General features: G+C 42.8%; 1 protein-coding gene across 1 annotated transcript; it reads right to left on the reverse strand.

Annotated features, from left to right (window-relative positions):
• Positions 1 to 13,972: 13,972 nt before the first annotated feature.
• Positions 13,973 to 48,516, reverse strand: POU2AF2 (POU class 2 homeobox associating factor 2). The gene is made up of 5 exons (XM_066609360.1): positions 48,453 to 48,516; positions 44,964 to 45,073; positions 22,866 to 22,908; positions 20,726 to 21,024; positions 13,973 to 14,371 (listed from the first exon to the last, which is right to left on the reverse strand). The coding sequence occupies exons 1-5, from the start codon at positions 48,514 to 48,516 to the stop codon at positions 13,973 to 13,975; spliced, it is 915 nt and encodes a 304-aa protein (XP_066465457.1).
• Between the last annotated feature and the right edge of the window lie 23,573 nt (positions 48,517 to 72,089).

The following is a 72,089-nucleotide window of genomic DNA, read 5'->3' on the forward strand; positions in this document are numbered from 1 at the left end:
TTATTTAACACTAATTTCTATTCTAAAATGTACCAATTTTTTGTTGCCACCATGAAAGATTCTCTAAGTTTCCCAGTTTTTAGATCTTTACTCTTCTGTCTCCTATTCTTATCTTATTCTTACATCAGAAAAATGTTGGACTTTTATAGGACATCCAATTTTTCGCAATAACTGTCTTAGCCACCAATGACATTCCTAGAATCGTCATTATTTCCCAGGGCCTCCCACTAAATCTGTTGGGAATTGTATTTACAGGTAAGTGAATTTACATCCAGATTGTAATGCCATATTCTATCTATATGCTGATTACATCCTCCCAGTACCTCCTTACTTTAGGGTATCACCATATATTTTTGCCACACTTTCCATTGTGAAACTAGTGTATCCCTTTACTATGTAGATTTGCCTCAACTCTGTATCATCCATCCATTCCTATTACAGTTTTCTTATAACTTTCAGATCAGACCTTCTCTGGTTTACTAACCATTCAAATGAATTCCATTTACTAACCAACTTAACCTCTTCTTTCCCTGCTTTTAGTGCTTCATAAAGTTGATAATATCCAAATTTGTGATGGTCAGTGCAAAAGTGTTTTTAAAACTTTTAGACTTGCCCTTTTCAAAAACATATCAGCTTTTTATCCCCCCTATTAATAAAAAAATTTTTACCCTGAATTTTCTTTACTTCTGGGAGGGATAAATTGTGCTAAAATGATGCAAATTCAGAAGAATCAAAACATCATGTAATGTAAAGTTGAAGACATATGGAATATGGTAGCGATCTCATGTACTTGAATGGAAGCCCTTTTATAAGTTCATATAAAATAAAGCCATAATAATGGCATGGGGCTTGTTTGTTAGTGACGCTCCATTCTGGCTCATAAAAGGGTGTCTCCAGTAACTGTGACATCCATACGCCCTTCGACAAAATACAATTAAGGTCATTCAGTTTCAGGGACATTATGTTGTAAAGTTATATTGAGTTGTATGTTCCATTGCAGGCTGGTGGCTCCTTAATAAGTGTAGGAGAGCTCATATCAAGTAAAAGAGGTGGAATTTAGTACCTGGGGAAAAGTATATAAAAAGAGGGGTGTATGTCATCATGGGGTGCTGAGTACAAGATAGAGTAGAGAGAATGGCTGCCAACTGCAGAACAAGGTAGAGAAGTGCAGTGAGTCCAGCAGACCTGGCTTGTAGTGCGTGTTAGTGAAGAGAATGATGACTGTGACTTGTGTGAGTCAGTTAACTAGCACTTTGTGGCCTCCCTGCGGCGGAACTTGCATTGCCTCCCTGGGTAGTTTAAAGTTACCTGTCTATCAGCCCCATTGAAGTAATTTCTTGCCATAGCAAATAAAGTTGAGTTTCTTGAAGCATCAATATATCCTTTGTGCCATTGGAGTACTTTAACTTCCATATCCACCCCGTCTGCACAATATTGTCAGGCCGCCATTACCTGCCCACCCTTAACTGTACCGAATTTTGTTAAGGACTACAATTCCTCATTATGGGAATTCAATGCACTATCACAACATGCCTTGGCAGGCTGCAATGCACATCACAACCACTGGGTGGCCATGTATAGACACATATAACTTAGATGTCTCCTAACACAGTATCATGAAATCATGTTTTATATTCAAAGATGGTCATCTCCCGCTAAACACCTCCAGATGTGTCAAAGCAAGATGAAAGGTAAAGAAGGACACATCTGTAACAATGCCCTGAGAGATCATAATGCTGCTCCATGTATTTCTGCTGTTATTTCACATCAGATTAAATCCCTGCTTCACCTACATGATCATGAACCGCATTCCTGTATTATCACTCATCCTCTGCACCTAGTGGAGCGTGTGCTGCATTCCTCCAAAACAAAGGGCGTGATATCTAGACGTATTGAATGATATTTTATGCTGCCTGCGTTACATAGTTGCTGTGTTTAATCTTCTGCCTAGGTGAAAGTGACTGAGCCAGGATCTATGGAGTAAATGGGTCTAGGCGGAGATGTTCACGGCTCTATTGATTGCAGTAATGATAACTTATTCTCTTCTTAAGGTGGGCTGAGCGCTCCGAACGGCGGTCCCATGACCTGCGCTGAAGCGCGTTGACTTTAATAGACGAACTGAAAACCTAGGTGAAAAGTTTAGAAGATTTACTGCTCTGACTGCTGTATACAGAAGCTTCAATGTCTACAAGCTGTTAGTAATTCTATTGATCTATAGCTGCGCTCCCCAGCTCTGGCACACTGCTTTATACAGTACAAGCGGCTGCTGGTACAGAAGATGAGGGTTCTGTGTGTGTTAGAAAAGGGGCAAAATGATTTTCATCGGACAATGAAAATGAACGTGAATGGGACAATATGTAATTATGAAGATGAGCTTATACTATATGGGTGTGTTATTACCAAAGATCCCATTTATTTCTATGGGGCTGTGGGAGCCATAGCGATGCTACACTATATATATATATATACATATATATATACATATATATATATATATATATATATATATATATATATATATATATATATATCGAGATATATATATATAGTATATATCATACATATATCTTTGCCATTAAGATATGCATATATATACAGTATATATACACTACCGTTCAAAAGTTTGTGGTCACCCAAACAATTTTGTGTTTTCCATGAAAAGTCACACTTATTCACCACCATGCGTTGTGAAATGAATAGAAAATAGAGTCAAGACATTGACAAGGTTAGAAATAATGATTTGTATTTGAAATAACATTGTTTTTACATCAAACTTTGCTTTCGTCAAAGAATCCTCCTTTTGCAGCAATTACAGCATTGCACACCTTTGACATTCTAGCTGTTAATTTGTTGAGGTAAGCTTGTGAAATTGCACCCCACACTTCTAGAAGCATCTCCCACAAGTTGGATTGGTTGGATGGGCACTTCTGGCGTACCATACGGTCAAGCTGCTCCCACAACAGCTCAATGGGGTTCAGATCTGGTGACTGCGCTGGCCACTCCATTACCGATAGAATACCAGCTGCCTGCTTCTGCTGTAAATAGTTCTTGCACAATTTGGAGGTGTGTTTAGGGTCATTGTCCTGTTGTAGGATGAAATTGGTTCCAATCAAGCGCTGTCCACTGGGTATGGCATGGCGTTGCAAAATGGAGTGATAGCCTTCCTTATTCAGAATCCCTTTTACCCTGTACAAATCTCCCACCTTACCAGCACCAAAGCAACCCCAGACCATCACATTACCTCCACCATGCTTAACAGATGGCGTCAGGCATTCTTCCAGCATCTTTTCATTTGTTCTGCGTCTCACAAACGTTCTTCTTTGTGATCCAAACACCTCAAACTTGGATTCATCCGTCCACAACACTTTTTTCCAGTCTTCCTCTGTCCAATGTCTGTGTTCTTTTGCCCATCTTAATCTTTTTCTTTTATTGGCCAGTCTCAGATATGGCTTTTTCTTTGCCACTCTGCCCTGAAGCCCAAAATCCCGCAGCCGCCTCTTCACTGTAGATGTTGACACTGGTGTTTTGCGGGTACTATTTAATGAAGATGCCAGTTGGGTACCTGTGAGGCGTCTGTTTCTCAAACTAGAGACTCTAATGTGCTTATCTTCTTGCTTAGTTGTGCAACGCGGCCTCCCACTTCTTTTTCTACTCTGGTTAGAGCCTGTTTGTGCTGTCCTCTGAAGGGAGTAGTACACACCGTTGTAGGAAATCTTCAATTTCTTAGCAATTTCTCGCATGGAATAGCCTTCATTTCTAAGAACAAGAATAGACTGTCGAGTTTCAGATGAAAGTTCTCTTTTTCTGGCCATTTTACGCGTTTAATTGACCCCACAAATGTGATGCTCCAGAAACTCAATCTGCTCACAGGAAGGTCAGTTTTGTAGCTTCTGTAACGAGCTAGACTGTTTTCAGATGTGTGAACATGATTGCACAAGGGTTTTCTAATCATCAATTAGCCTTCTGAGCCAATGAGCAAACACATTGTACCATTAGAACACTGGAGTGATAGTTGCTGGAAATGGGCCTCTATTCGCCTTTGTAGATTTTGCACAAAAAACCAGGCATTTGCAGCTAGAATAGTCATTTACCACATTAGCAATGTATAGAGTGCATTTGTTTAAAGTTAGGACTAGTTTAAAGTTATCTTCATTGAAAAGTACAGTGCTTTTCCTTCAAAAATAAGGACATTTCAATGTGACCCCAAGCTTTTGAACGGTAGTGTATATATATATATATATATATATATATATATATATATATATAGATGTATCTATCTATATATAGATATATTTATCAATGGTAGAACCCTGTGAATGGAGCCCCTACAGCAGTGCACAGAGGCTATACGGCTCCTCAGTACAGAGCTGTATGGCCTCCATAGGGTATGGACACATACTGCCAAATAAATTCACACTAAAATCTACCAAAATCCGTGTGTAGATTTAAACCCTTTGCAATCCAATTTTGGATTCAGGGTTTCCTAGGGGGTTTTCTCTTTGTGCCATTATACAATGGCACCATCTGCTGGCTAGAGCCAGTACTGCGGTATTGGACATGCCGGAGAGGCCCCCGACAACAGAATGGCCAGTAATCTACAGTAAAAATACCCTGCCGGACGTCTTCCGACATTGAAGCTGTACAGGCTTCAATCAGAATGTCTTTAGACGTCAGACATTGGATTGGAAAGGGTTAATGCAGATTTTCACAGCAGACTTCACTCACATTGCATTGTACTGTGTGACAGCCGTGTGGACTCCGTCGCTTTTCCACAACAGACAGAGCGTGCTGCGGGTTTGGAAATCTGCATTATATCTATTTTCCACTGCAGATTTTTTCCCTCTGAGTAAGGCCCCCTGCACATGGGGGAAAATTCCGCCTTGGGATTTCCCGCAGAATTTCCGCCCGTGCACGCCTACATAGGATCGCATTACAAAACGCAATCATATGGAGATGGCCACGATGTGTCCGCGTGAAAACAAATTGCGGCATGTTCTATTCCTCTGCAAGACCAGCACAGAAATGTCAGTAGTGACTGGCCGGCTCTGCTCTGCACATGCACCGGCTGTCCGTCAGCCGGCGCATAGCAGGAGATGGAAGATGCCGGGAGCGGGTGAGCCGCAGGTCTCTGCAGCGGCACGGGTCCGCATCCCGCTGACCCGGCCGTCTGCAGGCGGCCTACATGGGGTTTGTTAAAACCCCATTCCGGACTTCTTGACGCTGGCGTATGCTACGGAGCGTATTAGCACATGAACCAGGATTTTTTTTTACTATTTAAAACTCTGCACTAGTGCGCACCAGTTTGAAAAAAAAGCATGAAGATCAGTCCTGCTCTGTCTTTCTTGCATGTAGTATTAACGCGCGAGAATCCTGATAGGGAAAACAAAACCATTGATATCAGTGCTTTTGTTTTGTCCAGTTATGCAGCCATGATGTTTACGGTAGGACTACAACTCTCCCATCTGTTTAAGCCCTCAAACTCTGCGCTATTGCGTAAGAGAAAAGGTCGGGCTCAACCTATCTTCCTGCTTCTATTTGTTTTGCTGTCAAAAGAAAAATGAATTTCGACAGGCTAATGCCCTAATATGCTCCGTAGCGGCGAGCGTATATTGCGCTTGTCCCCGTCTTTTAGAGTTCTTATTTTGTGGCTCGGGTTCTTGTCATTTTCATTTTTTCCTCACACTTTTAAAGAATCCTTTATTTTTCCAGTTACATGAGGGCTTGTTTTTTTTGCGGGACGAGTTGTATTTTTCAATGGTACCATTGGAAAAATTGAAAAGAAATTCTAAGCGCAGCACAATGTAATAAAATGCAATTGCTGTCATTATTCTGTGATTCAGTGCGATTACGGAAATACCAAATTAATATAGTTTTTTGTCTAAGGGGTTGTGTTGGGCTAGTTTTGTGTTGAGTGAGCTATGGTTTTTATTGGATTCCATTTTGGGGTGCATCCAACTTTTTGATTGCTTTTTATTCCATTTTTTCTTAGAGACCAAAAATAGCGCATACATATATAGATTTTTTTCTGGCAGCATTCACCATGCCGGATTATTGAAGTGATATTTTAATTCTTTAGACTTTTTATGGACACAGTAATACCACATTTTTATTTATTTTTTTCTTTTTTTAATATGATGATTGGAAAAAGTTTTTTTTTAACTTTTAATATTATTTATTTGAAATACAAATTAAATAGAAACTTTATTTTACTTATTTTCAACATTTTTTTTTATTCCCCATAGGAGACTTGAACTTGTGATTATTTGATCACTCATACAGTATAATGCAATACTGTAGTATACAGTATACTGCATTCAGACCGGAAATCTATCAAGATATGTCTTATAAGAAATCATTCATGGTAGCACTGGGGTCTTCAGATGGCCCCCGGCTGCCATGACACTCAGACGGCTCCCTGTGATCTCATCATGGGGGAACGGTTCGGGACTCCCAGATGACGACTGAGGCATTTAAATGCCGTTATCATGGACATGGCGATACCAACTATTCTTGCTTTTTATTGTTTAGATATTTTTAGGTAAGTGGGAAACTTTTTCTTCAAGCTTTTAATATGCTTATTTTATATTTTTGAAATGTTCTTTTTCACTTGATGGTGTATACATTGCACCGCAGCTTTAATGTGTAGCGTGGTATTGCGCACAGTGTATTGTTCAGTCTGCGGTATGCTTTCCTAGTAACAGGAAAATACTATGGCAGGCCAGAAGACATTTACAGACCCTTCGTTGCCATGACAGCACCTTGCCACCCTGTGATCGCATTGTGCGTGGGGGTGCGATAGGGTGACGGAGAGAGCCCCCTCTGTCTATTGGCTTAGATGCTGCGATGGGACTGGAATAGGAGTTATCTCGGCTGTTGCAGGCAGGTGTCAGCTGTGCAAGACTCTATTCACATTTCCGTCAAGGAGCTCAATCATAAGTCTCGTAAACAATAGCACAGCGTGATGCGTAATTTTTTCGGGCAAAATGATGGAAACCGGAGGGAATTGATTATTGTTAATCGATTCTTTCAAGCAATGGATATTCCGCCTTTTTTTCATTCTTCTGTTCCATGATGGATAGAGCCCCTGACAGTAATTAGTGTCACATGCAGTGTCCCCAACCATGTACCCTTAGAGCATTGGTACCCCTTAAAATATCCCTACCAGGCAGATAGTAGTCTCATAGTAATAGTGCCACACAGTGCCAACCAAAAATGATTATGCTCACCAAATATTGCCCTCAATCAGTAATTGTGTCCATAAAGTAACTGGACCAATGAGAGTGATTAATGCCTAGGAGCATGTCCTCAACAGTAAGTACCCACATAGTGTCCATCAAAATAGTTTTACCAGCCTGAGATCACCTATAGTGCCAAGCAGAGTGCCCCCAACAGTAATAGTGCCAACAACATCCTTCAAAATAACTGTGCCAAACAGAGGGACTCCCTAATTCCTTCAATCTATTTCCTTCAATTCCTTTCAATCTAGTTTCCACATTTTTGCACCTCTCTACACTGGAGACCTACCCTCTATTAGGTGGCAAGTAGAGATGAGCGAGCATACTCGGCAAGGCGATATACTCGAGAGAGCATCGCCTTTTTCGAGTACCTGCTGGCTCGCCCCTGAAGATTCGGGGAGGGGGGGAGGGATGGGGGGGGGGGGGTGAGTGGGTGAGTGGGGGGTTGCAGAGGGGATTGGGAGGGAGAGAAAGAGGGATCCCCTCCTCGCTGCCCCGCGCCGCCACCGACCCCTGCGCCCCCCCCCCCCCCCCCCGAATCTTCAGGGACGAGCCAGCAGGTGCTCGAAAAAGGCAATGCTCTCTCGAGTATATCGCCTTACCGAGTATGCTCGCTCATCTCTAGTGGCAAGGTGTTCAGTGGGCATGGAGACGATGACTCCCAAGCACCACCAAAGTTTTCAACTTCATCCATATCTTGAGGATGAATATTCTAAAGTTGAAAGTGATGCTTGGCCCACAGCCTCTTGACCTTGGCTTCATACTGTAAACTTTTTGAGGGATCATTCAAAGTGAAGTTCCAACTTAGAAGCCTAAAATTCTAACAGTAATGTTGCAATAGAAATTTTAAGAGCATTTTAATAATATTACTAGATGTGACAATCCCCCTTCCCATTCCATGGATATACTGTAGGTTTGTTTTGACACTAACTTTCAAGGCTGCCAGGAAAGTTTCAGGTTCCTTGCTTTCGTCTTGGTGAAGGAGAACAACATCAGCCCATTTGGACAGCCTGTCCCTGAGTACCAGATATGGACTGTTCTGAAAACTGTGAGTATGGATCCTATAATTTGTCTGGATCGCATTAAACTTTTCATGTTTGTTCATTAGTTTCACATACCCTAAATCATTTGCTACGCGGTCTTCTTACATAATGTGATTTTATTCCATATGTAATGGGATATACAAGTACCATAGAAATGTATGTAGCAGTATTCTATATTAGCTACGGTATTTATTACAAGTGTACAAATGGAGCGGCCGATATGCCGTGGTAGAACACAAACTACAAAAAAAATAAAGTATGCAATATCTATCCCATCAACCAGGAGGATTGTCAGCAGATCTAACCTTAGGTAAGTCCACAAGTTCATTTATTGCAATCATGTCTGCAACTAAAATTCAGCTTCTTTCTGCACCGTGTGCGTGGAATTCGCATGGCTTTAGTCTAATTCTTCAATTCAAGATATGTAGAAGTCTCAGAAAAGGAGTAGCTATTCAGTAAATATATTGTTCTATCTTTCTGCATGCGCTCGCATCGCATATCCCATTGTTTTCAATGCGGCCAGCGACAGCATCGAACTGGGGCACACGATGCGAGGTCTCCCATTGAAAACAATGGGAGAAACTTTGCGATCCTGACATAAAAACGATCCACAGGGAATTCACATGGTGGGGAGCGCGATATTGAGGAGCGATTCATGGCCCCATATCGCGTCTTTCAAACTTCTGTGCTCTGGGGCGGAGATTGAAAAGCTAGCGGAGGGGAAGAAATTCCCCTCGTTCAGGCTCAACTATAGTCTGTGTTGGCAAGCGTAGTTTCGCCAACGCTCGTCTGAATCCCTCAGGTTCTTCATACTTCAGTTTTGACTCAATAGACGTCTGAAAAATGACAGTACCCCTTTGTATTTATGAGAGCTGTCACGGCCAATCAGCCTTTTGTCAGGACTAGTGATGAGCGAGCATACTTGCTAAGGGCAATTGTTCGAGCGAGCATTGCCCTTAGCGAGTACCTGCCCGCTCGAGAGAAAAGGTTCGGGTGCCAGCAGCGGGCAGGGAGCTGCGGGGGAGAGCGGGGAGAAACGGAAGTGAGATCTCTCTCTCCCTTGCTCCCCCTTGCTGACTGCCGCAACTCACCGCTCCTCCGCGCTGGCACCTGAACCTTTTCTCTCGAGCGGGCAGTTACTCACTAAGGGCAATGCTCACTCGAGCAATTGCCCTTAGCGAGTATGCTCGCTCATCTCTAGTCAGGACTTTTCAAATATTGTGAAAAATGTGTGCATAAATTAACCCTTTCCTAATGTCTTAGGTTCTGCTCACACTTTGTTGTTTCTTCATTTTCTTTATCCCCCATGAGAAAAGGAAAACAGAATGCTGAATCCGTCTTACCCTTGACTCTAATAGGGTCCATCTGATTTTCGTCCAGTCCTTTGGTATTTTCTCGGTCATAATAATGTAGCGAGTCATGCTATTTTGTTATCCGTTTTTATGGGATCTGCCACAAAAGCTACCAATGGAGCTTCCAATGCACATGTGAACATTGTCTTAGGCCTTATTCACATGGCATATTTTATGAGCCAAATCCAGAAACAGGTCACAAATACGCAAGACATGCAAATCTTTGCATTACAGTTTCTCTCCACTCCTGGTTTTGGCTGACAAACTACTGATGTAAAATACGCCCATGTTCACACAACGGGGAGTTGCTGTAGGCTAAGGATTTTTAGAAAATCGTCTGCAGAAATCCACAACCAAAAATTGGCTTTCAACCCTGGATTGCAGATTGGCCAGTGGTTGCACAAGTGGATTAGCCCCATTGTAAGGGCTTTTTCAGACAGGCGTGATTTTGTCCCATTTTGTGTCCGTGAAAATCGCAGCCACAAAACGGGACGAAATGAATCCATTGATTTCAATGGTTTTGCTTTCACTATTGGGATTCTCGCACGTTACTAGTACAGGTGAAAAAAGATAGGACATACCCTTGCAAAAGAGTGGAGTTTGAATAGTCCCCCCCAAAAAAACCTTGCTCATACACTAATACGCTCCATAGCGGCGAGTGCATTAGCGCATGTACCCATCTGTTTAAGCCCTCAAACTGATAAATATTAAGATGTGCCAATATAGGCAAAAATGCACCTATGTGAACGACACCTGGAATTATTTACAATTTTTATACATAGTTCAAAAATACTGTCTGGCTGAAACCAATTTATCTGTTCTTCCGGTTGTAAAGCTGATGTGTCAGAATGAAATATTTTATGGCGGGTATGTTTTGATACTTTTGCACCTTTAGATATCACAATCGGTGCAAAAGTACAGAAATGAATGTCTAATGCGACAGATAACATGTGTGTAGAAGTTGTAAAAGCAGATAAAGGGCTGTTTCACATGGGCGTATTTGCACAGAAAATAGATCCCATTGTTTTTAATGTGTTCATTCTCATTCTTACTTTTGCGCATGCAAAACAGGCCACATAATGCTCTATTTTAGTGTGCATTTGTGCATTAAAGGCACCATAGCAGCCTGTGGGGGTGCACAAATGCACACCCAGGCCCATGTAATTGCGCAATACACTGCACAATTTTGAAGGGGAATTAAAACAAACCCGGTGACAAAAAAAAACTAAATAGCCTATTACCTCGGGGTGTCCTGTACCCATGTGAATGATGCCACATGGGTTTTGCACACTCTTGGGAAGCCATCCTGAGCACGGGCTCACACACGCCTCATTTCATTATATATAACGCGTTTTATATATATATATATATATATATATATATATATAAAATTGTGTTTTAAGCATGGTGAATGGAGTGAATGAAAGTACAATGATTTTCATTGATCCATTCACACTTGTGTATATTTATTGTGTATATTATGAGCATAAAAAAGAATGCACCATGCTCTATTTTATGTGTGTTTTACGCACGTACAGCCCTAATGCTTCTTATTTGGAATGCCGTGAATATGCAATTACATTGTGTATATGTTACAAGGAGACATACAAGGATCTTTCCCGGCCATTTAATTTGAAACCAGACTCAACATTTAATGTCAAAGACTAAAACTCAACATACAATGTCACAGACTCAGACCTAACCCACAATGTCACTGACTCAACCTAAAATGTCACAGACTCAGATTTAACCTACAATGTAATAGACTCAACCTACAATGTCACCGACTCAGATTTAACCTACAATGTAATAGACTCAACCTACAATGTCACATACTCAGACAACCCACAATGTAATTGACTCAGCCTACAATGTCACAGACTCAACCTACAACGTCACAGACTCAGCCTACAATGTCACAGACTCAGACCTAACCCACAATGTCATTGACTCAACCTACAATGTCACAGACTCAGATTTAACCTACAATGTAATAGACTCAGACAACCTACAATGTCACAGACTCAATCTACAATGTCACAGACTCAACCTACAATGTCACAGACTCAACCTACAATGTCACAGACTCAGACTTAACCCACAATGTCATTGATTCAACCTACAATGTCACAGACTCAGACAACCCACAATGTCATTGACTCAGCCTACAATGTCACAGACTCAACCTACAATGTCACAGACTCAACCTACAATGTCACAGACTAAGACCTAACCCACAATGTCACTGACTCAACCTACAATGTCACCGACTCAGATTTAACCTACAATGTAATAGACTCAACCTACAATGTCACATACTCAGACAACCCACAATGTAATTGACTCAGCCTACAATGTCACAGACTCAACCTACAACGTCACAGACTCAGCCTACAATGTCACAGACTCAGACCTAACCCACAATGTCATTGACTCAACCTACAATGTCACAGACTCAGATTTAACCTACAATGTAATAGACTCAGACAACCTACAATGTCACAGACTCAATCTACAATGTCACAGACTCAACCTACAATGTCACAGACTCAGACTTAACCCACAATGTCATTGACTCAACCTACAATGTCACAGACTCAGACAACCCACAATGTCATTGACTCAGCCTACAATGTCACAGACTCAACCTACAATGTCACAGACTCAACCTACAATGTCACAGACTAAGACCTAACCCACAATGTCACTGACTCAACCTACAATGTCACCGACTCAGATTTAACCTACAATGTAATAGACTCAACCTACAATGTCACATACTCAGACAACCCACAATGTAATTGACTCAGCCTACAATGTCACAGACTCAACCTACAACGTCACAGACTCAGCCTACAATGTCACAGACTCAGACCTAACCCACCATGTCATTGACTCAACCTACAATGTCACAGACTCAGATTTAACCTACAATGTAATAGACTCAGACAACCTACAATGTCACAGACTCAATCTACAATGTCACAGACTCAACCTACAATGTCACAGACTCAGACTTAACCCACAATGTCATTGACTCAACCTACAATGTCACAGACTCAGACAACCCACAATGTCATTGACTCAGCCTACAATGTCACAGACTCAACCTACAATGTCACAGACTCAACCTACAATGTCACAGACTAAGACCTAACCCACAATGTCACTGACTCAACCTAAAATGTCACAGACTCAGATTTAACCTACAATGTAATAGAATCAACCTACAATGTCACATACTCAGACAACCCACAATGTAATTGACTCAGCCTACAATGTCACAGACTCTACCTACAATGTCATAGACTCAACCTACAATGTCACAGACTCAGCCTACAATGTCACAGACTCAGACCTAACCCACAATGTCATTGACTCAACCTACAATGTCACAGACTCAGATTTAACCTACAATGTAATAGACTCAACCTACAATGTCACAGACTCAGTCAACCCACAATGTCATTGACTCAGCCTACAATGTCACAGACTCAACCTACAATATCATAGACTCAACCTACAATGTCACAGACTCAGACTTAACCCACAATGTCATTGACTCAACCTACAATGTCACAGACTCAGATTTAATCTACAATGTAATAGACTCAACCTACAATGTCACAGACTCAGACAACCCACAATGTCATTGACTCAACCTACAATGTCACACCAGGTGAGGTGGGTTTTGTTATTTTCTGGTACACTATGTGTTCTGTACAAGACCGCAAAGAATCTCCTGTCCTCATCCTATAAATTGATTTACAGCTTCCAACAGCTTTTTCTGTATAGACTTGTCTTATCTGTATTGGTTATCTACTTAATCTTCTTTTTGTATTACTTTTGGTTGGCATTTTGTGGCTTCAAGGCCCAATTACTAGTTCTCCATAGAGTTTTGGCTTCAGCATAAAATATTTTCAGCATACTGTACAATGGTCGTTCCACAACCAATTAATATTGTGCCTTGACAGACTACTGTATAAAAAGAGGAACTTCACTGAAATATCTGTATAAATATTTGCATTGTGATCATAAAAGCTCTTGGACCAATTCATGCACAAATCTGAATAAATAAGCTTGTCCTATGAGAAGAAATGGAAATTTGCTAACCGGTAGATCGAACATTTTTTATTCACTAATCCATGTTTCTACTTGGATGCGTTAGTACAAAATTGCTAGTATGAAGAATCATTTGTGTAGTGTTTGACCTCTGCTGTCCTCTCTAATGTGGAGCATGTTTGATATAACAATACTAAAATCCACTTTCCAAAATCTAAAAGTATGCTTTAAATCTAAAACAGTTACAATACATTACATGGAGCAATAAGTAATACAGTTTTTAGTAATTTCTTCTAAGTTCATATGGTCCCCATACTGTATTGGCATCATCCTTTGGCCAAGAATTGTCCTGCAGAGAATTTGTCTCGGTTGAGTCCTCTGGGGAAAGATGATGAACCATCTTGGGAGCCAGTTCATTGGACACTGTCATAAACGGTGAGAAGGTATATGAAGAAGTGGTTGGAAAGTTAGTAGGATAATGCACATCATCAAGAGAGTGCAGCGAGTAAGACTGTGTTCCTTGCGTTGACGAAGACCCTCTACTTGCACTTCGATAGTGGATGGGTCCATTTTCAGAGGGCAGGCAACTTGTAGAAGATGATACAGTTTGTGATGTGTCTGTGCATAATGCATCCAACTGGTTCATGGTGTCAGGAACCGTCTGCTCCCAGGACTCTCTCTAAGGAACAAGAAATAGATATAAATAGATGTATGCAGTAATAAACATATAAAGCATCTGCGGACAAGGGATAACGTTCTATCTTGGCCAGAACCACTTTAACTCCCGAAATGAGGTCAAATTCAACCTTCACTCAACACTTGACATCTTCTTTACTGACTCTTCATACTAACTCATTCAGGATCACTCCCATGCCTTTTGTCTCATTTGGATTTCCCTTCTGCATTCAACACCCTCATACTGTCCTCATCAACCTCTTAAAGGGAATCTGTCGCATTGAACATGCAGTCTGTTGTTGCCAGCATTGTGTTATAGGGAGGGATTCGCTAAATAGATTCATATATGGTTTTGTGGGAAGAAATTCAGTAGAATTTGTAATTTTTTCATTCAAATTCCTGCTCATTCTGAATTTAGGAGTCCAGTGGGTGGTCTTACTCAGTAATTGACAGGTATCTCTGTATACACTAAAGGCTGTCCATCACTGATAGTACCGCCCATTGGACTAAAGCTCAGAATGAGCAGAGATTTAAAGGAGTAGATTACAAATTCTACTCAATCTTTTCCCAGAAATCCATACATTAATCTGCTCAGCAGATCCTGCTTTATAACATATTATTTGCAGCTCATTCCTTTAGAAAACATCTCTTTAGACAAGCATGCAGTATAAAGTTTATTCTTTTCTGACCTTTTAAAGCCCCGGCTGCTGAATACTACTCAGAGCAGTTCAGGAGAACTGCCGGCCACCGCGGCTGAACTCCGTCTGCCGGGACCAGGTGAGTATATATATATTTTTTTATTTTTACACATTTCTGCATGAAATTCCGGGAAGGGCTTATATTTTTAAGCCCTTCCCAAAAATTCATCGTGCGATCGCCGGTAGCCCATTGCTTTCAATGGAGCCGGCTGTATTGCGGCTGTATTCAATGGGCAAACATCATTCTTCTCTGCCACAGCTGATTTGTCTAGTATATGTTCTCAATGGGGTCGGCGCTGCTGCCGCCAGCCCCATTAAGCGCATATAGAGAAGTGAACAGGAATCGCAGATAGGTGCGATTTCTGTTCTATAATTTATCGAATGAGCGCATAAAAAGCGCTCATGTGTCCGATACCATTACAAAGCATTGGTTTTATAAAATTGCCGGACGCATGTGCATGCGCAAATCGCGCGAAGAAACGCCCGTCTGACTGAGCCCTTAGGGTTTTTCTAGGGGGCTTTCTCTTTCTGCCATTTTACAAATGGCACCATCAGCTAGCTAGAGTGAGTACTGCAGTCTGGGAAATGCTGGAGAGGCCCCCGACAACAGAGCGGACAGTGATGTACAGTAAGAATACCCTGCCGGATGTCTTCCAACATCGGAGCTGTACAGCCTTCAATCAGAATGTCTTCAGACATCAGACAGTGGATTGGAAAGGGTTAACTTTGTTTTGAAGCATATTATATTAGAGTGATGGAAGATGATGGTAGTATATTATTATTATCAAACAATGTGGGTCCTTTTTTGGACACAACTATTGTAACTGTCAAAATTAAAAACTAGACCGTTACTAATTAAATTATATATGCAAGGAAAATAAATGGGTGAAATAATGCCGGCTGGATAATAGACAGCCAGACTTTACCGACAGAAGATACCTTGCTGGGTATTAATGGTGTCTCCTAGTACTTAGATACCTGCAGAATATACACCAAATCCAAATAGTGTAACACTTGGACAGTCACAAAAATAAATATGTGAAGCACGTATCAACACAAATATGAAACACAAATGTACAACTAGGGACTCATAAATAGATGACTGAAACAGAAAGATGACGGTTATTGGATGGTGAAGATTATGATGATGACAAGTCAGATAATGGTGCAAATGATGATGGAGACTCAAATACAACCTGACAAAACCTAACCCCATTACTAGCTCTCCCTCGGTTGTTTGCTAATCTATCCCTGACACTGACTCTAACCCCAAACACCACTGTCCGTGAGCAACACTCAGATATCCCTAATGGCAATCCTATCTAAAACACTGACTCTGACAAACAAATGAGAGGGCACAAAGATCCAAAAAGCAAGAAAAATAAACTGAACTAGAAGCAGACAAGACACAGATAACCTGGGAATAAGCAAACAAACTACAAGGCTTGGAACAAGGACTGGACAAGAAATAACCACAGGAATTAAACTAAACCGAAAGGAGAACAAGACTAGACTAGGAACAAAAGCTAGAAGCATGTAAAGAATACTGGTTTCAAATGCACATATCTTACTCTATAACCAGCTACATACTTCAGAAACCAAAAATATTTAAAGAAAGCCTAACCAAATAAGCACTCCTCTCTAAACATGTTGGTCTGCAGCAGTGTGATCAGTTGTGAATAGTTAACATAGAACCTCCTGCAACAACAATTAGTAGACAGGGGATGGCCAATCCAGACATGCTGCTGACTATTTAAGGCATATTTCCCCACTAGAGGGTTCTTGAACAATAGTTCTGCCTGGTATGCAAATTTGCTTCATGATTCTGATTGGCTTTTGATTTAACCAGTAACTGTTCTACCCAGCCTTCCCAATTTCTGTATTCCTGATCATGTGATACCTGTCTGCTGCCTATCCTAACCCACGTGTTAACGTTACTCTGACTACTTTCTGTCAGCTGCCACAAGACCAAGTCTACTCCTGGAGTCCTATGCAGTGAAGACCAGATTCTGATTGGTGAGTTAGGGTTAAATGATGGGACCCCAGCTGCTGCCCTCAGGAATAGCTCCAAGCCAAGTCAGTTTGTTGCACAGTGCGTCCGCACCTGCTGTTCTGACATAGGGTTTACAAGGATAAATCTGTTTCAGAAACTGTTAAAATCACAGAAAGGGAATTATCAAACAGAAAAAAAAAATCAGAAAGCGGCCACATACTCACTGATACATTAATACAAGAGGGCAGGCATATAAACCACATATCCCTCAAACATGCAGAGTCCGGACTGATATATGGAGGAGCCAAAAACAGACACATGTGAGGACACTGATGATACAACCACTCACAACCAATGTCCTCACATGTGTCTGTTTATGGCTCCTCCTTATAGCAGTCCGGACTCTGCATGTTTGAGGGATATGTGGTTTAACCAAAGTGTAGAGTCTGAGATTCCCAGGTATTCACCCTTTAACCCATTATACAGGGATCTAGACTTCACTTCAGGGAACCACCAGACAGCAATCCTGGAGTAGTCTCAGACTGGTAGTGCTGTGTGCAGGAATCAGTCAGTGACTAACCAGGGGTCTTAACAATGACTAATCATTGTGAAGACTTGTTAGAAAGTCACATTGATTTGCAGGAATGCTGCCATCCAATAGGTGGCGCTGCAGAGGTATTTTTCCCATCTTCCTTATTTGCAAAAGGAAAAGAAGCACACAGGACCGAGGGATGTATGTAGCAATAAGCCTAGGAAACGGCTTCACAATATGAATGATATGGAAAACAATACTGCCTGTGTACTGAACTAAAGATAGAATGAATGATCTATTTACTTATCTGTAGGTTTGCATATTTGCGGTATTGGCCTCATTAATTATTATGGAATATACTGAATAAAGCCTGCAGTTTAAAGGGGTTGTTCTGCAATTTTGGATTTTCTTTCTACTGATGACCTGGGAGCAGTGCCTGCAAAACTAACCCAGGCCGCTGTGCTATGGTCAACACAATCTGCTTCCTGCGCTGTCTGTAGTGTCATCATTGCTATGAATCAGCTGATTGGTGAAGATCCTGAGGGTTGGATCCCAATTATGATCAATAGAAGAAATCCAAAAAAGTCCAGGATCACTCCTTTAGGGTGGCTTCACACGAGTGTGTACATATGTCCACACCTCAGTACGCGCAAAAACACGTGTATGCAGGTATGCATTGTCTTCAATGGAACCGCAGCTGCTGCCGGCGGCTCCATTGAAGACAATGGTCTGCCGGCACCCCGTAATTGTTTTCCAGTGAAGAGCTTTAAGTATAAGCTCTTCCCTGAAAAACAACAATTTTAGTGTCAAAAATAATAATAAAAAAAAAAAAAAATATATATATATATATATATATACACACACTTATCTGTCCGCCGCTGCCGTAGATGTTTTCTTCATCCCCGCGGGAAAAAAGAATTCCCTGCTGCACCTGCCACATCTGTGACAGATGCGGCAAGGGAATTCTAAATCCCCGCGGGGGCACGGCAGCGGTGGACAGGTAAGTATATTTTTATTTTTTTTTACACTGAAATGGTTGTTCTTCAGGGAAGAGCTTATATTTAAAGCTCTTCTCTGAGAAACAATTACGGGGTGCCGGCAGACCACTGTCTTCAATGGAGCTGCCAGCAGCTGCCATGGCTCCATTGAAGACAATGCATGCATTCCCTATTGTGCACGCATGTCCTATCTTTGCAGGCACACGTCTGTAAAACATGGACATGCGAACACACCATAGGGAATGCAGGGAATGCATTGGTTCTAATGCGTGTTTTTGTGCGCGCGTATGCACGCACAAAAAGACGTTCGTGTGAAGCCACCCTTAGGGTGAACACCCATTTGTGTTTTTCTTGCGCATTTTTTTCATGTGATATCGCTGCGTTTTTTTCACGCGATTATCAATGGGACTTTCTAATGTTAAAAACACATCGCAGAAAAATCACAAAGCACAAACTTGCAATGCATTTTTAACATTGTCAGCGGGACTTTCTAATCTCGTTAAAACAGCGCAGCGATATCACGGGAAAAAAACGCACAAGAAAACCGCAAGTGGGTGCTGACCCTTAAAAAGAAATTACACTATTAACGGAGTTTGTTCTAGGACTAGAAAACAGGACTGTTTTTTTTCCATAAATAGTGCCATGACTGTCTATGGGCTGCGTCTAGTATTGTATTTCTTGCCGATACAAGATGAGCTTCAATTCCAAAGATAGCCTATGGTCAGATGTGGCGCTGTTTCACGAAAAACAGCAGACCTCTTTTTCTAGTCATGGACAAACCCCTTTAAGCCAAATACTGGACTCTGCTGTTGTACTTTGCTGTATAGTTTCAAGCAGTTCTGTATATTAAGATACAGGGATAATTTGACGTTAATGACCTGACCAAAGTTTTGTCATTGGTCATATCACATATATTTCTTTCTTATTGAACATCAAGTAAATTTTCAAGATTAGTCAAATTGAGATCAGGCCGTCATTTAAGATACCAGAACCAATCCTTCCCTTTGGCCTTTCGCATGCAAGTTTCCAGAAGGATCTGTACATTGTAGGACCTTAAATAATTGGCTGCCACTTCCTGTTTGGTATCTTTCGTCAGATGAGCATTTGGCCAACTGTTTTTCAATCAACAACCTTCTTCTAGCTAACGTTTATGGCCATCTTTACTTTCTCAGTCGAGCTTCTACTGGCGACTGAAATCTAAGTATTCATCAGGCTGTTAGGGAGGGAGAACAAGAGGATACTTTCTGGGGTTCTGGAGAGGTTTGTATGCTCTCATTGTGTTTAGGTGGGTTTATTTTTTCATAATAATCACATTTATTTATATAGTGCATACATTTATTAAGAAGGAGAGAAAGGGAGTTGGAGATGAAGAAAAACAACATTTTAGGGGTATTGGTGAAGTTCCAGTTTGGTGTGAACTAATTCAGACCGAACTGAACTTTTTGCTGAATTTCGGTGAACCAGCTGAAACTTTTTAAAAGTTGGCTCAACACTGGTTGAGATACACAGATAAAATTCAGGACAGCTGCATTGTAAATTACTGCAAGAAAATTAGTTACATAAAGTAGAGCATAGGATAGGCTATTGGTAGTAGATCAACAGGGATCTGCCACCCAGGGACCCAGCTTATCGGCTGTTTGCTGGACCAGTGTTAACTGAGCTAATTTCTGCAGGAAGCAGACAGCCCTGTTCCTACTAAAGTGACCAGTCTTAGTATTACAGGCAAAGTTCCCATTGAAAGAAATGGCCTACAATACCAAGCCTGGCCACTGCAGTGGGAACAAAGCTGTCTGCTTCCTGTAGAAAATCAACTTGGTTCATCAGTACACCAGCCCAGGGAACAGCAGATCAGCGGAGGGGCCAGGGACAGAATATCTACTATTGATGGTCTGTCCTAAGGATAGGCCATCGGTAGTGTACAACTGCACAAGCTGCTTTAATGCAGGAATTGAGTCAAGCTACATAATTGCTGGATGTCTTCACCCACAAACCCACTGGGAGATTATATTATAATATCTGCAGTCTATCATCATGTACTATGTGGGAATGTGAAATTGATTTTAGCAAAAATATCTTCTTACCTATAATCTGCCATATAATAAGTATGTATAATTTATGACTATTTGTTATTTCTTACCAGTAAATAATGTGATGGATCACTAGAGAAATGAGGTAGAAGAGGTGGCAGTGATGAGGCGCTGAACAGTGAACCTCCGGCAGATGTTATCGATGGGCTCCTGTAGTCACCTATAGTATCCGAGAAATAAGGATCCAGCAATGGTGGGTAACTCTGTATGGATGTTGGCTCGCAACCTATTGACTTTGACCCCAAGGATGAAGAGTAGATATCAGATGAATATTGCTTTGCAGCATGGAACTCGGATTCAGGAAGAAAAGATCTTCTTACACCATAATATCCAGATAATACAGGAGAACCTAGTAAAAATGACAAGCAATTAAGAAATAGTAGAAGCCAAAATAATAATGAATATGATGAGGGTTCAGGTTCTTCCTGTACAGCTTATAATTAAAGAACCCTATGAAAGGATTCCCATCCAATTTTCTTGAGTAGTGACAAGCGAACTTTGTAAAAGTTCAGTTCGACTAGTTAGTTGAACCTCTGCACAAAAGTTTGGTTTGGTCCAGAGTAGTCCGAAGCAGAAGTTCACCAAAACCCTTAAAACGGGTGTATACACTGTCCAAGAGCCATAAAAGCTCTGTCTTAGACAGTGTTATACACCAGTGCTCAGTACTAATGTTGAGCCAACTGAACCAGTAGAACCCCATGTAGAACTTTGCTAAAAGCTCAGTTTGGGTTTGTGCCGAACTGAACTTTTAGCAAAGTTCGACCTGGAACAGAATTCTACTGGTTCAGTCCATTCAACACTATTCTTTAGTATTAAATAATCCTGCCATTCATTATTCTATTTCTCTGTTAGATCACACAAGATATAACTTTTTGACTGGGTTGTTTGGTTACCAGACAACATCCCTTCAATAGGGTTGACAGTAGTAAAATAACAAACTGAGCATTACCTACCCCTCCGCCAGGATCCAGTGCTTCAGCCCTGCTGTAGTTCTGACACTTGTTGTGACAGCTGACATCACCAGAAGTCAGATGGCCGTGTTACGTTCCCAGACTCCTGGCATTGTGGCGCTCAGGATGTAAGCGCCATTGCCAGGTGAACAAGTACACTGCAACCTCTGATTGGCTGCAGTGGTCAACTGACTCTTGGTAATGTCAGCTGTCACAACAATTGCCAGAACCACAACAGGACCTCAGTGCTGGATCCTGGTGGCGGGAGAGGGGTAAGTAATGCTCAGTTTATTTTACTACAGCCGGCCCTGTACAGTTACCCTTCAATGTCCCTTTTCTATATAGTGCTGTTACAGCGCCCTCAAGTTTTGTTTTTGATTCCCACCTAATTAGGGAAACCTATTAAGGCTAACATTTCATATGCTGGATTTAATGCAGAGTGCACTGGAGTAAATTGTGACAAAGTTACTACATCTCAGGGGTTGTATGCAGTCATCATACGGCTCTTTCATGAATTGCTGAATCAAAGGTCTTCTGCTGTTCAGGCAAAACTTTGGGTTCTATTTTATCTTTTACTACATTTTGTTTAAAGGAGTTGTGCCAAGATGCACAACTCCTTAAGAATGTAGAATTCGGCTGATCGTCTCCCACCTGCAAACAGATTTTTCGGATACCAACACGGCATTTCCCCAACAGTGGCCACTGTAGGGAAAATGTAGTACTACAAGGCGGTCATTCACATTAATGGCCATCTGTTATGTAACAGCCAGGACAGGAGCTGCTGTTGCTGAGTGGCTGCCTGTTCTGGGATATAGATGGGGGTATATAGGGTATATGAACTGGGGATGCCATATTGGCACAACTTCTTTAAAGCTCAGAAACCATTCAGTATAACACACAGCACCATCTATAAAAGCACTATTATGTATTACGTCAGTTCTTTAGTATAAATGCATTGAAAAATATGGTTAACGCCAGGTTTATGAAGCCTGTATTAAGCGTATTCCGACATATGTGACTGTGTCTGAAAAAGTGGGTGGGGCTTCAGTGTTCTGCATAGCTATATTAATAACAAAGTAATAAATAATTTATCATTAAATTCCCCGTAAGCGAAATGTCTAGAAAAAGCACCCTAGATTGTAGTCATAGAAATGAAATGAAATATAGAATATTTCACGGTACGATTTTTGCCAGAGACCCGACATACTTTGATTTATATTATCTAGAAGAAAATACTTACTTGACATTTGGACAAATGGGGTCTGGGAAACGTTGGTACTGCCCTGTAAATAAAAGACACATTTCAAACATTTTATTCCAACAGCGATCCAAGTTTAAAACAAAATTCTAAAACACGCAATATATCAACTCATTCCCAAATTCCACAGCACGGAAAATATGTAGAATAGCAACAAAATGCTCAAAAGCCAGCTAAAGTGAAAAAAATAAAACAACACGGTGCATACCGTAGATCTGTCAACATCAAAGTCAACTTCCAATACATATGTCTCTATGTAGAACATTCTTAGATAGGAGAACATGGTAACGGCATGTGCATAGCTATAGGGTGTGCAAAGGTAGCAGTCACATCAGGTCATAGTTCATGAGGGGCTCAGAGGCTACATAATATTAAATCCAAGCTGAACTCTTTCTACATGCTCTTCAAAAGAGTTGTGTCTCCAAGGGCAAGAAGGAGTTTTGGCATTTCAGAAGTCATACCATTTTTATTTTTGCATCTACACTGAATGACCACTTTACTAGAGCCACCGGCTGTTTCACGACTGGAGCTTTCTATTTGGAAATAAGACCGGAGTATAGCAAGAAATGAAGTGAAACATTTTCTGTGCATCAGTTTTAGTATGAATCCATGTTAGAATGGGAAAATCGAGCAACCTGAAGAAATTCCTATGAGGCTTGGTCATCAGTGGTAGAATACTCATCATAGACTGCCAACATTGTGGGGTTTTCTTCTCTAATGATGTGGAGAGTATACCAAGAAATGTGTGATTGAGGAAAAACATCCAACAACAAGGGATCCTGTGGATGTAAATAATTTGTAACGAAATAACTTAATGAATGGGGTCATAGGAGAATGTCAAGAATTGTTCTGTTGAACAGGTGGTGCACAGTCAAGCAAATTGTAGCCAAATACAATGTGGGAGTTCCAACTAACGTGTCCCAATGTATAGCTCATCCATTGTTCCTCAGCCTGGATGGGCCATAACAGCATATGACCAGTCCTAGTGCCATTGCTAAGAGAAACAGAAAGACGACATTCAATGGGGCACAAGAGCACAAAAATTGGATCATTGAGTAGTGGAAAAACATCACCTGGTCAGATGAATCCAGATTTTTGTTACACTGTGCTGATGGAAGGTCAGAATTTGGTACAAGCAGCATGAATTGATGACGCCTTCCTGTTGACTGTTCAAAGCTTGCCAGTACCTCCATCTAATTTGTAGCAACCACAAGAAGCTCTAATATCTGCCTCGGATAATGTTCGATGAACAATTTAAACACCTATGGAATCTATGCCATGATGAATTGCTGCACTTTTGAAGGCCAAAGGAGAATCAATATGCTACTAGATAGAGGTTTCTATTGAAGTGGCCATTCAGTGTATGTCCAGTGGATTTACAGATAGTAAATTTTAACCGTTAATGTACACAGATACTACAGCCCCCACAATAATAAGAACAACAAGACAAACTTGACTACACAAACCAGTCCTAGTGTCTACAGGTAAAGCAAACACTGATGGTAATATAAACTCCTAGTCCATCAGCCTTAAATACGACCAAATACTTATTTGTTGAGACATAGGAGATGATGAACTATGTCATTTTTGCATACGGCAAACAGCGAGTTCCTGCGATGAACAGCAGACAAATTCAGAGGTTAAAATTTGAATGTCATTTGCCCATCCGAGGTTTCCTCTAAGCAGCAGCTGTCCAGAGAGAAGAGATGCTGCGTGGATGTAGATGCTTCAAAAGCTGCGTGTTTACCGGCTGTCAAGCTTAAAAAGTCAATGAAAGATAATGGAAGGGATTTCTGCAACAATACAACAGTTGCTTGGATAGGAACTAAGCTACACAACTCATGACCTGTCCTACCTATTCAGGCAGTCCAGAACGCTTTACTGTTGCCATTTCAAGAGTTCTGCCCAATCTAATTATAGGAGTTCAACAGTGCCCAAGGTGGGAAAGTCAACCATCAAAGTATAAAAGAAGAAAAATGATTGGTTCATATGGAGCTTTATGAGGTTGTGCTAAGATATAAAGTTATTCCATGGGTTTAGGGATAACTTTGGGATTGCTGGGGTTCCCTGGTTCCATGGAGCTCAAGAAGGGGGGTCTCAAACAGAGGCGTAACCTGAAGCTCCTGGGCCCCAAGGCAAAACCTGAAAGAGGGCCCCCAACTATAATTCTTTATTCATAGTACTGGGTTCCCTATATGGAGAAGAGAGCCCTTATGGGCCCCCTAAGGCTCCTGGGTCCGAGTGCAACCGCGTCCTCTGCATCCCCTATAGTTACGCCACTGGTCCCAAAGATCACCATTGAAATGGAATGGAGGTTGTATATGCGTTAGTATAAAGGCCCTTTTACACACAACGATTATCACTCAAAAGCCATTATAATCGTTGTGTGTAAATGTGTGCCTTTCGTGCACTTAACGTGCACTTTTCGTCCATCGCTGAGTTCAGGTCCGCTTGAAATCCTCGTCCTTTGGGATGATAAGATAAGATGGACTGCATGCTGAGTTCTCCGCGGGCAGCATTGATAACATTCTTTAACAGCTGTTAACAGCTGCTGTCCCGCTGAAGAACAAAAGTAATGTATTTAGAGAACAGACCACCCGCTGTTCTCTAAATACATGCGATGAAGTACTAAATGGCTGATTTAGCCTATTAGTACCTATGCAAAATGATCACTCAAAACTGTCAGTTTCTGACGAATTTTGAGCGATCATCTGTGTGTGTAAATGCACCTTTAGTCTGTACATTCTCACTTTAATAAATGCAGTGCTGGCAAGTTCCATTTATGCAGGAAGCTTCAAGACCCACTGCTACCAAAATCGGTGTGGATCCCAGAAGTCGGACCCCCATAAAGTTATTCCCTATCCTGTGGAAAAATGTAAACTTGATTGACACAACCCCTTTTAACCTCTTATGGACCAGGGTGTATCAGTCCTGAAGAACCCTTTCCAATCCACTGCCTGACCTCTAAAGACATTATGATTTAAGGCTGTACAGCTCTGATGTTGGAAGATGCCGTCGGGGTTCTCTTACTGTATATTGCCAGCCTCTCTGCTGTCGGAGCCTATCCAACGTGTCACCTCATGCAGTACTGGCTTTAGCCAGCAGATAGCACCGTTGTATAACGACAGAAAAAGAGTAAGCCCTCTAGGAAAACCAGAATACAAATTGGATTGGAAAGGGTTAAGGGGTTTAAGTATTTAATTGTTATATGGCCCTATTTTTTTCTTTGGCTCAAAAAAAATAGTTTTTGCTGTTTCTTTAGTACCTTTTTTCACTAGATATTTTTTTCTCTTTCTTTGTTTTATTATGGGTAATGTGCACAAAAAGTAGAAAAAAAGATTTTTTAAAATTGATAATTCTCTATTTTTAAAATTAGTATACTTATGCTAAAATAAAGTACAGAAACAACTCCATTTTGTTTCAGATGTTTTGATATATAATTTGTTTAGTCTTGGATTACAGTGCGGATATGGCGACGGTTTAGGTTGGCGTCGACAGTGGGTCATTTTCTTTTTTTCATATATTTTTATTCTATTCTGTAATTTTTTAAGTTATTTTTGTACTTCTTTTTAAACATCTATGTCCCCCATAATGTCAGATAAAACCTCTGAGGGACATTCACAATGTCAAATTTCTTTTTCATATTTCACAATTATGGAGCATCTACAAGAGCAGCATCCGTACAGATTTTCCACTGCAGATTAAGAGCTCGGTCATGTTTTAGAGGCACAAAACACTTGCGCCTGCAAAAGATAGGACATGCGTGCCTTGAATGCATACCGGCAAGGTCCATGCTGCACGTAAAGACAGAGGTGACAGGGGATGAGGGGACTCCCAGAGGGTTCCGTTATTCCCCGTGGGGAGTCCCCTCATCACTGAACATGGTGACAGCACTGTCACCATGTTCAGTGATGATGGGACTCCCCACGTGGATGAAAGAATTCCATGCCACTGCTGTTGCAGAGGACCACAATGCTATTCCATTGCTTTTAATGGGGCCGGCGCTGCTCCCGGGTCATTGAAAGCAATGGGATGAAGGCAACCCCTGCAGCGATGATTTTTGAGGTGAGGAGGATCTTGAAATATAAACCCTACCCCGAAAATAATCCCTAGCTGTTCAAAAAAAAAAATTAACTCACCTAGAAGCTCTGTCTGGCTCTTCTCCCCATCCCTGGCAGTCTTCTCTGTATTCTGGTGGCCAGGGATTGAAAAATCCCCACCTCCAGAAAGTGCTGCCTCTGATTGGCTGAGCGCTGTGACCAATCAGAGGCAATGCTCAGCCAATTAGAGGCAGCGCTTTCTGTAGGCAGGGATTTTTAAATCCACAGCCACCAGAATAGAGATGAAGACTGACGGGGAGAAGAGCCAGACAGAACTTCTAGGTGAGTTTAAAACATTTTTTTAATAGTTAGGTATTATTTTTGGGGAACGACTAATATGTCAAGCCTACCCCTCTCCCCCCAAAAATCATCGCTGCAGGGGTTGCCTTCATCCCATTGCTTTGAATGGGGCGGCAGCAGCGTCGACCCCATCGAAAACAATGGGATAGCATCGTGTTCCTCTATGACAGCTGTGGCAGGGGATTCTTTCATGCATGCAGGGAGACCCACCATCACTGAACACTGTGACAGTGCTGCCACAGTGTTCAGTGATGAGGGGACCTTTGTGGAGCAGCTGCACTTCTACAAGCACAGCGGCTCTACACTCATGTAAAAAACAGCATGGAGCTTCGATCATTTGCATTTACATATCCCTGGAGCGCATTTTTTTGTACACATGGGCGCGCGAAAAACAAAATGCTCATCTGACCCAGCCCTAGGGGCAATTCCACATGGCCGTATGCGCAACTACACTCACCACTATGGAGCATAGTAGCACATGATCGGGTTTTTTCTTTTTTTTTCTCTGGCTGTTCAAACTTTACGCCATAGCGCAGGAGTTTGAAAAAAATAACGGGATGATAGGCCCTGCCCTATCTTTCCCACGCATGATAATAACTATGTGCTTGAAGATAGGGCAAGTCCTATCTTTTCTCAACCATACAATTAACGGGCAAACATTTAGCTAGTGAAAATGAAACCATTGAAATCAATGGTTTCTTTTTGTCCCGTTATGTGGCCGTAATTATCACGGCAGCATAACAGGACAAAAACACACCCAGTGTGCTTAAGCCTTAGCAAATCTGCAGCATATGTATACGAATTCTCGCAGCGGGATCCGACCCGCGGCCCTGCAGGGACCAGTGCGACTCTCACCTGCTCCCACGGCTCCGTCTCTGTGATGTGTCGACTGCCGGACAGCCGTCGCATGCGCAGAGCGGAGCCGGCCTGGCACTATTGACATTTCTGTGCAGGCCTCTGCGAGACCCACAAGAAATAGAACATGCTGCGATTTGTTTTCTGCGTGTGATTTCCGCCTGTGTACAGGGGGCCTAAGGCACATGAGTGCAATGCAAGGTTTCCCATTGAAAACAATGAGAAACACTTGCCAATCCTCTAATGCATAGCAAGCAATCTGGAGATCCGCAGTGGCCTAACTGGCCTGCATTTGACCACAGTTTTTGTGTCGCATCTTCTATGGATTTTAACCTTGGTATTTCAAGGGTTGAAATCCACAGCATAAATAGACTTGCTGAGGATTTAAAATCCACATCATTTTCCAAAAAGGCTGCAAATTCGTTGTGGAAAATTTCCGCACACTAAGAAAGTCATCTTTTATGTAGAGAGATGGAGTCATTTAATATCCTGCTCTTCCAGTTTTACAATACCGGTAACACGGCACCTGCAATACAAATGTCCTCAGTGGTTGAAATATCTGCCTTTTTCACAAGTAATAGAAACTTCAGTCTATAGAAATAAGGCAAAATATAATAATACCTGCTGCTCCATATGAGATCTACTGTATATGGAGACACTGCAAAATGGACTGGGTGGAAGGGTTTATTTTTTATCATGACAAATCTTTTGGAGAAGCAAAGGGTTAATTTATCCTGACCAGTTAGGCCTGGGACACACGAGCGGTTGGGATTCCACGTGCAGATATCTGCAGCCAGGGGCGTAACTATAGAGGATGCAGGGGATGCAGTTGCACCCGGGCCCAGGAGCCTTAGGGGGCCCATAAGGCCTCTCTTCTCCATATAGGGAGCCTAGTACTATGAGTAAAGCATTATAGTTGGGGGCCCTGTTACAGGTTTTGGATCAGGGCCCGGGAGCTTCAAGTTACGCCTCTGTCTACAGCGTAAAATTAGCAAACGATTGCGGAAATGAATTGCGTATGGTCACGATTAGAGATGAGCGAGCATACTCGCCAAGGACAAATACTCGAGCAAGTATTGTCCTTTTCGAGTACCTGCCCGCTCGTGAGAAAAGATTCGGGTGTCAACACAGCACTCACCCCCACCGACACCCGAATCTTTTCTCACGAGCGGGCAGGTACTCGAAAAGGACAATACTCGCTTGAGTATTTGTCCTTAGCGAGTATGCTCGCTCATCTCTAGTCACGATGCATGTAGTTTTCCTGACGTATAAACAGCATATCATCCGGGCAGAAGAAAGTTAGCAAGAAAAGGATCTAGCGCAAGCATGCTCCCTTTGATTTCATTGGTTAACTAAGTTTAATATGGGCTACCTGGTGCAAAGTACACACCAAAATAGGACACGCTGTTTATTTTAGCGTGACCGAAATGAGCGCGCAAAAAAGACACATGTGACTACACCCATTGAAATCAATGGGTTTTATTCGCTGCGTATTGCATGCGCATGTCCTAACTTTGGGCGTTTCCTCGGAATGCATTGCCCATTGCTTTCAATGAGGCCGACCAAAGCATTGCAAAGCGTGCAAGGTGCATGTGAGTTCGATGCGGGGCTTCCCACTTGCCGATCCTACTTTCTTGAAGTGATGCAAGGCATTTGTAACACAAAAGCACCTCACATCCACGGGGAAGTTGCACATTCCCAAGTGTAATATTGGGCCTAGATGCACAGGCCAATATTGTAATCACCCATGTGAAATTAGCCGTAGGTTTACTTCACACGGGTGAGCGCGATATGGGGCCATGAATCCCCTGGATGTGAGGCGTTTTCATGTCAAAACAGTCTCGCATTACTTTGGGGATGCAGGGATTCTCCGTCGAGGATGTCAACCACAGCAGGAGGATCGCAGAGTTTCTCCAATTGTTTTCAATGGGAGATCTTGCATTGCGTGAACCTAGCACGTGGCGCGATGCTGCCGCTGGCCTCATTGAAAATTAAGAAGCGATGAGCACGCAGCTAGATAGAACATGACGCAATTGTTTTTGTGATGCCATGCGGGAAAACATAATTCATGTGTATGACGCCATTCAAAAGAATGGGGTTCATATTTGCGTCAGATTTGTGCGTCTTACAATGCACAAATCTTGCGTAATTTTGGTGTCCATGTGAAGGCAGACTTAGTTTGTTACACTTAATATATTGCTTAATATTAAATGACTTGCTAGTGACCCATGAAATAAATGTTTTTGAGATAAGCAGAACCGAACAACTACCACATTTGGAATGTCCACAGGTAAATGCCCAAGGATGCATGAGCCAGGTGGCTTATGGGTCGATCGAGCATTGTCCTTAGCGAGTATCTCCCCGCTCGGTAGCAAAGATTCGGCCGCCGGCGGCGGATCTCTCTCTCCCTCTCTCCCCCCCCACTCCCACTGCTCATGGCTCAACTGACCTGTCACCCGCGCCGGCAGCCGAACCTTTTCTTCCGAGCGGGGAGATACTTGCTAAGGACAATGCTCGATCGAGCAATTGTCCTTAGTGAGTATGCTAGTTCATCTCTACCCTTAACCTGTTTATAAATACAGCAAAAGAAGCAAGCTCATGTATATACAGCACCAGAACCAAAGTCATAACATAAATACAGCACCAGAACCAAGCTCATAAGATGAATACACCCAACCCCAAAAATTATGTATATTGTATGAGACATCTTTTTTTAAGGCAGAAGGCTTAGATACAGTGGGTCAGCTTTAGTATACCTCTTAATAATGCAGTTACCATATAATTTTCTCAAATACAAACGCTACACAGTCATAGTGATTACAGTACAGTTACTTCCAGTGATGATAGGTGATGTTGTGTCTTTTTGGAGTTGTTCATATTAAGTTTTTTTCTCTTTGGGCCCAGACTGCTATTAAGACTTCTTCCAGACATGACTCTTCTCTGCACAGTCTCCTCATTCTGCTGCAACCCCTAATCAACTTTTCAGTCGACCCCACCCCTGTAGTAATAATGTGCCTGCTGTGGTCCCACTTATTAACAGTAACCCCTTCTGTGGCAAAACTTGTTAATAGTGACCCTTTTCTGTGGTACCACTTATTAATAGTCACCCCTCGTGTGCCGCAATTATAAATAAGAACCCCTACGAGGCCGTACTTAGTAATAAGAATCCCTTATGTGGTCCCACTTAGTATTAGGACTCTCTGAGTGCCCATACTTAGTAATAGGATCCCATCTGTGGCTTCAAAAAGTAATAGTGACCCCCTTTGGGAACCCACTTAGTAATAGTGCTCCTTCTGTAGCTCCACTTAGTAGTACAACCTCCTTGGTGCCCCCATTTAGTAATAGTACCCTCTGTGCCCAAAATAACATAGGGCCTCCTCTGTGGTTGGTGGTAGACAACCTACATTAACACACAGCACATTTTAGAGCTGCCTGGCTCCGTTTCCACAACTCTGACCAGTGTTACGGGTTAAATTCATTAATACACACATAATGTCTGCTGTTTGAGTCTCTGATGTCACTCCTGATGTCTCTGATGTCACTCTGAGTCACTCCTCCCCCTGGCTCTGGCACTCACTGCTCTATGAGGACTGGAGTTAGTAGGAGGAGTGAAGAAGTTATGCTGTGAAAGATTATGTGCAGCATCAGATGGCAACATGTGTATCAATGAGTTTAATCTCTACCACCTGCCGGAGTTATAGGAGCCCTACTCCAGTTATAACTTGTATGCATACAATGATCAGCCATAAAATTAAAGGGGTTGTCCCACGAAAGCAAGTGGGGTTCAGCACTTCTGTATGGCCATATTAATGCACTTTGTAATGTACATCGTGCATTAATTATGAGCCATAGAGAAGTTATTCACTTACCTGCTCCGTTGCTAGCATCCCCGTCGCCATGGTGCCGTCTAATTTCAGCGTCTAATCTCCCGATTAGACGCGCTTGCGCAGTCCGGTCTTCTGGCTGGTGAATGGGGCCGCTCGTGCCGGAGAGCTGGTCACCGCGTCATCGTAGCTCCGCTCCGTCACGTGTGCCGATTCCAGCCAATCAGGAGGCTGGAATCGGCAATGGAACGCAAGGAAGGAGAAGAAAATCCATGGTGCACCATGGGAGAAGACCTGCGGTCCACCGTCGGAGAAGACCAGCAGCGCCATCTTCACAAGAAGAAAAGAAGAAGCTGCAGAACGCTGATGCAGGTAAGCGCAATGTGCTTTTTAAAAACTAACCCATGCTTTCTTTTTAACAGGGCAGAATGCGGGGGTAAGTGAAAAAAAAAAATTTCACTTTCGCCGCGAGACAACCCCTTTAAACCACCTGCCTAATATCGTGTAGGTCCTCCTTGTGAGGCAAAAGAGCTCGGACCCAAAACATGGGCTTTACAAGGCCTCTGAAAGTGTCCTGGGATATCTAGCACAAGATGTTAGCAGCAGACCCTTTAAGTCCTGTAAGTTGTGAAGTGCGGCTTCCATGGATCGGAATTGTTTTTCCAGAAAATGCTTGATCAACTTGAGATTGGAGAACTCTTTGTCATGTTGATTTGACCGTTCCTAAACAGTTCCTGCAATGTGGCAGGGGACAATATCCTCCTGAAGGATGACCCTGCCATTATGGAATACCACTGTCATGAAGGGGTACTTGTCTGTACAATGTTAGGTAGGTGGTACATGTCACATCCACAAGATGGGCAGAAGCCATGTACCCAGCAGAACATTGCCCAAAGCATCATACTGCCTCATCCTCCCATTATTCCCTGGTAAGTGATGCATATGCATCCGGCCATCCATGTGATGTAAAAATGAAATTTATCAGATTGGCCCATCTTCCTGTGAAGACCAACCTGTATAACCCTTCAGTTAAGTAATGAGAGCTGCTTCTGTAAATTCAGTGCACCAAAAACAAGAGAACAAACACTAGAAAAATATTATATATATATATATATATATATATATATATATATATATATATATATATATAGATAGATAGATGTATCAATAATACACAAAAATATATAAAGTGAGAGATATACTATGGGCAAAAAAATGGAACAGATCACAACAGGGAAACAGAAAACCCAGAAGACTCCCTGCTCATGTCACAATATACAGAACATTCTATTCTAATTGGAAGAATGGATAACGATTAGAGATGAGCGAACGTACTCGTCTGAGCTTGATACTCGTTCGAGTATTAGCGTGTTCGAGATGCTCGTTACTCGTGACGAGTACCACGCGATGTTCGAGTTACTTTCACTTTCATCTCTGAGACGTTAGCGCGCTTTTCTGGCCAACAGAAAGACAGGGAAGGCATTACAACTTCCCCCTGCGACGTTCAAGCCCTATACCACCCCCCTGCAGTGAGTGGCTGGCGAGATCAGGTGTCACCCGAGTATAAAAATCGGCCCCTCCTGCGGCTCGCCACAGATGCGTTCTGACATAGTTTAGGGAAAGTGCTGTCTTGGTGGAGTTGCTATAGGGAGAGCGTTAGGAGTATTTTAGGCTTCAAGAACCCCAACGGTCCTTCTTAGGGCCACATCTAACCGTGTGCAGTACTGTGGAGGCTGCTTTTTGCAGTGTTGCACATTTTTTTTTTTTGTATATCGGCCGTGCAGAGCATTGCGCCCTGCAGTAATACTCCAGGGCCAGAAGTGGTGGTGAGGCAGGGAGAGAAGACATATATTGTGAGGCAGGGACAGAACACATATATTGTGAGGCAGGGACAGAAGACATATTTATTGAATATAGGCAGTGGGCCTTTGCAAAAACATTTGGGGAAAAAAATCTATTTGGGCTGCCTGTGACTGCCCTCAGTGTTCTGGGTCTGTGCTGGGTGTAGTAGTCCTCCTAATTCATACGCAGCCAGCTAAGTGTTACAGCAGGCTTGCGCAAAATTATTTCCTGGCGTTCCGTAAGCGGTCAGCCTCCAACCACAGGCCAATAAGCGGCACATTTAATTACAGCGTTCTGTTTCTGCACTACTGGTAATACACCATGCTGAGGGGTAGGGGTAGGACTATAGGATGTGGATGCGGGCGAGGACGCGGAGGCCCAAGTCAGGGTGTGGGCACAGGCCGAGCCAGTGCGGTGGCCAGGGGTAGAGGCAGGGCCAGACCGAATAATCCACCAACTGTTTCCCAAAGCGCCCCCTCGCGCCATGCCACCCTGCAGAGGTCAAGGTGCTCTAAGGTGTGGCAGTTTTTCACAGAGACGCCTGACGACCGACGAACAGTGGTGTGCAATCTTTGTCGCGCCAAGATCAGCTGGGGAGTCACCACCACCAGCATGCGCAGGCATATGATGGCCAAGCACCCCACAAAGTGGGACGAAGGCCGTTCACCGCCTCCGGTTTGCACCACTGCCTCTCCCCCTGTGCCCCAACCTGCCACTGAGATCCAACCCCCCTCTGAGGACACAGGCACTACCGTCTCCTGGCCTGCACCCACACCCTCACCTCCGCTGTCCTCGGCCCCATCCAGCAATGTCTCTCAGCGCAGCGTCCAGACGTCGCTAGCGCCACTGTTTGAGCGCAAGCGCAAGTACGCCGCCACGCACCCGCACGCTCAAGCGTTAAACATGCACATTGCCAAATTGATCAGCCTGGAGATGCTGCCGTATAGGCTTGTGGAAACGGAGGCTTTCAAAAGCATGATGACGGTGGCGGCCCCGCGCTACTCGGTTCCCAGTTGCCACTACTTTTCCCGATGTGCCGTCCCAGCACTGCATGACCACGTCTCCCACAACATTGTACGCGCCCTCACCAACGCGGTTACTGCCAAGGTCCACTTAACAACAGACACGTGGACAAGCACAGGCGGGCAGGGCTACTATATCTCCCTGACGGAACATTGGGTGAATTTAGTGGAGGCTGGGACAGAGTCAGAGCCTGGGACCGCTCACGTCCTACCCACCCCCCGAATTGCGTGCCCCAGCTCGGTGGTGGTATCTGCGGCGGTGTATGCTTCCTCCACTAAACCACCCTCCTTCTCCTCCTCCTCCTACGCAACCTCTGTCTCGCAATCAAGATGTGTCAGCAGCAGCACGTCGCCAGCAGTCGGTGTCGCGCGGCACGGCAGCACAGGGGTGGGCAAGCGTCAGCAGGCCGTGCTGAAACTACTCAGCTTAGGAGAGAAGAGGCACACGGCCCACGAACTGCTGCAGGGTCTGACAGAGCAGACCGACCGCTGGCTTGCGCCGCTGAGCCTCCAACCGGGCATGGTCGTGTGTGACAACGGCCGTAATCTGGTGGAGACTCTGCAGCTCGGCAGCCTCACGCACGTGCCATGCCTGGCCCATGTCTTTAATTTGGTGGTTCAGCGCTTTCTGAAAAGCTACCCACACTTGTCATACCTGCTCGGAAAGGTGCGCCGGGTCAGCGCACATTTCCGCAACTCCAAGACGGATGCTGCCACCCTGCGGACCCTGCAACATCGATTTCATCTGCCAGTGCACCAACTGCTGTGCGACGTGCCCACACAGTGGAACTTTACGCTCCACATGTTGGCCAGGCTCTATGAGCAGCGTAGAGCTATTGTGGAATACCAACTCCAACATGGGCGGCGTAGTGGGAGTCAGCCTCCTCAATTCTTTACAGAAAAGTGGGCCTGGTTGGCAGACATCTGCCAGGTCCTTGGAAACTTTGAGGAGTCTACCCAGATGCTGAGCGGGGATGCTGCAATCATTAGCGTCACCATTCCTCTGCTATGCCTCTTGAGAAGTTTGCCTCTTGAGAAGCGCTTTGCGCTTGGAAATGGAGGCGGGGGAAGTCAGTATGTCGCTGGATAGTCAGAGCACCCTCCTGTCTATATCTCAGCGCGTTGAGGAGGAGGGGGAGGAGCATGAGGAGGAGGGGGAAGAGACAGCTTGGCCCACTGCTGAGGGTACACAGGCTGCTTGCCTGTCATCCTTTCAGCGTGTATGGCCAGAGGAGGAGGAGAGGAGGAGGAGGATCCTGAAAGTGATCTTCCTAGTGAGGACAGCCATGTGTTGCGTACAGGTACCCTGGCACACATGGCTGACTTCATGTTAGGATGCCTTTCTCGTGACCCTCGCGTTACACGCATTCTGGCCACTACGGATTACTGGGTGTACACACTGCTCGACCCGCGGTATAAGGAGAACCTTTCCACTCTCATTCCCGAAGAGGAAAGGGGTTCGAGAATGATGCTATACCACAGGGCGCTGGTCGACAAACTGATGGTAAACTTCCCATCCGACAGCGCTAGTGGCTGAAGGCGCAGTTCCGAGGGCCAGGTAGCAGGGGAGGCGCAGAGATCAGGCAGCATGTACAGCGCAGGCAGGGGACCATTATCCAAGGCCTTTGCCAGCTTTCTGGCTCCCCAGCAAGACTGTGTCACCGCTCCCCAGTCAAGGCTGAGTTGGCGGGAGCACTGTAAAAGGATGGTGAGGGAGTACGTAGCCGATCGCACGACCGTCCTCGGTGATGCCTCTGCCCCCTACAACTACTGGGTGTCGAAGCTGGACACGTGGCCTGAACTCGCGCTGTATGCCCTGGAGGTGCTTGCTTGTCCTGCGGCTAGCGTCTTGTCAGAGAGTGTGTTTAGTGTGGCTGGGGGAATCATCACGGATAAGCGTACCCACCCGTCAACCTACAGTGCCGACAGGCTTACACTCATCAAGATGATCAAAGCCTGGATTTCCCCAGACTTCTCTTCTTCACCAGCGGACAGCAGCGATACCTAAGCAATACGTAGACTGCACCCGCGGATGGAAGCTACGTTCTCTATCACCATCAAAAACGGGGACCTTTTTGCTTCATCAATCTGTGTATAATATTCATCCTCCTCCTCCTGCTCCTCCTCCTGAAACCTCACATAATGACGCCGAACGGGCAATTTTTCTTAGGCCCACAAGGCTCAGTCATATAATTTTTGTAAACAATTTTTATACGTTTCAATGCTCATTAAAGTGTTGAAACTTTCACCTGAACCAATTTTTATTTTAACTGGGCTGCCTCCTGGCCTAGTTACCAATTAGGCCACATTAACCAAAGCGATTAATGGGTTTCACCTGCCCTCTTGGTTGGGCATGGGCAATTTTTCTATAGTACATTAGTACTGTTGGTACACCAATTTTTGGGGGCCCTCGCCTACAGTGTAATCAAATTAATTTTTAGCCCACCTGCATTACAGCTGACGTTACATCAGCTGTGTTGGGCACTGCAATGGGATATATTTATGTACCGCCGGTGGCTTCCTGGCACCCACCCATGCTGTCGGTCCACACGGAGTTGTAACTGCATGTGTCCACTTCTAAAGAACCCCAGTCTGACTGGGGCATGCAGTGTGGGCCGAAACCCACCTGCATTAAGCACGACATTACCTCAGCTGTGATGGGCAATGCAATAGGATATATTTATGTACCGCCGGTGGGTTCCAGGGAGCCACCCATGCTGTGGGTGCACACGGAATTCCCATTGCGGAGTTGTACCTGCCTGTGACTATTTATAAAAAAACGTGGTCTGACTGGGGCATGCAGACACCTTTACAGAATGAATAGTGTGTGGCACATAGGTTCCCCATTGCTATGCCCACGTGTGCAGCTCCAGATGGAGGTGGCACAGGATTGGATTTCTCATTGCTTCTGTACAGCATTGTGGGCTATCGCCCCGCCCCTTTTAAAGAGGGTCGCTGCCTAGCCGTGCCAACCCTCTGCAGTGTGTGCCTGCGGTTCCTCCTCATGGCAGACGCACTTATAAATAGACATGAGTGTGGCGTGGCATGAGGGCAGCTGAAGGCTGGGCAGGGACAGTTTGGTGTGCGCTGTGGACACTGGGTCGTGCGGGGGGGGGGGGGGGGTTGGTCAGCATGTAACCCAGGAAAAGTGGCAGCGGAGTGTCATGCAGGCAGTGATTGTGCTTTGTTGGAGGTAGTGTGGTGCTTAGCTAAGGTATGCATTGCTAATGAGGGCTTTTCAGAAGTAAAAATTGTTGGGAGAGGGGGGCCACTCTTGCCGCTATTGTGGCTTAATAGTGGGACCAGGGAACTTGAGATGCAGCCCAACACGTAGCCCCTCGCCTGCCCTATCCGTTTCTGTGTCGTTCCCATCACTTTCTTGAATTGCCCAGATTTTCACAAATGAAAACCTTAGCGAGCATCGGCGATATACAAAAATGCTCCAGTCGCCCATTGACTTCAATGGGGTTCGTTACTCGAAACGAACCCTCGAGCATCGCGATAATTTCGTCCCGAGTAACGAGCACCCGAGCATTTTGGTACTCGCTCTTCTCTAATAACGATCCTTGCCGAAAGCTTTACAGATAGGTTATAGATCACTAGTAAGGATGAGCGAGTATACTTGCTAAAGCACTACTCGTCCGAGTAATGTGCTTTAGCCGAGTATCTCCCTGCTCGTCCCTAAAGATTCGGGGGCCGCCGCAGCTGACAGGTGAGTCGCGGCGGGGAGCAGGGGAGAGCGGGCGGGAGAGAGGGAGAGAGAGATCTCCCCTATGTTCCTCCCCGCTCTCCCCCGCAGCTCCCCGCTCCGCGGCGGCCCCCGAGTCTTTAAGGATGAGCGGGGAGATACTCGTCTAAAGCACATTACTCGAACGAGTAGTGCCTCAGCGAGTATACTCGCTCATCCTTAATCACTAGCAATAGGCTACAATCAATGAATAATAGTAGGCAGTGATCCATCCGTTTGAATCATTCATTAGATGACTGTGGCAGCACCGTATATGGGTTGACCAAGGTATATAGATTGTGAACAGAAACATTATTATTAAGAAACCTAAAAATAGTCTGACAAGTTATTTCTGCAATAAGCAGCAAATCCAACATCACAATTTCAATGTACTTGACATGCCATTAAAAACATATCACATGCCCGATACTGAGACATAGACTTTGGATCCTATACTGCTTAATCCAAATATTCCTCATCGTCAGTGACAGATTCAGTTTGGCTTGATGTAGTGGAAATAGCAGTGAACTGGTAACCTGCAGTATTACACCAAGGGATAGCTTACACAAGAAGGTAGAAGCACAGATGTATAAGTGTATAATGTAGTTCTACAACTTCTGCAATACATGATACAAATACAGACAAATAAGAGACATGTTTAGTGTTATACAATAACATATCTGACAAACAGCTGCAGGCGATTATACATCAACCTGTACAACCTAGGATGCGTTTCAGTTCAACATCAATATCTATATTTGTAGCCAGTGAATGAAAACATTCTTATATACATCCATAGGAACATTGAAAACTAATGGCAGAAAAAACGCACCATCTAGTCATATTATTACTCTCTTAGGATAGATATATGTTTATTAGAGATGAGCGAGCATACTCGGTAAGGCGATATACTCGAGAGAGCATCGCCTTTTTCGAGTACTCGCTGGCTCGTCCCTGAAGATTCGAGGGGGCCACGGGGGTGATCGAGGGGTTACAGAGGGGATGGGGAGGGAGAGAGAGGGCTCTCTCTCACTCTCCTCCCCCTCACTGCCCCGCGCCGCCCCCCGCCCCCCCCCCCCCCCCTCGAATCTTCACGGACGAGCCAGCAGGTACTCGAAAAAGGCAATGCTCTCACCATACCGAGTATGCTCGCTCATCTCTAATGTTTATCCCAGACAGCTTATATTCATTTATTGGTAATTTTTCAACCACATCAAACACAGAAGACCTGATATGATAGTCTGAGGAGTTCTTCTCCTCAGGTGCATTATTTTACATTAGGGAATATTGAACTGCAGTTTGCATTTTTTTATATTATATCCAGTAAGGTTAAATCATTTCCCATGTTCCAGAGACCACCAGGAGTATCAGCCCTATTGCACACTCTTGTGTCATCAACAAACAGACAAACCTTACCTATTAGACCTTCTCCTATGTGACTTATGAACATGTTAAGAAGAATAGGACACAGAACAGACCCTTATGGTCAAAACTTGTAACTCATCCCTGTTCATAATACATATCATTATCGATAACACTCTGGACTTAATCCTTTGATAGTCCAGTGAACTATCAAAGGATTAAATCAAATTATTCAATTCTAGCGCAAAAGAATTAGCGTCGAAATTTTACGTACGTAATCTAAATCTGCCACTTTCCAATGTCATAGAAACTTAAAATTTGGCCCAAGCATTGATTATGTCATAAATGGGAAAAGTTAATGGGTCCAACACGATTATTCAATTCTATGCGCAAAAGAATTAGCGTCCAAATTTTACGTACGGAATCTAATTCTCTCACTTCCCGGTGTTATAGAAACTCGAAATTTGGCAGGAGCATTGATTATGTCATAAATAGGAAAAGTTAATGGGTCCCAACTCGATTATTCAATTCTATGCGCAAAAGAATTAGCGTCCAAATTTTACGTACGGAATCTAATTATCTCACTTTCCGGTGTTATAGAAACGTGAAATTTGGCAGGAGCATTGATTATGTCATAAATAGGAAAAGCGATTGGGTCCCAACTCGATTATTTAATTCTAGTGCAAAAGAATTGGCGTCAAAATTTTACGTGCGGAATGTAATTTTTTCACTTTCCGGTGTCATAGAAACGGGAAATTTGGCACGAGCATTGATTATGTCATAAATAGGAAACACTAATGGGTCCCAACTCCATTATTCAATTCTATGCGCAAAAGAATTAGCGTCCAAATTTTACGTACGGAATCTAATTTTCTCACTTCCCGATGTCACAGAAACAGGAAATTTGGCACGAGCATTGATTATGTCATAAATAGGAAAAGCTAATGGGTCCCAACTCGATTATTTAATTCTATGTGCAAAAGAATTAGCGTCCAAAATTTTACGTACGGAATCTAATTTTCTCACTTTCCGGTGTCATAGAAACGTGAAATTTGGCACGAGCATTGATTATGTCATAAATAGGAATAGTTCATAGGTCCCAACTCGGTTATTTAATTCTAGCGCAAAAGAATTGGCGTCAAAATTTTACGTGCGGAATGTAATTTTTTCACTTTCCGGTGTCATAGAAACGGGAAATTTGGCACGAGCATTGATTATGTCATAAATAGGAAACACTAATGGGTCCCAACTCCATTATTCAATTCTATGCGCAAAAGAATTAGCGTCCAAATTTTACGTACGGAATCTAATTTTCTCACTTCCCGATGTCACAGAAACAGGAAATTTGGCACGAGCATTGATTATGTCATAAATAGGAAAAGCTAATGGGTCCCAACTCGATTATTTAATTCTATGTGCAAAAGAATTAGCGTCCAAAATTTTACGTACGGAATCTAATTTTCTCACTTTCCGGTGTCATAGAAACGTGAAATTTGGCACGAGCATTGATTATGTCATAAATAGGAAAAGTTCATAGGTCCCAACTCGGTTATTTAATTCTAGCGCAAAAGAATTAGCGTCCAAATTTTACAAGCGGAATGTAATTTTTTCACTTTCCGGTGTCATAGAAACAGGAAATTTGGCACGAGCATTGATTATGTCATATATAGGAAAAGTTAATGGGCCTCAACTTGATTATTCAATTCTATGCGCAAAAGAATTAGTGTCCAAATTTTATGTACGTAATCTAATTCTCTCACTTCCTGATGTCATTTTACATAAAGTAAACGTCACATGGTTACCTCCACGTGGTATTTCCTGGGTAATGCAGAGAATTATGCAAAATGGTGAACATATGTTTTTCCGGTATCTCTAAAGTAAGCACGACTTCATAAGATTTTCCGTGTGAACACCAGATAAACACCAGTACCAAATTAACTCGGGTGAAGCCGGGTATATCAGCTAGTATATATATATATATATATATATATATATATATATATACTCAAAACTTGGAGAATGAAACTGACAATAACTAAACTAAACAATAGGGGGAAGGGAAATGCCACCTATGCTAACTGATACAGGAAAAACAATGACTAGAAGCAGAGTGATCGCCCTGACGATCAGGAACCAGCTTCATGTCAGGAAACTGGGGGCTACTATACAACAGCATAAGGAAACAGATGTAATACCAGATTAGTAAGTATAGACACCAAGGACTTATGTGACTGTGAGGCAAACCAGATGAATGGGGACCAGACTTCCACATACAGAGAAATAACGTTTTTCTTCTTAGAGGAGAAGCCAGAATATATATACTATAATAGTGGCTTATTGGCCAGCTGGGGACACCACCACCCTGTTGACTAATCAGACCACATATACCAGACTAGCTGATATAGCCGGCTATGGCCGAGTTAACTTGATACAGGTGTTTTCATGTTGTTCGCACTGAACGTTTTATGGAGTCATGGTTACTTTAGAGTAATCAAGGAATAAAATATGTACACATAGAGAATCATAAGATTCTCCTCAGGCTGCAATGTCCATCTACAGAATGTGCCACTTCTCCCATTCTTCTCACTTTTTACCCTTAAAGGCAACGCCCCTTTTTATATAAATTTATCCCCAGACTAGAGGTTGCAGCCCCTTCTTTGCCTTAAAGGCATGCTCCATCCCTGCAGTCCATGGCTGCTTTCTTCTGCTCAGTAAATGCACACAGAGTTGGCTTAGATTCTTTTTAATATATACACATAGAGAAGCATTAGATCGTGCTCAGTATATACACGTAGAGGTGAGGTACATTCTTCTCAGTATACAAATTATTTTCTTAGGCTTTAAGGTTTCTGAGAAAAGAACTATCTCATGCATCACAGATTTTTTCACGCTTAGAACTGATTGAAGTTATGACCCTTTTACTTCTCTTATTTAGGATGTAAAGAATGGATGTTGCAAATTTCATGTTTGTAAGGTTCAGATGTGTGCCATTAGTTACATTACATAGGGGGTCACTTACTTTTGCACTTAGAATAGAAGTTGTGACCCCTTTATTTTTCCTATTTAGGACCTAAAGAATGCTTGTGCCGTATGTCACGCTTCTAAGACACTGGGAAGTTACATTACGTAGGGGTGTCAATATTTTTGCAATTAGCATTGAATAGTTAAGTTGTGACCCCTTTACTTTTCCAATTTAGGACCTAAAGAGTGCTCCTGCCAAGTGTCATGTTTGTACAAAACTGCGAAGTTAGAGAATTAGATTAGGTACATTAGAGAGGAGTGCCCATACTTTTGCACTTAGCATTGAATTTTCGAATTGCAATCCATTTACTTTTCCTATTTAGGATCTAAAAAATGCTCCTGCCAAATTTAATGTTTATCCGACACCAGGAAGTTAGAGAATTAGATTAGGTACATTACATAGGGGTGCCAATGCTTTCACACTTAGCATTGAATTTTCAAGTTGTGACCCATTTACTTTTCCTATTTAGGACCTATAAAATGCTCCTGCCAAATTTCATGTTTGTACGACATCAGGAAGATAGATAATTAGTAGCTAGTCAGTCAGTGAGTTAGTCAGTCAGTGAGGGCTTTCACCTTTATATATATAGATAATGTGACCTGGTCGGCGGCTGGTGCCAAACGACAGAGAACATGTGCCAATGCTCCTAACACATGGCCCGGGCTGACATGGCATCAACCCAGGTCTGCCTCTGTGTAACGGACATCACACTGCGATAAGTTAAAGATGCAACATCATAGAACTCTGGGGTGGATGCCATGTGGACTTATCGCCTTATTCAACTTGCAACACACAGGTTCACCTGGAAGGCCGCCTGCAGACGGGTGGGTCGGATCCGGCGGCGGGACCCGACCAGAACGCCTGCAGGGACCAGCGCGTACTCACCCGCGGCTCCGGCTGTTTGATGTGCCGGCTTGCCGGGCAGCCGGTGCATGCGCAGACCGGAGCCGGCGGCGGGTGAGTGACGTTTCTGTGCGGGGCTTTATGAGATTTCGCGCGGCCAAACCGCGGCCGTCTGCATAGGATTGTGTTTGTTAACGCAATCCTATGCAGGCTTCCAGCGGCGGAAATCCTGCAGGAAATCCCACCGCTGAATTTCCGCTCATGTTCCGCTTAAAACATTTTTAATGTGCAGCAAAACTTTTTAAGTTTGTTTCCATTGATATGAAATGTATGTATCAGAGTGTCATTAAACGTGAGCTGTGAGGATTTGAATTTGGGAAGATCATTTGTAATAACCCTGTGTATAGGCTAATCAAATGAAATAGACCATTCTACTACCTATGGACTAAAGCACACATTAAAGGGGTTGTCCATTTCTGACCGATACAGGACCCATCTTCCTGACAGGTCATTAAGAGTAGATTGGTGGGTGACCTTACTTGGGAACCTGGGCAATCAGTAGTTTGCTCAGCTGATGTTATTATGGAACCCCTTTTTTATTTGCAGTTGCTCAGATTGGCCTGCAATAGGTAGATGCATTATAATTGAAAACCTTGTAAAATAAAACATTTTTGAAAATTTGACATTATCCTAATTGCTTTTCTATGTGAAAATGGACAGTGAAAGACAAAAACTCAGGACACAGAAATGGCAGTCGTGAAATAATAAAGGTGACAAATAACATTACTTCGAATTTTCTACAAAATTGCACAAATCACTGCCCGTAAGTACATTAGAGGTAATTTATTATCGTACATGTGCCAGCATGATGCCTCCTAATACATATGGTGAATATTCAGGACACCAGTCAGCCAAATAGGAAATTAACGCCACCTAGGAGTTTATGTAGATACCAATTTCTGACATAAATGATAGCAAACATGACAGGCCTCAAGTGGTCATGACCCTTAATCCAAAGCCCCATTCAGTTTTTTTTTTTAGAAAGAGGCGAAGCCAGCGCAAAATAGCAAAAAAGTTGCACATTTTTGACACACAAGATACCGTATGCTAAAATCTAGAACTTTTTAATGCCAGTTTTCTGGTGCACAGTGTTAAATAAAACTGCCCTATATTAAGAGCTCACATTTGATCTTGATCCTGTCGTCTGCCTGGACCTCTTCTCCGCTAGAAGATCCTTGACCGTATGCTTTACTCGGACACCTTGGTAGACTCGCTTGTTGAAGTCAGTTGGAACTAACAAAAAAGAGAATAAAAGAGCTGTAATTTAGGTAAATTAGTTTGCAATTAAAAAAAATGAATGCCTATGCAAGTTTCCTGAAGTTACCATGACCACATCTGTGGTGACCAGTATCTGATATGGGAAACTCAAAAGGGACTGGTTAGATTTCAGCACATTTGAGCAGTGTTATATAGGTGCATGGGGGTCCATTATCATTACTATGATTTGTAAATATTAAGTCTCCTGTTGCATTTTAATAGAGCATGAAATTCATTAAAGAGTTTCAAACTTAAACAGTGTATCAAAATTAATACATGATATGGGTTGTCTGGTAGTCATGGGTTCCTGGAAAAGAAAAATTCTGTAAAAAGAAAGGATAAAATAAAATAAATTTATTAACAAAATGTACAAAAAGAAAACTGGTAGAAAGAGGTCTTAAAGGGGTTATCTGGCCAGTAATAAATGTTTTAAAAGGGTCAGCATGACTTAAAGACAAAGAAAAGACCATCAAATACTACTAATGGTCTGACACTGTCTGGGTCCCCCACTCTTCTCTACTTCTTGACATGGAAATGTAAGTACTCAGTCGATCACTGCAGCCTGTGGTTCGTTTAGCAGTTAGCAGAGTGAGTATGACTTATTTTGACTCTTGTCAAAAATGGACCTGTTGGACAGCCCTATGAAAGAGACTGTAAAATTGTAATGACCCCAGTTAGACGCAAGGCAACAGAACTAGATTTCACCTATAGCAATTATCTTCCCAGGTACCAATGACATCTCCCAGTACTCAGATATACCCAGGATTTACAGTATGGCTGAATTCTCTAAAAACTGGAAAGTCAAATGCAATTAAGAAGCACACATCAATATTATTAGGTAACAAAAATGCAAGGAGAGGAAGTCACCAATATGTCAGAAACTGAATGTCAATGGTAATCAGATCATGGTACAAACTAATGATGGTGTTGGCTGTCATATAATGGCATAGGTGGGTGATGTTTAACAAATAAAGACAAAATGACAATAACTGACCCTAACTATAGATTTATCTATGTCTCCCAGTAATCTATCCATGATGCTGATCCTAACAGCAGACACCACTGTCCTTAAATATCCCTAAAGATATCCCTAATGGAAACCCTATCTGAAACACTAAAAACCAAAAACAAGAAAAACAAACTGAGAAGAACTGATCTAAAAAACAAGAAAAAACAAACAAATACAATCAGGAAAAAAGCAACTGACAAGCTGCAAGGCTAAGGCCTTAGTCAGACGGGCTTTTTTAGCCGCGATTTGCGCATGCGCATGCGTCCGGCGATTTTATAAAACCATTGCTTTGCAATGGTATCGGACACATGAGCGCTTTTTATGCGCTCGTCCGATAAATTATAGAACAAAAAATCGCAGATCGCACCTATCTGCGATTCCTGTTCTCTTCTCTATATGCGCTCAATGGGGCCGGCGGCAGCAGCGCCGACCCCATTGAGAACATATAGAAGACAAATCATTCTTCTCTGCCACAGCTGTAACAGCTGTGACAGAGAAGAACGATGTTTGCCCATTGAATTCAATGGAGCGGCAATACAGCGGCAATATATAAACCCTTCCCTGCAATTCATTCTAAAATGTGTTAAAATAAAAAAAAATTGTATACTCACCTTTCCGCTGCAGCCGGAGTCCAGCCGTGGCTGCTGTCAGTTCTCCTGAACTGCTTCTTGGCACTATTCAGCCGGCGGGGCTTTAAAATCCCCGCCTGCTGAATGATCTGCCTCTGATTGGTCACAGCCCTGACCAATCAGAGGCTGAAAACACTCACACACCCATGGGTGAGTGACTGCTGCCTCTCAGCGCTGAGCCAATCAGGGGCAGGTCTGACTCACATCCATTCATGAATTCATGAATGGGTGTGAGTGAGGCATGCCTCTGATTGGCTCAGCGCTGAGCCAATCAGGGGGCAGGTCTGACTCACACCCCTTTACACCCACTGCAGGACGGCCGCACGGAGCTCCGGCTGCCGGAAGAAGGTGAGTATACAATTTTTTTAAATTTTAACACATTTTAGGATGCATTGCAGGGAAGGGCTTATATATTTAAGCCCTTACCGACAATTCATCCCGGGCTCGCCCGCAGCGCATTGCTTTAAATGGAGACGGCTGTATTGCCGTCTCCATTGAATGTAATGCGCTGGACAGCTCCGGCCCGTTTCTAATGAAACGCGGCTAGGAGCAGATTTTCGGGCGATTTGCGGGCGACTTGCGCGCACCGGTCACGTGATTTGCGGATGCGCATCCGTCATGCGATCCGCAAATCGCGCGAAAAAACGCCCGTCTGACTAAGGCCTAAGAAGCAAGAACTGGACTAGGAATAACCACAGTAATACAACTATACTGGCAAGAAGCATAGCTAGACTATGAACAATATACAAGAAGCATGGTAAGAATACTGGTTTAAAATGCACATAGCTTATGCTATGACCAGCAACACATTGCAGAAGCAAGGAGTATTTAAAGAGAGGCTAACCAATCAGGAACTCCTCTCCAAACAAGGCTGTAAGGGATCAGCTGTGAAATAGTTGCATAGCAATTGCCTCAACAACTAGCAGAGAATGACGAAACAGAAGTATTTCTGCTGATCATAACAAATGTAGATTTTTGCCACTTTTTCTTCCCTTTCTTTTCTGTTGATCTTTAGTATATATGACAACTAATCACTAAAAACACCGTAGGAATGTGCCACAAGGTATTCAAGATCCCATTCACATATATACAATCCCCAAGGTGTCGGGAGAGCTGCAGGACATATGGAGGGCTTCCCTTAAAGGAGAAAGCCCCCCAAAAAGAGAGATACAAATAATGTTCTATTGGAAAAAACATCTCTGCGCTTCGTGATAATGTGATATGGTATGAGCAGAATACTTGTCCAAATAACTGAAGTTATAACAAAGAAAGACACTTACTGGACAGGAGGGGGATTTGATAGTCAGAAGCCCCCTCCTTGAAGTGTCAACTCCAACATCAGAGGTAAGTACACTTCAATCCACTGGGGTACAGTCCAAAGCTTTAACAGACAGGCAACGCGTTTCGGTGCTTAAACATTAACACCTTTTGGCCCGGGTGCAAAAATTCAGCCCCCATACCCGCTGCTACTTTACATGGCTACTACACCCTAAAACTATTATATATAAGTTTTGGGGGTGTAGTAACCATACAAAGTAGCAGCGGGGGCGGAGAGGGGGATTGTTTTAATAGGGGGCCCAAGCTGAACTTGTGCACCTGGGCCCATAACATACTGTATACAGGTAAGCATATCTATAAGAAAACATTTATAACACGGCAATGTAATTCAGTCACAGATACCAGTTCTAAAAAGGAACAATGACTGCAGTGCAGTAACCTCCAGGGATTACAAATGTTATCTTCTCTGACTGATGTTGCGCACTTTCTCTTTTCTTCTCCATTCAGCCCAGAACACCATAAAGACTTCTTAAAGCTACAACTCAACTCTGCACACTCTTCCCATCCTGCCGCTAATGACAATGCCCCTCTCAGTGCCTCCCAAGGTAAAAGTACCCACTTTTGTGCCCCACGAAATACTGATTGCACACAATAAAAAGTCTCCCGTAGTGACCATCCCAAGAAATAGTGCCTTCTTTGTGAACCACACTGTAATAACACCCCTTTATGTCTCACATAGTAATAATTCTCCTATGTGCCCCACAAGTAATAATGCCCACTTTGTGCCCCAGAAAAGTAATTATACCCTTCTGTGCTCACAAAGTAATAGTGATTTCTTGGTGCCCCTTTAAGAGTTTGTTCAAGTATTTTTTTTTCAATTCCTGCTCCTTATGTATAAAAATGGACAATATTATACTGCCCTCTCCTCGCTCTACAACAGCTGCAGTGCCACAACCTCAAGTCTCTACTATGCAGCTGTTTTGACAGGCTGCAGTTAGCCTATTTATGGGATGTCACAGGCTACTGCAGCCAATCGTAGATGTCAGTGCTTGAATGCTGAGGTCTATGATTGGCTGCAGCAGCCTGTGATGTCTTGTAAACGGACAGAGCATCAGAAGAGCATCATACTGGAGACTTGAGGATATGGTGCTAGAACTGCAGTAGAGCTGGGAGAGGGCAGTGTAATATTGTTTATTTTTCATATATGGGGAGCATTTATTTTCAATTTAACTCAGAAAATCCCTGTAAAGGAAGAGTTCCCCTGTTCCCCTATAAAGAAATACAGTCCCCCCTAATGCCCCTATTAATATGAGCCACCCTGTGTCCTCATTAAGTACTATGAGCTCCCCTGTGCCCCTGTTAACTAATATGAGGCCCCCTGTGCTTCTGCTAATTAATATGAGCCCCCTGTACCCCTATTAAGTAATGTCAGCCCCTTTTGCCAATGTAAAGGAATATGAGCCCCCTTAGGTGCCAACCATGTATAAAGTAATACTGTCTCCTTGTGCCCCCTCACTAGGCTGAACAGTAAGATTAGAAGACAGAGACCTTCCCGGATCAGCACACGGTGCTACATGCACACTGCCATCCAGTTATGAGTCAATAGAGGGGCTTCTCCTTGGACGACAGAGACCTTCCTGGTTCCAACATACAGCACGCCGCTGCAATCACTCTGCCGTTGAGTTAAGAGGTCATAGCATAGGAGACTACTCCCCTTTCTCCTGAAGTCTGGTGCTTCATTAGCACATAGGGTTCAGGTGGAGAGGAAGGAGTCCCTTCTACACTCTGACCTCATAACCCGACAGCAGTGGTGCACTGCATGCTGGAACCAGGAAGTTCTCTTTCTTCTAATTTGATATAATGGGGAGTGGGGGTAACAGCCAATGTTAATGGTGAGGCGAGCCTTTGAGAACCTCTAACTTACGGGCCGGGGTGCAACTGCAACCCTTGCAACCCCTATAGTTAGGCCACTGCTCTACATCATTTGATACACAATTGTTTTAATACTGGAGCACCATAAAAATCAATGTAAGACTGTGTCTTTCCTGCAATTTTGCAGTTTTTTTTTAACAGCATCAGGCTTAAATACATTTATATACAAGTTAGATTCACTGTCCAAATAATCAGAAAGACTTTTCTCATTTCCTCAGTAAACACCGGGACTAAATACATCCTTCAGGTGGTAGAAAAGTTGACATAGATCTCCTGTTCAAATAATGTATTATTCTTGGACAATGTTAAAAGGATTATTCTTTGAAACCAGATGCATCTCTGCAGCCCTTGTGTAACGCAGGACCAATGGAAAAGCATAGTGCTGTTCCTTCTGGAGATAAAAGCTGCCTCGCGATCTACTCATTGCCATAGTCCTGGTGTAAGAAGCCCTTGGCAATTAGCTGTTCTTCACCACGAGAAGCCAAATCTGGTCATACATTTCACTGCAACAGGGTATTAATATGAATGACCAACCATGGAAAATATGGACAGGCTGGACTCGTTGGTGCAAGACATGTTCTCTGCTCTGCCTCAGAGGAGGCACTAAGCGGGAACCTCTACCTATGATGTCTATTTGTTCTAACAGGATACTTGGAAAGAAGTTACCTAAACTAACAAACATTATAATATCACAATAACTTAAAGGGGTTGTCCCGCGGCAGCAAGTGGGTCTATACACTTCTGTATGGCCATATTAATGCACTTTGTAATGTACATTGTGCATTAATTATGAGCCATACAGAAGTTATAAGAAGTTTTTCACTTACCTGCTCCGTTGCTAGCGTCCTCGTCTCCATGGAGCCGACTAATTTTCGCCGTCTAATGGCCAAATTAGCCGCGCTTGCGCAGTCCGGGTCTTCTTCTTTTATGAATGGGATCGCTCGTGCAGGATGCCGGCTCCGTGTAGCTCCGCCCCGTCACGTGCCGATTCCAGCCAATCAGGAGGCTGGAATCGGCAATGGACCGCACAGAAGCCCTGCGGTCCACCGAGGGTGAAGATCCCGGCGGCCATCTTCAGCAAGTAAGTAAGAAGTCATCGGAGCGCGGGGATTCAGGTAAGCACTCTCCGGTGTTCTTTTTTAACCCCTGCATCGGGGTTGTCTCGCGCCGAACAGGGGGGGTTGAAAAAAAAAAAAACCCGTTTCGGCGCGGGACAACCCCTTTAAGCCTAATAAGAATAGAAATATCACTGTATTTAATAATATATACATTTACATATATACAGTTGCAAGAAAAAGTAAGTGAACCCCTGGAATTAGGAATTACTTGGATTTCAGCATTGAGTACTAATAAAATGTGGTCTACACAATTACAGATATGACATTAATTTCTATCATCCAGGTAACTATAGTTAGAGTTTGTCTCTACTTCTGATTTTGATAACAATCAGACTACATTTTACTACAAATCTGTGCAGAAACCCAGGTACTGTATATACTCGAGTATTAGCCGACCCAAGTATAAGCCGAGTCAATACGTTTTACCACAAAAAACTGGTAAAACTTATTGACTCCAGTATAACCCTAGCTATACTCGAGTATATACTAGGTAAAAAAAAAAGCAATACTCACCTCTCAGCCGGCATCTGTGTCCCCGGGGCAATGCTCTCCCCGGCGGTGAGGCAAGCTGCTTCAGTCTTCTCCCCACTGTCATCTCTCTGGCTCGTTCAATTTCCCTGCCGCCAGCGCTGTGATTGGATCAAGCTCCAGCTGTGATTGGCCGGCACTTGATCCAATCATAACACTTCCTCACACAGCGCTGACTATGGGGAAATTGAACAAGTATAAGCCGAGGGGGGCTTTTTCAGCACATCTTGTGCTGAAAAACTCGGCTTATACTCGAGTATATATGGTAATTAATTTAATTTTTTTTTCTGTTCGGTTAATTTGTTTTTAGACAAGAGTCTAAAATGTGGATATATATCAACCTTTATTATCTTATTAGTGGCAAGTAGGACGCAACTATAGGGATATACAATAGTTAAAAACAACAATAGCCCATGGTACATAGCCCTGTGTGTACGGTGGGGCTCTTACAGATTTTGCGTTGGCTTTCTTGTTTTTCAAGGTATCCCTATATTTACTCTTTAGTGTTTCTAACCAGAGTTTTATGTGAACCCTGAGGTTTTTTAGAGCCTGGTGATGGGTTTCCCAGAACATCTGGGCCAGAATATGGTACTGACTGAGCAACAATGTTTAAATGCTCTTCTTCCCTGTAAGCAAAGTTTCTTTGAAATACAAATGGAAGTAGGAATTCCCAGAGAGTGATAAAAATGCCAGGAATTCCCCATGTTAGTAGGTTTCTGAATCACTGCCTGAGGTCATGTGACATAATAAAAAAGAAATGCAAGAAAGTTGTACAGAAAGTGAATACAAGAAAAAGTTAAACTTTTACACAATTAATTCCTCTATACTAGCTGTCATTGTAAACCTGAAAAAGTGCCGCAACTCAAGAAGCTCCTTAACGTTATACTACTAAAGTTTTCTAAGGCAGTAGGTTATAAGTAGCACTTGTTCATTTCTACTACTAGATTTGTTAATAGTTTTGAAGCCAAAGGCCCTATAGAGCTGACATCTATAATCTGTACTGTATTTGGAGACTCTGGTGCAAATTGCCAGAGGACATTATGGACGCCAGATGCTCCCCATTGGAGTGAATGTGGCACTACATTGGACGGATCCAGTTGCTTTTCTGTTTTCTTGTTCCATGATGGAACAGGAAAACTTAACCAGAACACAGTCTAAGAAGTTCAGTTTATAGTAAAGATTATGAAAAAAACACACTTGTTACATATTGAGACGCATTCCTAGAAAAGTAGCATTTTCTACAAGTTTTTTTTAAATTAGATAAATTTACCAAACATGGACAAATTTCACAAAAATGGTATAACTGTTGTAGCAATCCCTACCTTGATCACCATGGCTTGTTACAGTGATAACATAGTCCACCTACACTATTTGTGGGTTGGGAAGGGTATCAGCTGTCCTTAAGCAGAGCACCTAGAAGATGTGTGAGGAGACTTTTAAGGCCATGTTGCTACTCTGGGAAATATGCAAATAAGGAAGATGGAACAATACCTCTGCCTCGCCACCTATTGGATGCAGCATTCCTGCAAATCAATGTCAGACCCTTTATATAAGTCTTTATAACAATGATTGGAAATTGAAGACCAAAAGTCAGAAAACCATACACAAACAGCTGTTTGGGAGGTTTTGCCCCTCATGAGTGTTCAGTAGGCTTCTGGCTTCTCTAGTGAGATGCCTATAGGCAAGGGTCTGGAAGGATATCATCTCTCTTTAGGTGAGGAGGTGAGTGAGGAGACAGCAGGGTTGCTGCTTGTTTTAAAAGTAATGTCATAAATTTTACAAGGACAAATTCTGCCGGGTGAAGACAATATTCAAGCATGGGCCTCCTCCTCCTCCAAGGAACAGCTGTAGAGCTACCCCAAATTTTTCTATGCAAGACAGCAGGTATGGTGTTGATTTTAAAAGCAATGTCATAAAGTTTACAAAGGGCAAATTCTACTAGGTGGACAGAACAGCCAAGCACAGACCTTCTCCAAGAAACAGTTATTTCTTGTGCTTTAGAACATGTTTGTTTTGGGAGCAGGAGGAGTAAACATGGCAAAAGCAGGAGAAGGAAAGCGGCAGCAGTTCCACCACCACCAGCAGCAACAGCACGTTGAGTGTGCTCCTTGTGGAAACATGAGAGTTGTAGCTCTGTATTTCCATACTGACATATTTTTCATTTTGGGGAAAGTAGGAGTAGAAAACATGGCCACAGCAGGAGAAGAAGACCAGCAGCACCACCAGCAGCAGCAGGAACAGCACCTTGAGGGCACAGCGTTGTCTGTGATATAAATCTATGCTCGGTCATATGAGAGTAAAAATTACCAGCGTACTAGCTAATCAGTGGGATCTGTCATGGGGGCAGAAGTTAGGGGAAATCCATGCATGGTTAATTTTTGTAACCATCAGGCGATCCACATTGTCTGGGAACAGGCTGATGTGTCTGTCAGCTATCACACTCCCAGCTGTGCTGAACAACCTTTCTGATAGCCCACTGGCAACAGGGCAGGTAAGCACTTCTAAAGCATGTTGTGCAAGCTTTGGCCACTCATCCAGCTTAGACACCCAGAAGTCAAAGGGACCAATGTCATGTCAGAGTAGATCCACACAGAACCATACATACTCTCAAACCATCGAGGATAAGTGCTGCCTGTGAGTGTCAGTCCTACCCTGTGCTTTTGCTGCAGGAGGCAATGGGCTGAAAAAATATGCCATACCTCTGTTAGACTTCCCCTGCCCTCTACAGTGGTACTGCTGCAGCAGCTTCCTGTTTATCGGCCTTGAGCCGAAGAGTTGCAATCCATTGCGAATGCATGCCCACAGCAATAGGGGAAATGTGCTGAAGCTGCTTAACAGTCTGTCCTGATAATGCTGTGTTTTGAGATCCCTCTTCACTGCAGAAATGAGAGTTGTCATTTTGGCATATTAGCAGGGATCAAGGAGGGTGGCCATCCAGTAACGATCTGATGTTTTTATGTGGGCTATATAACGGTCCTTCTGCAAGCATTGCAGCATAAAAGCACTTATATGCCTCAAAGTATTTAGGGTTGATGGTCCACATTCATCATGGTCAAGCCTAAGAGAGTCCTCCAGCTGGTCCCACTATCCATGTATTATAGCTGGGGTTAGTGTTGGATGGAAGGGATGTTGCATAGCCCCATCCCCTACCTCTAGTCCTATATTATCCCCCACCTCTTTCTCTTCATTTTCCTACTCTTTATTTCTTCTATGGGTGGAGAAATGTCTTGGAGAAGATGCCCCTTTTTCTTGCCCAAAATCACCCTGCCTGTGGTGTTAAGTAATGGCAGACTGGCCAGATAGTTGGGAGATTGGTATCCCTTGCTCCTCCTCCTGTGATAACAAAACATCATTGTCCCTGAGGCCCTCTAGCGTCTGTTTAAGTTGGCAGATTATTAACATGAATGGTGCATCATTGATAACTCGACTTAGAGCATTGTGGTACATTGTAGTTATGCTATAGCGTGGTACATGTCAAGTTAACAATTGCTACATCTTTCCTTATCTACTGCATGGAAACAGTCAGCTGCATGGAAAGCTTGCAAAATGGTGTTATACAGATATGGCCTTCCTTACATTTCCTCTTGGCTCAACATATTCGCAGATGTGCGGTGCAAGATAACCAACTTTGAAAAATAAAACATGATTTTCTGTTACTCTTTTAGGAGATGTTTATCTTACATATATCTATCTTTTCACCATGTGGTTGTAATGTGAATTGTGGCCTATGGGGGGGGGGGGGGGGGGGGGTTCCTAGCATGTTTCGATATTGTATTGCATTTGTATTGTGAGAAATTGGAGTCCTAAAAGGGTGGACACATCTGTATCAATTTAACCATTGATCTGTGCCAAATTTGCTCCAAAACACTGCTTACACCTTTATCTCTTAGACCGTAACCATCAAATGCATGGATATATGTAAAATCTGTGTGAAAATAGCATATATAGCAGTGTTTACTCATCCTCAGCTCTGGTGATCCAGCGTTACAGTCCCACAGTTCTCCTGGTTTCTGTTGACGGTGGAAGTCAGATGACCGCCGCTTGCCAATCAGGGAGGAGAATGAGCGTTGACGCCGCAGCCTCTGATTGACTGCAGCAGGCAGAAGACTGGGGCTGCAACGCTTGATCATCGAAGCTGAAAATAGGTAAGTACTGCTGTATTTGGTATTTTCACATATCTGCACCAGGCATAAAAATGGCATTAAAAGGTAACAGGAGAACCCCTTTAAGCCAAATGAAATTAGCCCCATCACCCTGACTGAATGACTCAGAAGGTTCATAGAAGGACTGGCATATATAAAAAGGTATTATTCTACTATTGATGGGAGATCATTTATTTGGTTCAGTTGTGCCAATGATTTAAAAGGATTTTCTCATCAAGACAACCATATTCAATATGGGCATATATCATGTAAGGGACTTTGCTGCTTGGCACCTTCTCTATTAGCTTGACAGACACTGTCAAAAATGGCTTGCCCAACACATCTGTAGATACATGAATGGTTATCAATTTGATTGGCTGCCATGTAATACTAAATATCTGACTACGGGAGGGGACATTATGAGGGGAATTTATTAAGTGATTTTGTGCTACCGTCTATACGGTATTATGATGCATGGCCATATTTGTGCTATAATTTGTGACTTACCTCTCCTCTTGGCATTTTTGAAAAGTGCAGAGAAAAGTTGTGGGGTTTAGCAGGAGGGCCAACAACTAAGTCTACGGCGCTAATAGTCAACAGCAACCTAACAAATTTAGGCCAGCAAGTGGTCCAAAAAGAGCCCCCAATCTACTCATAGCACACGCAGATTTTGTTTTTTATCTTTAGGACAGCCCTAAATTTGGTGCAATTTACCTCAACACACTTTAAATTAAAACTGGCCCATGACAACCCAATCTTAATAAATCTCCCCCTTTAAATGGTCACGGAGTTTCTCCAGACAATAGCAACTACTCTTCAGAAGCTTTGATCACTGGCCTGATCTGAAATAAGACTGTCTTCATGTGACAATTCCCTTAAAGGGGTTGCTCTAAGTGGATTCTTGCATATAAGCGTCATAGGGTGGGTTCCCCAGCTTGGTTCCCACTTCTATGACCGAGAACAGATAGACTTGGTGCCGTCTCTGTATCGTAGGATGTCCTTTCATCTGCAGCTGCTGAAGGGTAAATGTCTTGCCAGCCATGGCTTCCCCTGGCAAAATTAGCTGTTTGCTGTGGGTGTCACGAGCAGGACCTGCATTCTGATAAGGGGAATTTTGTCTAATGGTTCAACTCTTTTAACACTTCTCTAAGATTCTGTTCTGTAGCATTTTCCCTTTATATGGTATTCTGGATGGGAATTGAGTCCAAAAGTATCCCATGAAAGCCCAATACAAGTGTTATAGTATCAAATTCCACAAAATTACTTACGCAGTAAACTCACATAACGATACCTGCGAAGATACATTTTACTTTGTAGCTTTTCTTAGAGACGAACAATAGAAAACAATAATAAAAGTGACTTTTCTAAAGGCGGAGGTAATGTAGCTGCACCTGCCGTGTGTGGGTATGAAGGCAAATAAACCTTTTGTGAGAAGGTCATAAAATAGCACACAGTATCACTTTTCAGCTGCAGTTTGCTTAGTGACTATTCCTTTAATAACATTAACAAGCTTTCTCCATTGTTCTTCGCAACATGTTAAGAACACGGGACAGTGAATAGTCGGCAATCTCCATGAAAGACAGTTCTTTACACTAAGATCGCCCTTCCATTGTAAATACATCTCAGTAGCTTTACTACGGCCTTTGTGTAACAGGATGCAGACACAATGCTAGAGTACAGCAAACACCATACTTGTAGATCACAGAAACAAAAGGGGTTTTCAGATTGTTTGTACACGCTCTGATACAATGCCAACCGGAGCTACTAGAAATATGGATGAGAAATGCTACTTTGATAATAACTTCCCTTTCTGGTCATTTTCCTGTCCTCTGAATCCCATCCATTGAACAGATTGTCTCCAAACAATAAGCTTTGTCCTTGACTCCACAGACAAGCTTCGACTTGACCTAATGATCACTTTAAAGAGTTCCTAGTACTGTAATACTTTTGTTTCAAAATTGCCAATTTGTGTCCTATTCAACTTATACAGCAAAAGTAAATAACTGCAGGTTAACATTAGGGATGAATTTGGGTCAAACCTTAACCCTCTCCAATCCACTGTCTGACGTCTGAAGACATTATGATTTAAGGCTGTACAGCTCCGATGTTGGAAGACATCCGTCGGGGTTCTCTTACTGTATATTGCCAGCCTCTCTGCTGTCAGAGCCTATCCAACGTGTCACTTCATGCAGTACTGGCGTTAGCCAGCAGATAGCGACATTCTATAACAGTAGAAAAAGAGTAAGCCCCTTGGAAAACCAAAATACAAATTGGATTGGAAAGGGTTAATAAAAGTTCGATTTGGAGAAAACGTGAACCACAGAAATGAAAAAAAAATAAACCCCCTAAAACTAGTATTCAACACTGTCTATGAGCATGGTGTTGTTTCAATGAATGTAGCTCAGTGGTTAGCGCGGTAGTATTGTAGTGCTGGGGCTCTAGGTTCAAATCTGACCACCAAGGACAACATCTGCAGGGAGTTTGTATGGGTTTCTTCTTCTTCCTAATAAGCTCCTTTGTTTATGTAGCACATACATTTATTGACAAAGGAGAAATAATGGTAGAGGGGGTGCGCCGTGTACAACATTCTTTCCCGTTACAAAATTCTAGTATTCTTCGCTATGTTTTTTGTTTTTCTTTTTCTGTATGACGGATTCAACTGACTCTACTGTTTTATGTAGACGGAGGTTAACTATAAACTCTTTTTTAAACTCTGTTTTTCGTTTTCACAAAACTATTCAGCTAGAACAAAAGTAACGCTGAGCAGAGTTTTTTTTGGGGCAGAGGTATTCTGATTGATCTAATGATATAAGTGGGATTAGATAAACGTAAAGGAATGCAAACACTAGTTTACAAGGCAATGGACAATATATACATAATATCGCTTTCTTTACACATGCGAATAGTCAGCAGAGACTTGTGAACGATTCTCTGTGGCTGGGGTGTTGAAGTCGAAGCTATTTCTTGTTTTTTTGTTTTTCTGGCAACATAGTCATATAAGAGCTTACTTTTTGTAGGACAAGTATTATTTTTTTAAGCCCTTTTATAAATATATATTTTTTTACCATATTCTGAGACCAATGACTTGTTCATATTTCTCTCAGCGTAGCTGTATTAAGTATTGCTTCTTCTGTGGGGCGTGCTCTTTGTTTTTAATGTAGCATTATTGGGTATATGTGACTTTTTGATCATTTTTTCTTCCAATTTTTGGGAAGCATGACGTCCCAAATATTTGACAGCTCTGGCATTGTGATTTGTTCATCCCATTTATGGTGTGGAATAAATAATGTGATGCTTTAACCCTTTCCAATCCAATTTGTATCCTGGTTTTCCTAGGGGGCTTACTCTTTTTCTGCCGTTATACAACGGCGCTATCTGCTGGCTAAAGCCAGTACTGCATGAGCTGACACATTGGATAGGCTCTGACAGCCGAGAGGCTGGCAATATACATTAAGAGAACCCCGACGGGCGTCTTCCAACATCGGAGCTGTACAGCCTTAAATCATAATGTTTCAGAGGTCAGACAGTGGATTGGAAAGGGTTAATAGCTTGGATTGATACAGATGTGGCAAAACCAGTTATGCTTATTTTGTTGGGTTTTGTTTTCTGTTTGCGAAAATTGGGAACAAGGGAGACCTACCTTCTTTATTTTCTATTATCTAGATTGTTATGGGAAAAAAATTGAAAAAACAGGGAGTTTTTGAACTTTTCTAAATATATTTTTTCAAAATTTATTTAAAACTTTTTCTTTAGTTCCGCTTGGGGACTTGAATATGCCATCACTTCTACAAAATGCTGCAATACTTCTGTATTGCAGTATATTATTCTTTTTAACTGTTGCCTGTTAAGCCGTGGTACAATTTATTTTATCTGAACACAACAAAAGCTATAGAAATGGCAGATAAACTGTAACAAATCTATCTATCTCATATCTATCTATCTATCTATCTATCTATCTATCTATCTATCTATCTCATATCTATCTATCTCATATATATCAATGTATGTATGTATGTATCTATGTATCTATCTATCTATCTCATATCTATCTATCTATCTATCTATCTCATATCTATCTATCTATCTATCTATCTATCTATCTATCTATCTATCTCATATCTATCTATCTATCTATCTATCTATCTATCTATCTATCTATCTATCTATCTATCTATCTCCTATCTATCTATCTATCTATCTATCTATCTCATATCTATCTATCTATCTCATATCTATCTATCTATCTATCTCATATCTATCTATCTATCTATCTATCTCATATCTATCTATCTATCTATCTATCTATCTCATATCTATCTATCTATCTCATATATATCTATTTATCTATCTCATATATATCTATCTCATATCTATCTATCTCATATCTATCTATCTCATATCTATCTATCTATATATCTCATATCTATCTATTTATCTATCTATCTATCTATCTATCTATCTATCTATCTATCTATCTATCTATCTATCTATCTATCTATCTATCTATCTATCTCATTACTGAATTCCTATTCTTCTCTATTAAAATATTTAGACTCATTAATATAAGCAGTGGAATTCATTACCCGAGACTCTATTTGCTTATGTGATGCACATGTTTGTCATAGTCTGGGGCTTTGCCTGAGGACAACAATTTTTTGCAAGGCCTCTTTTATATGTGGAGCCGCAGCACCTGCTCATTTGGCCTCGGTCTCTTTATGGCTTCTGCATTCAAATAATATGTTGATGTATCATTGTTGAAGACAAACATACTGTATGGATGGCCTTATTGCCAGACTGAAAGACAGGCACATTACACATGTGTTCAGGTCCATTAGTTGCTTTCATTTCTTTTATGATCTGCTCATAATTCACAATGTCTTGTCTGCAATGACATTTCTATTGTTTTATCTCTATATGAGAGCAAATCTTTGTAGAAACCAGAGATACATCAGACAGGAGTTTTGCCTTGCAAATATACCAAGGCCACACAGAAAAAGGGTCATTCATAAAATGCATAAAATAAGCTACAAATACCTTTACATAAAACAATTGGGTAGTAACTGACTTTCGTACAACGCTATTTTAATACACGGACAGCTACAGCCTTAACCCTTTCCAATCCAATTTTGGATTCAGGGTTTCCAAAAAGGCTTTCTCTTTTTGCTGTTATACAACGGTGCCGTCTGCTGGCTAAAGCCAGTGTGTGTGTGCCAGAGAGGCTCGACAGTGGAGTGGCTGGCAATAGACGGTAAGAATACCTTGTCGGACGTCTTTTGACGTTGGAGCTGTACAAGCTTCAATCAGAATGTAGGAAGATGTCAGACAGTGGATTGGAAAGGGTTAAGTCTCTTTCAGATGAGGATATTTGTATATGTCCGTAATACAGACGTATTGCAGATGAAATCGCATCAGTATGTCATCAGTATCTGCTTCATGGATATTATTATCTTCTAGGTAAAAATGGAGCCATTTTTTTGTTCAATACCGGTAGTAAATAATACCACTGAGCGTAAATACAGATGGAAATGTAGATGAAATACGGATGCAAAATGGACGCATCCATATTTTAGCCTCCTAAAGATCTGAATGTTTTGGTCCTAAGGGACCAGACACTTTTTAGTTTGCTGTTTTTTTTCCCGTGACATATAGGGCTATTTCTTTTACAATTTTTTTTCACTGATTTTTTTCCCCCCATTTTTTAGTTTTATTGCGGGTAAAAAGCGAAAAAAAAAAAGATTTTGTTTTAATTTAGAGTTGTCTTTTAAAATGAGTACATTTACACTGAAAAAAGTATAGGAATGGGTTCCTTTTTTTGTTTCTCCCTTCTCCTGTGGGTCCTCGGCTGTGTCTGATTGCAGTAGCAGAGGCTTTAACCTGACGCTTTTTTTCTGCTATCAGACGGGATTTAAAGCCCAGGACCAAGCACCATATATTTACGGCACTTGGTGCTTAAGGGGTTAATCACTTTCCATAGACTACTAAAAAATGGTAAAAGTAAAGAACATTGCATATTTTAAACACAACTGTTAAAAAACCGCACATGTGATTAGCCTTATAGGTTTTTTTTTTATTTCAAGACTTTTATTGGATTTTTCAAAATAAAGGTCACAAAGTCTTATTAAGAAAAACAGTGTATCTTCCATCTTGTATGCCAGTATATAGTAATGCAAATCACTGATCAAATACGGATGGGAAATCTACTTGTCTGAAGGAGGCTTTAGGTCTCTCTTTTGGATGTGAATCACATGGATTACAAATATGGTGCCAATAGTATGCTATGGGCCCATACCTCTATATATTTCCAGTTCTACACAGAGGTATAACTCATTGCTTGCTGTATTATGGAGGTATCCCCAAGCATTGGAAGAGGCCTAATAAGGCTGCACATGCAGCGCCTATAGACAATGTTGGACTGGGGTCACTTGGGTCGACCAGAGGAAATGATTTGGAGTTCCCCTTAGGCCCTCCATCCATCCACAGCTCAGTATTTTGTGATTTATTTACTGACGATGCATTTTCTTATTTTTTTTCACGCATGTATAGGAGCAATAAAAAAACCCACGCACATTGCATGTAGAAAAATCGCATAACCGGGTCCATTGACACCCATTTGTTCTATCTCTCGCGCATGTAAAAATCGCACGTGTGACCGCTTCCATTGGAAACCATTGGTTCTATGTAGAGGGGATTTAAAATCGCACTTATACATGTGTGCAAAAAAATAGCTTCTGTGACCGAGCCCAAAAAGGCACCTTAATGATTAGCTTCGTGGTCAGCCAGAAATGAAGTTGTTCAGTTTTATTCTGATACGGCAATGTTTTCAATGCGGTTGGTAAATACAACTGAATCAATAAAGGCCAAAAAGAAATTATTTTCCCATCCGTCAGGGTAATTGGCGCCTGACGTTTATAATTGACCTAGTAGCTCTCTGGGCACACTCACAAAGGCACACCACATTGGAAACAGTTAACCCTTTCCAATCCATTTATTTTTTCTCATCCATTCTCCCCAGCTCCAAATAATTCGGAGCTGGGGAGAATGGATGAGAAAGAATTCATTTTCCCTGCACCCTCCTGAACTGACAGAGTTCAGGAGGGTGCAGGTGCTCACTGTATCGTGGAGGGACCTGCTTACCTGTCCGGCGTCTTCCACATTCTCCCTTCTGCCTCCCGGATCGGCGATCATGTGACCGCTGGGGTCAGGTGGCACCCAGCGGTCACATGATCGCCGGGCCGGGAGGCAGAAGGGAGAATGTGGAAGACGCCGGACAGGTAAGCAGGTTCCCCCACAGTGCAGGCTCCCGGCTCAGCGTTCATGTGACCGCTGGCGGTCAGGTAACACCAGCGGTCAGATGTTCGCCGGGCGGAATCTCCTGCATTGTAATGTGTAAAGGAGAAGGCAGAAAGGGTTAAAAACCCTTTCTGCCTTCTCCTCCGGGGTCCTTGATGAGGATCAGTGCAAGACTGCATCTGCACCCGATATGTCTGATGATCGGGTGCAGATGCACTCCTGCACTGCAGTGTCGGGCCTGTCCCGATATCGGAGCTGTGAAGGGAAATTATGATGTCGGGGTAGGCCTGACATTGGATTGGAAAGGGTTAAATAGAGCTTAACTAACTCTCTTCTGCATTGCTGAATTGCATATACTAAACATTTACCAGTTAAAACCTCTCGACTGCCGAATATATTTTAACATGCCTCATATGCAGCAAAACCTCATAATACACACCTCAGCTGCTGCAGAACATCATATCACAATGCCTCAGATGCTGCAGAACATTACACTATTTTGCTATGGTAGAGGCATATGCCCCAACTCATGAACAATGAAAAGAGGGACAACCTGTAGTGTAGGGCGTGGCCTAGTGTAAATCTGTACACTAGGCCACGCCCTTTTGCATTAAGCCATGCTCTGTATGTCCCATTAGAGTAATACTGTGCCTTAGTGACCCCCTTACAGTAATAGTGACCCCCTCGCAGAAATAGTTTCCCTCTATAAAATGGTCAGATACCAGCTCCACACAGTGATAGTGATTACAATTCAGTTACCTCCAGTGATCACATGTGATGCTGTCTGTGATTAGTGACGCCCATTTTTGTTTTTCTTTGCTTTTGGCCCTGACCACCTTGAAGACTGCTTTCAGCTAGACTTTTCCTATCCTGCTGCTACCCTCAAATGCCCCTCTCAGTAACTCCCCCTAAAATTTAGTATGGCCTCTACTTAATTATAGTGGCCCCACTTAATTACAGGGCCTCCTTAGTGGCCTTTCAGTTACATTGCCCCTGTGGCCCTCTTTGTTATAGTGACCCCTTTGTGACCATACCTCGCAACGTTTTGGATAGGCAAAGAGCGTGTCATGGTTCTTTGTGTAGAAGATCCACTTTCCATGCACGGCTATATGCTTGCATAGTTTTCATTAAAGTATTAACACAAAAATCATCAGAATACAATCATTTTTAAGATCCAAATTATACCATTTGACGATTATATAATTCAGGATTTGATATACAGTTAGGAACCATATAGAGAATATAATATGTTTATTAACCCTTTCCAATCCACACTCTGACGTCTGAAGACATTCTGATTGAAGGCTGTACAGTTCCCATGTCGGAAGACATCCGGCAGGGTATTCTTACTGTATATTACTGGCCGCTCTGTTGTCGGAGGGCCTCTCCGGCATGTCCCATACTGCTGTACTGGCTCTAGCCAGCAGATGGCAGAAAGAGAAAGCCTTCTAGGAAACCCTAATCCAAAATTAGATTGCAAAGGGTTAATGCAAATCTATTTCCTAGGTCAAAAAGAGGAACATTTAAGGAGCAAAGAGGGATAGAGGGACTTGGATCAAAAATAGGGACTGTTCCTCCAAAAGAAGGGACACTAGTGAGGTTGGTGTAGAGGGGTAGTACATTGTTATAACAAATGTATGGTTTATCTTTGTAATCCTGTGGCACCATCTATTTGCCATTATTGAGACATGCAGGCTTTGAAGTGACCTTCATTACTAATTTTCTCATTAGTAGCAGTGGGCACATGTCTCTCCAGGTCTGGGGAAGAAGAAGTGGTGTTAGGGCTAGAGTGTGGAGGCTGGCAACAGATACTTGTATGGAGACAATCAGAGGGTGCAGTTGTAGTGTACAGGATTGTACAATGCATTAAGACCTGTGGACTCTGAAAAGATGTAATTAATATATGTTCATATCACTTTAAACTGTTGTGATTGTTGGTCAGCTACACTTTACTGGTACAGGGTACAGGCTAGTTTTAGGGCATTAGTTGGCTAGTTAGATGAAAAATGGTCTAAGATAGGAAGAAAGGTCCTACGCGTGGGTTGGTAAAGTGTAGAAAGGGAGGAGGGGTGTAGGGTGTCTGTTGGGTGCACACTACAGACATCAGATGGAGAAGAGAGACTGTGGAGAGAGGAGAAGTAGAGACTGTAGATGAAGCGTAGAGGGTAGGAGAAAATCCTGTGCTTATTCACTGAAGTAAGAGCCCGTTTGTTGTCCATACATGCATACGCATCAATTGTATGGTTGCTAACTCTCAGTAAAGTAAATTAAGAAACGCACCTTAAAAAAATGTTGAATCTGAATTGTACTGAGAAATGTAAGATTATTCTGAACTGTACTAAATAAGCTAAAGATGCTGGTTGGAAATAAACTGTTCAATGTGCTCACCGTTGATCGTGCCTCTTGGAGTCCCTTCCCACCATTCTCCATCTGCACTGAGGTACCACACTATATTCCAGGAGAAAGAAATGTTTTATTTTATTTTTCTGCTTTTCTGTATTATTTTGCCTGGCACAGACCTTGGTCTGTAAACGAACTGGCGTCATGAATTTGACAATTGCTCTTTTTACACCTATCAGCAGCAGCACCGGAAACACACGTTTCCCAGTGTAAGAGAGCAGCGGTGCAACCGTAACAGACAACCGCTGCTCGTTTGCTAAGTCCGGTCTGGCTCACTGCACAGGCCTGAGAAGAGGGGGCACTGCCAGGATTTAAAGTGGTTGTGGGACACATTTCTGAGTGGGGGGAGTACAGCATCTGGGAGGAGAGACACCAAGAGCCCTCCTGAACCCACTGGAACACCAAGGAGAAAACGGAGACGCAATTTGCAGAAAGGGAGATCAATTGTTGATGCTGCTATTAAAAGGCTCACGTGCTATGGCTTGTAAAATCGTAAACGGGTTAAGGGACTACTTGAACAGAGATGCTTGTACTTTTCAGCGACAAACTGTAAGTGAGGTCTGCTGATTCCCATGAGCACACTGTGCTGGCCCCTCCCACCAGAGTCATCAAACCGTACAGATTGCTGACTACAGTGTGTGCTGTAGAACCCGTGACCAGTGCGGTCAATAACATGGGAGAGAAAGTTTATGTCTGCGTTGTGTTACTTATTTATGTCATTGCATCTCTTTCCTTATACCAGTGCCTCCATGTATTACTGTACAGGAAGTAGATGGCTATTACATCTATATAGGAAATGTATGTACAGAATATATATATATATATATATATATATATATATATATATTTATTCTTAGGCTACATTCACATGTGCCAGATTTACTGCAGATTCTCCGTTCTTGAGAAATCCATGCCATTTGTTGCAGACTTTGCTACAGATCTGCAGCAGATTTCACCCCTTCAATTCAATTACATTATATGGCGATCTGACAGACAGCCTATCAAGCCACGCCACAGACATGCCTTGATAGGCAATCAGCCATGGCAGCAATGGGGGCCTTTAGAAGACCCCAAGCTGCAATGGCAACCAAATGGCACCATGTGATCTCAACAGGGTGGGGACAGGGGGAGTTGTTTGGGACTTTGTAAAACTGATTGGGGGGATTTAAATGATGTTGTCAGAACTGCAGAATTTACAAGGTCTGCTTTGAGAAACAGCTAGGCACCTGCATTGTATGGAGCGGATCGGCTCTCAGAAACCACAGGACGTCCTGGAATAAAGGAGCACAACTATGTCGAAGTTATGGCGGTCAGAAGATGGTGGCGGAAAATAATTTTTGCTTTTTCAAATATATTTTATTTTTTTAAAGCAGTACAGAAAAAAAAAAAACCTATATAAATTTGGTATCGTTGTAATCACACAGACCCATAGAATAAAGTTATAATGTCATGGTTTGTATGCCATGAAAATAAGGCCACCCCCCCCAACATAGTATTATTTTGTTTTGTTTCCATTGCTTTTGGCTGGATTCACATGAACGTATATCGGCTCGGTTTTCACGCCGAGCCGATATACATCGTCCTCATGTGCAGGGGGGGAGGATGGAAGAGCCAGGAGCAGAAACTGAGCTCCCGCCCCGTCTCTGCCTCCTCTCCACCCCCTCTCCGCCCCTCTGTACTATTTGCAATGAAAGGAGGCGGGACGGGGGTGAAGCTAAGTTTCAAGAATTAGCCCCGCCCCGTCCCACCTCTCCTCATTGCAAATAGTGCAGGGGGGCGGGAGCTCAGTTCCTGCTCCTGGCTCTTCCATCCCCCCTCCCCTGCAGATGAGGACGACGTATATCGGCTCGGCGTGAAAACCGAGCCGATATACGTTCGTGTGAATCCAGCCTTCCATTATATGGTACATTGAATATTACTATTTATGGCCGTCTGCATACGGGCATATCTGCGTTGTGGAATCCGGAGCCGCTGTCTGTTCTGGATTCCACACCAAATACCTTTCATAGCATGCAATGAAAAAATGCTTTTTCCTGCACACGAGCAGAAAGCAATTGCGATTTTCCGCTTGTGGAGGAAATAAAATTGCAGCATGCTCAATTTTTAAATGGATTCTGCGCGGACAGCTTCCATTGATCTCAATGAAAGCCGTCCGACCCGTGGCCCTTCCGCAATGACATTGTGCAAAGGTCACGGGTACCTGCATTATCAGCTGGCACAGGAAAAGCAGGGACTTAAAAAAGAAACACAACTGTACTGCACATATCTGATGGCGATCCATGCAGACCATCCACAGCACAGAAAAGACAGGTACGCGTGTATTCCGTCTGCACACACGGTCAGATTCCGCTGCGGGAGCCGGTCGTGTGCAGCCAGCCTAAAAGTTTACCTTGATTGGCCAAAAACAAGCCCTCAGGCAGCTGCATTGATGGATAAATAAAGGAGTCACGACTTTTTGAAGGTGGGAAGAAAAAAAACAAAAGTGGAAATAAAAAAAAGGGCTGCATCCTTAAAGGGGTTGTCCCGCGCCGAAACGTTTTTTTTTTTTTTCAATAGACCCCCCGTTCGGCGCGAGACAAACCCAATGCATGTGTTAAAAAAAAAAAGTTTAGTACTTACCCGAATCCCCGCGCTGCGGCGACTTCTTCCTTACCTTAGCAAGATGGCCGCCGGGATCTTCACCCACGATGCACCGCGGGTCATCTCCCATGGTGCACCATGGGCTCTGTGCGGTCCATTGCCGATTCCAGCCTCCTGATTGGCTGGAATCGGCACACGAGACGGGGCGGAGCTACGAGGACCAGCTCTCCGGCACGAGCAGCCCCATTCACCAGGGAGAAGACCGGACTGCGCAAGCGCGTCTAATCGGGCGATTAGACGCTGAAATTAGACGGCACCATGGAGACGAGGACGCTAGCAACGGAACAGGTAAGTAACTAACTTCTGTATGGCTCATAATTAATGCACGATGTACATTACAAAGTGCATTAATATGGCCATACAGAAGTGTATAACCCCACTTGCTTTCGCGGGACAACCCCTTTAAGGAGTTAACTTGACTCTTTCAATGGCTTTTGCTGTGCTAACCTTCAGTTTTGAGTCTGTTACATCTGTGCTTATAGCCCAATAAGGTCAAGACTACATGTAGACATTTTGACTATTGAGTGGCAGCTGCAGTCCATTCGGTGACATACAATTTACAGTACCCCGCCTCAACTGCAGCTGCAACTTGGTCATGAAAATTGGCAAGTTGTGCTACAATAAGTAGTCCTGGTCTGAGCGTCACGTTAAAGTTTGTGACATCGGTATTCTTGGCCCTTTTTGCTGTTTATAAATGCCCCTCTGTAACGGGAAGATTAAAGGGCGATCATGTTTGTTGTTCTCCCACCTAATCTCATACAGCTGTAAACTTCACTTCCTTATTTCTATGATAACGAAGCCTCTGTGCCAAGCTCTCTCTGCCAAGAAGATTGGATTATGGACGATGGATGTGGACCACACTAATGTACAGCGATGTTGTTGGCCAGGGGTGATGTAATTTCCTATCACCATGATGGCAGCAGTTGGTGCTACATTAATACAATCCAGCGCACAGATACGTGCCTCATCTGGAGATTTGGCAAGCGCTGCCGAGCGGAGAGGGTCCGGGCACATTCCTTGATAAGTGTGGATTAGGCACCTCCGCAAGGTGTTTTATATGGAAGGGCTTGCAGCCAGAGATCTTGAATTCTGCACCTGCTTAGCTGGCAAAGTTCAAGTATCAAAGCTTATTAGCCAAATATAATAAACAGTGTGATACAAAATGCATAAATATTATGATTCCAGGGTTCTTCCTGAGCTGATACTACCACGTTTCCCTGAAAATAAGACAGTGTCTTATATTAATTTTTGTTCAAAAAGGTTTAACTTTTTTACATGTATAGTTGCCTGGACACTATTTAAATTGACTTTTTTAATTAACTGTTAGCAGGGCTTTATTTTTGAGTAGGGCTTATATTTTTAAGCATCCTCAAAAAGCCTGAAAAATCATTTTGCATCCTCAAAAATTCTGGAAAATCATGCTATGTCTTATTTTCAGGGTATGTCTTATTTTCAGGGAAACAGGGTATATAACATCCTTCATCATGTGGTAATGTACTAGGAACTGTCACTCTTACTTCTATTATGTCTCATGACTTCTTACGTCTTTCATTCTATACTAACAGTATTTGTTCATGGTAATCAGGTAATACCAGACAATGTACAGCATCAAATGTTACGCTGCATGTGCATGAAACAAGATTTAATAGGTTGTCTATCCGTATGAGGAAAATCCCTGCGGTTAGTTGATTTTACGTGCTTTCGCGTGCGCAAAATCGCTCGTACAAACCGCAGAGGGTAGAACCCTTTGATTTCAATGGGTTCATTCTCACTTCTTTTTTTGCTGTATCTTGTGCATGTTTGCTCAGAAAAAAACCCTCATAGAGGTCTATGGGAGGTGCGCAAGCACACACATCTGCGAACGTGAATATGCGCTAAATGCTGGCTAATTAGGCATTTATATCAGGGAGTGTTGTGATATACACTTGTCTGTTTAGACCCTAAGGGTTGCTGCAGATGAGCATAGGTGTATATACGCTCGCAAGAGCGTGACATGATAGCGCTGTGAAGGGAGCACTATCACATGCTTTCGTGTGCGCAGCAGCGCTGTTTACTGTACTTTTTTGCGCTGCTGGGCCCATTCACACCAGTGCGGGACGCACCCATGTTTGAACTGGCTGAGCAGCCTAATTAGACCCTGGCTTTATCAATGAAGACCGCAAAATCGTGCAGTTCTATGCGTGATTTTGAGCCTTGGGTGCACAAAAATAGAGCACGTTGCATATATTTTCGAGTGCATGAAAATTACTGCAAAAAACGCTGAATGTGAGTGAACCTATTGAAATCAATGGGCTTCACTCTCTGCAGTTTGCGTAAGTGATGTTAGCCCGCAGCACTTATGCACCATATGAAGGCGTCCTTAGGGCTGCCTAGCACAAGCGTAAAGACAAAAATGCACACAGTAGTATGATGTCATTGTCATCATGAACATTGCGCTATTTATTATGTGTATATCTGCACATTTTACTGTACTTTCTGCACTGTTGAGGATCGCTCACATCGGCGCGGGACAAAGACACACCATGATTTAAAAGGCTGCATTCAATTTCCTGAGAAATTGCCCATTGTATTGCTTAATTAAGCAGGTATAAGGTACGTATTTGCGCATCTTTCCTAAACTTGTATAGGGCTGTTTGTGCGCAAAAGTGCACAAAAATAGAGCACGCTGCGATTTTTCTCAAAACTGCCCAGTGCGTGCAAATATTACAGCATGCGGAATTTTCCCTGTCAATAGGAAAAATCCATGTGGAATTTCGATGCGGAGACTGACTTGTCGCTTCTTTTTCGTTTCTGAGTTGTTCTTGCTTCAAAATTCCGCAGCGCAAATTGCACATGTGGATCTGATCAAAAATCCACTTCAAAAAGAGTTTAGAAACGGAAGTCAATCGTGTGAAAGAAACGCACAAGAAAAACGTAAGTGTGCAGGAGCCCTAAGGCTAGTTTCACACGGGCGATCGCAATTTTGCTGCAAGAAAGTCGCGGCAAAATCAAAAGTTTTTCCCCACGATTATTGAGTGCCAGCGATGCTTTTACTCTCAAAATCACTGGTGCTACTTGCGATTTCTCACGCGTCTTTATCGCACGATTTTGATGCGATTTTTTTGCGAAAGTCAAAAGGACCTTCTTATGGTAAAATCGCAGGTTTGTTTCATTGCCCGAAAAAGGAGGCACCATAGAGTAACATGGCAGAAAGATAGAGCATGCCGCGATTTTTGGCTCTTGCAACATGGCATCAGTAAAAACATCGCTAATGGGAAGGAAACCATTGTAATTCATTGGTTTCATGATCTGCTCTTTTACTGACTCTCGCAGCAGGCGAAAAGCGCACAATTTTTTACCAATCGCAATCACCTGAAGCATTGGTTTCCAATGTATTCATTCAGACGAACACTTTCTTGGCACGCAAAAATATATCAAAGCGAACGATATAGCACGTAAGCGCGTTATTTCACTCATCAAAACTTCATTCTGCAGAAAAATATAGTTCTTGCTCTATCCTTGGAACGTACAACGCAGGAGTCTATGGGAGGCATCAGAAAAGGAAGGGGGAAGGAGATTGGCAGCGACTAGCGCTACTAAACACTGGCAGGCGCCTCTAGTGAGGCATTTAAAAGTGATTACTAGTAATTCTGCCGACCGAGGGATTTTCAGGCTGTGGCGTAATTTCCTTGCATTACACCACAGCCGGTCGTGTAAATGGACGGAAAAATCACGAATCATAGCCGCGACTATGACAGGGGCAAAATTACCCATGAGAAAGGGTATGCCACTGCGCAAAACACAGGGAAAGAAAACAGCTGGCCCTTATTAGGCTTTAATGGCCAATCAGTTCCACGGAAAGGGAGTATCATGCGCAACACCCTGATCAACTGGCTTTTCAAACATAGCTCATACGCAAATACGCTGTGTGGCGTTTTGTGTATACACTTGTCTGGGCGGCTTCAGATGAGCGTATACACAACGCAGCGGACCGTATTTTAGAGGTTTGATGAGGTAGATGTAATTTCGGCAGCATTTACTCTACAC

Source organism: Eleutherodactylus coqui, chromosome 6 (assembly GCF_035609145.1).
Source record: "Eleutherodactylus coqui strain aEleCoq1 chromosome 6, aEleCoq1.hap1, whole genome shotgun sequence".
Lineage (NCBI taxonomy): Eukaryota > Metazoa > Chordata > Amphibia > Anura > Eleutherodactylidae > Eleutherodactylus > Eleutherodactylus coqui.

Bases quoted from the DNA above. Each gene is read 5' to 3' on its own strand.
- POU2AF2 (XM_066609360.1), bottom strand. From the start codon at position 48,516: ATGGAGAAGAAAAGAGAAAGTGCGCAACATCAGTCAGAGAAGATAACA. The intron at 45,074-48,452 runs GTTACTGCACTG...CTTTTTTGTTAG, and splicing joins AACATTTGTAATCCCTGGAG to TTCCAACTGACTTCAACAAG. The intron at 21,025-22,865 runs GTAAGTATTTTC...CATTTTTACTAG, and splicing joins CCCATTTGTCCAAATGTCAA to GTTCTCCTGTATTATCTGGA.